At 39.2% G+C, this 72,089-nt stretch overlaps 1 protein-coding gene and 2 long non-coding RNA genes across 9 annotated transcripts; 2 read left to right on the top strand and 1 right to left on the bottom strand.

The window, feature by feature from the left end:
- Positions 1-19,665: 19,665 nt before the first annotated feature.
- LOC135407644 (fas-binding factor 1 homolog) lies at positions 19,666-30,313 on the bottom strand. Of its 7 annotated transcripts, none has more exons than XM_064642869.1 (19): positions 30,174-30,311; positions 29,830-29,857; positions 28,603-28,696; positions 28,108-28,467; positions 27,366-27,443; positions 26,970-27,064; positions 26,559-26,649; positions 26,064-26,121; positions 25,483-25,638; positions 25,179-25,279; positions 24,695-24,873; positions 24,211-24,329; positions 23,971-24,093; positions 23,410-23,583; positions 22,483-22,659; positions 22,173-22,310; positions 21,981-22,080; positions 21,549-21,652; positions 19,666-20,973 (listed from the first exon to the last, which is right to left on the bottom strand). In XM_064642869.1, the coding sequence occupies exons 1-19, from the start codon at positions 30,174-30,176 to the stop codon at positions 20,905-20,907; spliced, it is 2,247 nt and encodes a 748-aa protein (XP_064498939.1). In that variant the 5' UTR covers positions 30,177-30,311; the 3' UTR covers positions 19,666-20,904. The 7 variants fall into 7 exon arrangements, with proteins under 7 accessions (XP_064498939.1, XP_064498940.1, XP_064498937.1 ...); XM_064642870.1 differs by having other exon boundaries at positions 25,483-25,575; positions 30,174-30,310; XM_064642867.1 differs by having other exon boundaries at positions 28,108-28,696; positions 30,174-30,313.
- A 73-nt stretch (positions 30,314-30,386) lies between these two features.
- On the top strand, positions 30,387-32,097 carry LOC135407646 (uncharacterized). Its single transcript, XR_010426954.1, has 3 exons — positions 30,387-30,540; positions 31,451-31,510; positions 31,778-32,097. It is a non-coding gene; the product is annotated as an uncharacterized LOC135407646 (long non-coding RNA).
- Positions 32,098-37,116: 5,019 nt separating this feature from the next.
- On the top strand, positions 37,117-53,203 carry LOC135407647 (uncharacterized). The gene is made up of 3 exons (XR_010426955.1): positions 37,117-37,221; positions 42,739-42,777; positions 51,999-53,203. It is a non-coding gene; the product is annotated as an uncharacterized LOC135407647 (long non-coding RNA).
- The last annotated feature ends 18,886 nt before the right edge of the window (positions 53,204-72,089 follow it).

Raw genomic sequence — 72,089 nt, 5'->3', positions numbered from 1 at the left:
TGGCAGGACCCTGCTCTGTCTTGGGCCTCCCATGGGGTCACAGCCTCCTTCATGCATCCACCTGTTCCAGCATGGGCTCCTCCATGGGCTGCAGGTGGGTCTCTGCACCCCGATGGTCCTCCATGGGCTGCAGGGGCACAGCTGCTCCACCATGGTCTGCACCACGGGCTGCAGGGGAACCTCAACTCTGGTGCCTGAGCACCTCGTGTCCCTCCTTCTGCACTGACCCTGGTGTGTACCTTGTTGTTCCTGTGTTCTCACTCTCCTCTTCCCTGGCTGGAATTCTTCTGCGCAACAACCTTCTGTTCTTAAATATGTTATCACAGAGATGTTACTGTTACCCCTGATTGGCTCGGCCTTGGCCAGTGGCAGGAAGTCCATCCTGAAACTGACTGACCTTGTCTCCACCAGACAGAGGAAGCTTCTAGCAGCTTCTAACAGAAGCCACCCCTGTAGCCCCCACAGCTACCAAAACCCAGCCACAGAAACTAACTACATTTGTATGCAACAATTTGATAAAATACTGCTAAGTCATCGGGCTACATTTTTAATTCCCCTTTTATCTACTAGTTAAAAAAATTAACAATTAAAAAGTTCAATATTAACATATTTCATGCATCATCTGTAGTGTATCTCCATCTACTGCTGTTTGTGATAGAAATGTTGGTTAATATCAACATGAAATAGAAGAGGTATGCTGTAATTTAAGCATGAAAATTTGCACAAACATACTTCAGGTTTGACTTGGCCACTGAAATTCTAATCTACATGTTAATGAGAGAAGCCTAAATGACAGCAAGTTCTGCAGCTAAGGGAAAACTTAATAAAAATAAAAAACCACGTATCTGGGTGACACTTATTAAGGTTGTGGATAGAAAAGGAGAACAGCTGTAATTCTATGCAATAGAGTATTAAAATTTTTATGGTTCAATAATTTCAATGTTTGAAAAGATAATAATGTAAAAACTTTCCAGGTTTCAGTTTTCCAACTTCCCAAATTAGGAAGTCAAGTTTTTAATAATAAATAGTAACAATAACCCTAAAATAGATATTTTAGGTTGGAGTAAATAGTGTTTCTTGGATTTTTGTTGCATGAAAATGTTCATAGATTTCATAGAATCCTACAGTCATAGAATGGCTTGGGTTAGAAGGGATGTTAAAAAGTCATCTAGTCTAACAACTCTGCTGTTTGGCAAGGACACCTTCCACTAGAACGGGTTGCTAGGAAACCAACCCAACACGACTTTGAATGTTTCCAGGGATGGGGCATTGACAATTTCTCCAGGCAACTGATGTCAGTGTTTTAGCACCCACACAGTAATGAAGTTCATTATATCTTTTCTGAGTCTGCCCTCTTTGAGTTTAAATCCATTACTCCTTGAATTACTCCATCCCCTATGAAAATGTTCCCAACTGGAGTGAGTCCAGAGAAGGGCAATGGAGATGGAAAAGGCTCTGGAGAGTAAGTACTATGAGGAGCAGCTGAGCTAGCTGGGGGTGTTTAGTTTGGAATATGGAGGCTCAAGGTGGACTTTATCACTCTCTACAACTACCTGAAAGGTAGGTGGGGGTTGGTCTTTTCTCCCAGACAACTGATGACAGGACAAAACGATATACCCTCAAGCTGTGTAAGGGGAGGTTCAGGTTGGACAGTATAAGGAATTTCTTCACAGAGAGGGTTTTTAAACATTGAAAAGGGCTTCCCAAGGAAGGTGATGGTGTCACTGTCCCTGTAAGTGTTCAAGAAATGACTACAGGTGGCACTCAGTGCTCAGTGTAGCTGACAAAGTGGCGATCAGTCAAAAGTTGAACTCTGTGATCTCAGAGGTCTTTTCCAAACTAAATTATTCTGTGATTCTGTGATCTTTTTTATAAACCCCCTTTAAATATGGAAAAGATGCAAAAAAATATCCTTGCAGAATTCTGTTTTCCAGGCTGAGCAATCCCAGCACCCTGAGCCTTTCTTGATAGGAGAGATTATTTCTGTCGTACTCCTCTGGACTTGATCCAACAGGTCCATATATTTTTTCTTCTGAGGACTCCATAGGTGCATGCAGCACTGCAAGTGGGGTCTCACAAGAGCAGAGTAGAGAAGCAGAATCCCTTTTATTGACCTGCTGCCACACTGCTTTGGATGCAGTACACGATGCGGTTGACTTCTTAGGGTGTGAGCACATATTTCCAGCTCATGTCCAGTTTGTCATCCTCCCATACCCCCAAGTTCTTCTTTCTCTCAACCTCTACATCCCCTGGCCTGTACTGAAACCATCAGTTGCCTTCATCTCTTGCACTTGGCCTTGTTGAAACTCATCAGATTAGTATGAATCCAGTTCTTGAGCTTTTCCAGGTCCCTTTGGATGGCATTTCATCCTTCAGGTGTGTGAACCTCACCACTCAGCTTGGTGTCATCTGCAAATTTACTGAGATTGCACTCAATCCCACTGCCTGTGGCATTAATGAAGTTAATAAACAGTACTCGTCTGAGTACAGATCCATGAGGAACACCACACGTCACTGATCTTCATCCAAACACCAAGCTGGTGGTCACTACCCTCTGGATGTGACCATCCAACCAATTCTTTATCCACTGAAGAGTCTACCCATCAAATCCATGTCTCCTCAATTTGGAGATAAGGATGTTGTGGGGACTTGCACTTACAGATGGCCAGATAGATAACATACACAGCCTTTCCCTTGTCCACTGATGTAGTCACTCCATCAGAGAAAGCCACTACATTGGTCAGGCAGGATTTACCCTTGTTGAAGCCATGCTGGCTGTCTTGGATCACCTCCCTGCCCTCTATGTGCCATAGCACAGCTTTTAGGAGGATCTGTTCCATGAACTTCCCAAGCACAGAGGCAAGGCCGACAGGTCAGTAATTTCCAGGATCCTCTTTTCTCCCTTTTTTATAAATGAAAGCAACCTTTGCGCCCCTTTCTAGATAAAGAGATACCTCACCTTTTCTGCTGTAATATGTACCTATTTTCCAAATGCCCATTAGTGATTCACAGAACTGTAGAAATTTAAAACAATCTGTTTGTAATTTAAATTCTTTTTTAAAAAGAATTTAAAACAATCTGTCTGTAACAGTGAGAGAGATAAAATTCTCTATTATTTAGTTTTTATTAATCTACATCTAACATTTGGAAAAACCAAATAGTGGCAAACATAATTTCCTGTGTTTGAACATTTTATTTCTTCTAACTCTAAAATATTTTCCAGTTTTATTTGTGGTTTGTATTAATAGAGAACAATGATAAGTGTTTACAGAGCCATATTGCTGTCTACTCTCTTATATGGATTGGAATCATGGGTCATTTACCGCCACCACCTGCAACTCCTAGAACGCTTCCATCAATGCTGCCTCCGTACAATCCTAAACATTCACTGGTCAGACTATGTGACCAATACATCTGTTCTAGAACAGGGAGCAGTCACAAGTATTGAGGCCATGTTGCTGAGAACTCAGCTGTATTGGGCAGGACACATCTCCAGGATGAAGGACCACCACCTCCCTAAGATCTTGCTTTATGGTGAACTTACCACTGGCTGCCGCAAGAGAGGAGCCCCGACGAGAAGATGCAAGGACTCCCTGAAGCAACATCTCAGCCTTGGCCATATTGATCAACATAACTGGTCTACTCTGGCCTTCAATCGGGAGACATGGAGACACGCCATCTATAACGCTGCTTCTTCTTTTGAGAACACACGCAGGATCATTCTTGAGGAGAAAAGACAATGCAGAAAGAATCACGTCTTACCAATACCACCTAAGGAAACTTTCCGCTGTGCCTTTTGCAACCAGACTTGTCTATCTTGCATTGGCCTTTTTAGCCATCAGCGCACTTGTAGCAAGCATGGATAGAATCATTCTCAAATCTTTGTTCACGAAGCCTAGCTATGATGATGAATGATAAAAATACCTATTTATTACCAGCATGTCTTGATTTGACTCTCTTGTGTTCTTCAAAGAAGTTAGAGAGAAAAGAGAAATCCCCATCCATGACAGTTTATGCAATGAAGCTCTGAAGAAAGATCTGAAGAGAACAGAACATGGTCCCTGTTTCTTGAGTGAGGCATATACATGTATGAACACTCACCGTATTTTGAAATTAAATTCTCAAAATATGTTTCTGATTGGACCAGTGCTGTTACAGACTTAGGAAGTGAATGTGATAGTAAAAAATACATAAAGCATCAAGCAGTCTTCTAATCGCCCCGAATGTCAGAAGACATTTAGATTTTTTAATGGATCTGGAAAGCCTGATCTGAACTGTTTAAGTATGTGAAGCCAATTCACATATGCAGTTAGAATAATACTCCTCTTAACAGCATTTAAGGGTATCTTAGCCTGGTACAGTTTTTCCCATATGAAACCTCAGGCATAGCTATGTAATTGAGCTAATTTTTAGATCTTTTTTTTCTATTACGACCTTGGTAATACATAACTGACCAGATTAATTTGGATATTTGTGAGTAATGTCTGAACGCAGATGTATCGGAGAGGGTTACTATATCAGGGAAGGTCCGAGATATACAGACACAAAAAACAGACACCGTTGCTAGCTCAACAAAAACCCCAATATTTATTACAAAAGGTGGCCAAGAAAATGAACAAACTCAAAAGGGAGGAACGAGGAGAGGAATAAGCCCCCAGCACGATCTCCCCAGTTACCCAGCTGTTGCCTATAACGTTATCTTACCGACCTAGCATACCTATAACTACCCGTAGCAGAAGCAACATCCTCAGAGAGTCAGTAAGTTAACAAGCTGGCAAGCGTCCCCGCCAAAAGGCAATGTTGTCCTTGAAGTAAGCTAGCTCCCCAACAAGAAAAGTGTGTCTGCTTTTATACAGTTCATTGAATACACCTGTCCAGGGAGGTGTGGCCAGTACCTCCCCGTCAGGGGTTCTCCATCCCACGTTCTTGATTATGTAAGTCCACCCCTTCTGCGCATGCGTGAGAACTTTGGAAATCCCCCCACGCATCCCCCCCCAATGTGTCCTGGGGGTCTTTCCCAATTGCGTCCGGGGGTGAGCCTTCCTCACCTCATCATCACTTTCTCCTCCAAATGCCCTTGACGAGCCATTAACCAATCACAGGAGACCAATTAAAATAGTTTATACAGAAGCTCTCCCTCCAAGGCCAAATTTACTGTTTTATCAGTGAACTTGGCAGGGAGAACTATAAACTACTGCAGGTGGCTAAGGCCAAACACATACCAAAAATATCATCCAAACTTCGTCCCAATACAGCAGGATAGGCCTATGGATACTGAACTTGTCTATTATAAGATATATGTGAATGGAGTCAGGGAGAAAAAAATATTGATTTCCATATCATCAGCTAAAGTACTAACCGAAAATAATCCCCTTCCTTCACGTCACTTACATTTTTGATTCAGAGAGTAAATGGAAGGGTGGAAAATAAAGACTGCCAAATAAATACAGACCTAATGTCTGTGTGCTAAATTTAATATTCCATAAGCCACATGGAAATTAAATATTGATATTAGGGTGAATTAATTTCTAATAGTTCAGTCTTTAAAAAGAATATTTTAGAATACTTAATTTGCATTTATCAATGAGAACAATACGAGTTAAATCACAAGAAGTCATATCTTCAATACATGTTTTAAAAGTTGGCTGAAGTATTGAGAACCAAATATAATACCTGTAATCCAACAGTTGAAAAAGATATGCCATCTGTCTTCAAAACAATGGAAAAATAAGCTGTGCATTTCTTTTGTAATAGTCAGACTATTTATATGGCTTTATCAGCCTGTAAATTAAGAAAAAGAAGTCTTTCGTGAGATTAATATTTCCTGTACAATTACTATAGTGCGGTTAAGAAACATAATGAAGAATTAGGTTCATACAAAGTAGATTTGGGTACAAAATACAAGCTGAATCTTAATGCAATTCTTATTAAGAATACTTAAAGGCACTTTTTTTCTCCTTTCAAAGAGATGGTTACATAGACAAAATTATATCCTGAATTTATTTCATCCACATTGTCCATGATTGTATTTAAGAGTTATTTTCATAAAGTATTTGAAATCTGTGAGATAAAAATGTTGTCTACAGTAATGAGGAACATGACCTGGTAGGAGTGCATCTGAAAGTGAGAGAATTCATGCTAATTGTTCACACTGTGTGCATTTTGGATATGTGGGGCTTTTGGTTGCATGGTTGGGGTTTTTTTGTAGCTTCTTTACTTTGCTATTCTGGACCAAATACTTGTTAGTCATGAGGGAGCAGCAGATCTTGCAGTTTATTTGCTTACAGGCTCAAACCAGGTCCTGTCCTCCCAGCCCCATTTGCGATGTGAAGCAGAAGTATGACTGCACATAAGCAGGAGAATTATGGCAAATGCACAATCCTGGGCTAAGCTGAAATGTTTACGTAGAAGCACTATTAGCACACCATCTCATCCATGTTTTGACATGGAAATAGGTTTTCTTGAATGCCAGTAGAATGGACAATAGATTCACATTTTTCATAGCTCACTAGCTTCTCCAAACAACATCAGTGGTTACATTTTTACCTCTGTGTACCAAGGATTTCAAGAATTTCAAGAAGCGTAAATTCTTACTTGAATGCCAGCTGATTATTATAGACAGATCTTAGAATGCATTTGTCAGCCTGCTTCTTTATTCCCCTTATTACAGCTGCCAAAACGAGTAGACATCTGAAGGGAAATATCTGAAGCTCAGTAGCATTAGTCACAATCCCGAAGAAAATGTGTTACTGAAATCATACTCCTTTCACCTTTTATGTTTCTCTTCAGCACTTTGATTTCCCCAACAAATAAAAATGCAGATTTGGCCCCATCATATGTATATAGTTACTTTAAATGCTTTCATTGTTATGCTTTTTGACTACTACACTTGTTTTTAGCTGTAATAGTTTAACATGAATGGAATACTTAACAGTTTTCATTCCCTTTGCCCACAGTATCACAACTCTTTCTTCCTATGTGTATGTACAGCGTCAGTTGAGGGTCATGGTATTAATTTCTTATTGCTCTGAGAGAAATGAATGTCACTGTCTTCATAATATGCAGTATGGCTATCTTGAACTGCCTTATTTTGGACTGTTACCTGTTGCATGTTAGTGAACTTTCCATTAAAAAAATAGTGTAAAATTCTGGACTATGTTTCATTTTTATGAGAGAAAGGATCACATAATGAGAGCTCTGGTTTGTTTTTTTTTTTTCTGAACACTCTTACACTATATTAGATATTATTGCAACATTTGTAGCTTTATGCCTGCAGAGATGAACTTAGGTATATATTAATGGAGAGTGCAGATAGAACACCAAACAAAAAAGAGGACACCACATATAAGGCACTAATAAATTCCTTGAATGATCCATTCATGCTTTATGTAGAATAGAAGTTGACCTATTCTTTTCTGCTCTTTCCACAAGTCTTCCAAATCCCAAATGACAGAGGCAATTGTAAAAGAACAAAGATCACTTATTTTCCTCAAGATTTTTCTTTTTATTGCTAGGATTAGAATAAAAAAAAAGTGGGACTGGTACAGATGATTCCTTTGCTTTAGTTATGCAAGCCTATTTCTTTAAACAGTACTTTTAGAATTGTTTGCAAATTAAACTCTCTTATTGTTCAGAAGACATACTTATTCTCAGGAACTTGGTTTGTCTGTTGCATTAAACGTATCAAAATGTTGCTTGCATACTCTTACATCTGTAGGTACTGACTCTTGAAAAGAACTTTCCTGAATGCAGCCTTATTTTGCTGACAGCAAAATAATAACACAGGAATTGTTATTGCATAATTGTTTAGCTTGCACAACCTTATATAAGAAATGTCCCTATACCTATGTGGACCTCTTCTGGGGTCTCTGGTGTTCTCTGGTGGCAGTATGGGGAGGTGGCCCCTATCCAGTTTTAAGCAAAGTTCAGTTCAGGAAATGCAGAACTCCAGGTTGAGTGCCAAAGAATATGTGATCTGTAACTCGGTGTCACATCTTCTCAGACAATTGCAAAGCAGGTTGTAAAATACAAAAGATTCCCATAAACTTTGAGCAACATCTGCTTAACACACTTTGTAGCATTCAAAAGAGAGGTTAAAGGTAAGAATAATTCCGTCAGACTTTGTCTGCAACAGAGATGAAAGCAAGGGACAGGGACAGAAAAATCTGCTTAAAGAAAAAAGGACAAGAGGAAAGGATCTCAAGACATGGCAGGGGAGGTTCAGGTTGGACAACAGGAAGAATTTCTTCATGGAATGGATTGTCAAGCTTTGGAACTGGCTGCCCAGTGAGGTGGTGGAGTTACCATCCCTGGAGGTGTTCGAGAAACAACTGGATGTGACGCTTGGGCTATGGTGCAGTTGCTGTGGTACTGTTTGGTCAGAGGTTGAACTCTATGGTCCAATCTAAACGATGCCATGATACTATGATTATTTTTTAGTACTGCCATTTCTTTTCTCCATCTTTTCTAAGTTGTAGTGTTCATAATTGATATTCAAGACATTTTGTCTTCACTCTTCCTTAAAAAAAATTTAAAAAAATTACGTGACCTCTTTTGCTATTGTCTGAAGCTTTAATACCTTCTATGCGGTTTTCCGTTAGTTGAAAGTAGGTTTAGACAGCTGGACCCATGTATTTCAGTCAATTACTGGCTTTTATCTTGCTGTTATCATAAAAGGTGAGTTCTTTCTTAAATTGGTCAATTAAGTTCATGGAAATAAATGGAGAAGAGTGTACAATCACCACTGTCAGGATTATCCTGGCACTGAAGAAGAAACCATCATAGAGTTTCTTAATGAACAGAAGTAGCTTTCATCAAAGTAGATGTTGTTTTTCCGTGGTTTTTTTTTTTTTCTTTCCTTTGGTCTTAATTCAGAGTTAACTACACAGCAATTGAGTGCTTGAAAGCTTTTAAAATATCCACAATGCATTAAAATACAGCTCTGTGTTTTTACTTAAATGTTCCATTTGTTTCAGTTTTTATAAAGCACATTATAAAATCAATTTAAGAAGTCATTTTCAGTTGAAAAGAAGCAGACTACAGGTTCATTTTTTTATCAGGAGATAATGTGATAGAAGAAACAAGCAGACAGAATAAATCAATCAAAGGGAAATTATTCCAAAGCACAGAAGAAAGTTAGAACAACGAATGCAGGAATTAAAGAGATATTAAAGTGACAGAAGGTAGTATAAGGAGTAGAAAAATCCTATTCCATTCACTCAGGAAGCCTGGAAACTACAAAAATGTCCTTTGAAATAACAGAAGATAATGACTGGACCCACTTCTTAGGAAAGTCTGCTACATCCCTGGGGCCCAGTTGAAAGACATGACAAAAAAGCTTCCTAACCTTATACAGCTCTTGGATTATTATCTATTATTGATTTCTCATGTGGGCAGAGAAAGTTGCAGTAAGAAATCCAAGGGCAATCAAGAGAGACTTCAGGGCCTTGGAACAATTGGTTAAGGGATCAGGAGTACAATAGTGTTCTCTAAACTGTCAGTTGCAAGGAATGATTTGGAAGAAACATGGAAACCAAGCAGATCAATACCTGCCTCCATGACTGTTGTCAGAGGCAAAATTTTGAGTTTTTTGATCATGGGTCAGTCTACACAACACCAGGCTTGCTGGTGACAGACAGGGTATACCCGTCTTGCAGGAATAAAGGCTCTTTGTGCAGGATGTGTCAGGGCTCATTGAAAGAGCTTTAAAGTAGATTTGAAAGGGATAAAAGCAATCTCATTAGAGATAAGCCTGGGGGTGGCACATCAATGTTTGAGGTCTGCTGTTATGGTCCCTTGGTGTGCTCCACAGTGTGCTGAGTACACTGGAGCACATTTGAAATGTCCCCTTACTAACACACACAACAGCTTGGCCATCTCAGGGAAGGCAGGGGATGAAGATACACACAGCAGCAAAGACACAAGTGTTGTTGACCTATTAGAAACCATAGAAAGACCGGAGAACAGTTCCATAGCAATGAGGGTTTCTCTTGCCAAAAATGTGGCAGGATTAATAGCACAGCCGAAATGCATCTAGAAGAACAAACACAGGGTGAACAACAAACAGCAGGAGTTGGAAGCTGTTATGCAGCTGGAAAACAATGATGCAATTACAATAATTAAAACATGGTGAAATAGCTCACACAACTGGAGAGCTGCAATGCATGGCTATAAACTTTTCAGAAGGGATAGGCAAAGGATGGGTGCAGGGGGTAACCCTGTATGTTAGGGAGGTTTTTGATTGTCTACAGCTTGACAATGGCAGTGGAAATATTGAGTGTCTATGGATAAGAATCAGGATAAAGGCCAACAAGGCAGATATCATGGTGTGAATCTGTTGTAGACCACTCAACCAGGAGGAAGAGGGACGTGAAACATAAGCAGTTGGAAGAAGCCTCATGATCACTACTCTTTGTTCTCATTGAGGATTTCTACTTACCAGATGTCTGCTGGAGACAAAACAGTCTAGGACATTCCTGGAATGTGTGAAAGGACCTGCTGTTAGTGAACAGAGAAAACTTGTGGGTTATGTGGTGGTTGGGGGCCACCTTTCTTCACTGAAAGGCTGCTCAGGCACTGGAACAGGTTGCCCAGGGAAGTGGCTAAGTCATCATCCCTGAAGGTATTTAGAAGACATGTAGATGTGACATGCAGATACATGGTTTAGTGATGCATTTGCAGCGCTGGTTTACATTTAGGCTCAATGATGGGTCTTTTCCCACCTAAATTTCCCACATTTCTTTGATTCTAAGTCATGTGCTTGGAATGTTTTCATTATTTTCTTGATGACCTTAGCAACCTGGTTGTTTTATGTTCTTAATATTGCTTTCTGTGATGCACAGTATGAGGGTGGATCTTTGATAAATCTTTGAGGCTCTACGGAAAAAGGAGCATATCTTCCAAGCAAATAAGTAGATTTCCAAAGACTGAGACATGATACTAAAAGGAAAAGACTGAAGTGTTTTCTGAAGTCTATAAAATCCAGAAAAAAATCTAAAATGTACTAGATTTGTTCCTCTACAATTTGAGGGCTATTCATAATGTAATGCCAAAATAGAGTTAGAATTTATTTCAATCTATCTACTTCAATCTATATGGAAGTAATTTAATAGAAAAACAGTAGTTTTTGATTTATATCAAAATGCATATAACGAGAAATAATTAGAAAATGTTACTAAAGCTGTTCAAAAATAAGTCATATGAGCCCTTCACTTAAAAGAATAATGTTACTCTAGAAAATAATCTTAAAATTTTTTGAATGAAAGAGAACTTTTGCTTTTCAAATACAGGGTTTTTAAAAATTATTTTGTTTCCAATATATTCCTTTGGTGCAACAGCTTTTCAGCTTTGCAGCTTTTCTGTAGCTCTGAGAATTATCAATATATTTCATTAAATTTCTGTGTTACCTTCTAACTATGGAAAACCTTTGATGGGAAAATTCTAACATTCTTTAATGTGTTCTTGTTCTCTTGTTTCTTTCTTCCTTAAAATAGGAATTATTAAAATACTAATATTTTAACAGAAGAAACTCAAAAGTAACATATGTTGTACTATAGGTTATGCATTTCATATTCCATACTATAAGTATGGAAGAGTCTATGTCCAACTCAGGAACACACAACTCTCTGCTTCCACTATGGACAGTAACACCTGGACATAAGCTTGGCAGAGCAGCACACTCACAGGACAGAGCAACAAAATAATTCAAGGGTGTCTTAAATCCATTGAGGCACACTACTACTCCTGCGGCCAGGGAATTGTACTTTGGATTTAAGAAGTTTTCAGCACCCTTGGTGACAGTAAATAATGTGTATGTTAGCATTTCTGGAATGCCATAACAGAATTTTTTTCCAACATGTTCTAGCACTTCATAAATGTCAACGATTCCATTTAGGGACAGTTAAAATTATATTTGAAATGAAAGCAAGTATTATTCACAAGCCATAGAGTAATTCACTTGACTCTTTTTGTCCCTTTATTCAGTTCCGCAATGAAAATATATTGTAGGAAATCTTGCATCTTTTTAATGTATTGTTTATGACAGCTCAGACCTTCTCTGATGCAAGTTGATGGAGGAAGAAGGCATTAGGTTCTGTGATAAGAGGTTAATCTCCATGTGCATGGAGAGCCCAGAGCTGTGAGGCAGTGAGGGGGGGAGTGCCAGCAAACGGAGACAGGCACCACAGAGCCACATGAAAACTATACTTTGCAGTCTAAAAATTAAGCATGATGCTATTATTCATGACTGTAAGTGTTGTACTGCAGGGATCTCGTGTGTGAATTATAAAAATAAACTCTGCAGTTAGATGAATTCTTGCAGTTTTATAAATCAGGGGATCAGAGTATTGGCAGAGTGGTCAGAACTGGGAAAAGCTAGAAAGTTATATCTTTCTCTCCTACTGTCCCATTAATCAAATTATGAGCCTGAATCTACTTCCATTTTTACTCTGTCTTTATTAAGACATTATCTTAAAAAGTTTGCACATTATCTTTACCTGAGGTTGACTGACACCAAGTCCTTGATCTCAGCTTGTGCCTCCAAATGTCTTCTTATAAACATAATATTAAACCAAAGGAAAATGACTACAGAAATACAGGTAAATGTTTTTTAATTAATACACAGAATATTGATGTGCTTCCTAAGTATAAATAAATGCTTACTACTGACCATGGAGCTCATTTTTCTTGCACCTACCCAAGTTGTTCTGCAACTGGTAGACATGTCATAACTTAGAATACTCCCTTCATAAGGCCAGAAAATAAATTACAATTTTCTCTTATCCTTCTACAATGCCACAGAAATATACCTGACCTATTAAGGAGATGTAATGTCAGGATGCAAGGAAAAGTACAATTTTGATAGAGGGTCAGAAAGCGTGAAAGAAAGTAATGACACTTCATAAAGTTGACTAGTCATCCAAAACTGAGAGGTATCAGACCACTAAACTTGAGAAATTAGCAGTAACATACTTTCCTCTCTCTCTGTAAGCAGACTTGCCAGTTTAGCATTGGCTATAATTTCTGAAGGAAATTTGGTTCCAAACCAGTAACACAACAGAAGAGTTACATAAGTGAGAAATAAAATAGAAAAATCAAAACAAATACAACAAACCCCTAAACAAACAGAAATTGGAGCATTTTCCCCCACTCATTTAAAATATAAAATGTCTTATTCCAACTCACCCTATAGTTTCTATTGAGAATTTGCATCTCATTTCTTAATAAATGCAGAACAACTGATGAAAGATGATGTGCAGTCACCTGGTGATTACACTCCCACTGCAATGCTTGTGTTTATTTTTACTTGCAGAATGTGCTTCACTTAGCAAGAAACAAGCAATTTGGTTCCTCACTGAAAAAAAAAAATGCTTCTGTTTTACTGCTATTATCTCATTTAAAGGTACAGGTAGGGAAATATGCTGAATGTCTTCCTTTTGTGTTTCAGTGGTTTTAACATTTCTGCCTTTCCTAGTAACCCAGTTTTACAACTGCAGATACACACAGGTAGGAAACCATGTGTTTTTTCACAGTCCTTAAACTGTTCTTCCCTTGTGTTGTTATGTCTCAATCTGTGATATAAAATGTCAAATCTAAACATTATAAATTGTAATACTTAACCATCATAAAAATCAAATGCCTGAATATCTAGAGGTTTTTTGTAATATAAACTACACTGCTATAAATATTAGGTCTATTATTCTCAGATAGTTGGAACATTTCAATTTTCAGTTAATATTTTTTTTCCCGAAATCAATTCAGGAGCTCTTCATTATAGCCCAGTAAGAGACAGTTTCATTAAAGAAAAAGTATGTTTGTGTCTGACAGGTTGATCTAGAAATCCATACTCTTGTGTGAAGTTTACTCCTGTCGGTACCACCCAGCTCTGTTATAAAAGTTGTCTCCCATAGGTACACCAGATAACAGACACACGCTCTCCTCTGCTTGCGACCTGCACATTGTTTAAACCTCTTATTGATCCAACTAGGGAGTATTAGCTCAAATTGAACTAATACTTGCTTCCTTGACAGTGTAGTCTCATAAGCGGTGGTTGAAATGGTGAAATAGCAATGGAACACATCAGTTCCAGGTTTAAGGCTTGGGTCTGAAGAGAGCCACAGAAACAAGGTGTAAAGACTTGCACTACTGCACTGAAACTCATATGGGATTGTGACAGACCAAGATCTGTACAAGTGCCTGTGTAGCTCCTGTGGAGAGGAACACTGCAACAAATAAATTGTGTTAAATGTATGACTTTTTATGCTGTGAACATAGAAACTAATATGTTTTAATATTTGCCTACACCATAAAAAATAGGTAGCTAATGTTTTCCTCTAGGTATTTTTGTTGCTATAAATTTTCCAATATTAATATAAGATTGTTGATCAGGATACTAATAAGTGTCCTGTGCCTAGAATGTTCATAAAATATTTTTGATATAATGAATTTTATCGTAAACCCTGTGTCAATATGCAGACATTAAGAGATGTTCATTCAACCTTTAAAAAAAATAGGACAGCATAAGGAAAGTCTAATTAGTACACCGATGTTCTAAAATATAATTATCTCTAGAGGAAATTAGTATCTTAACATACAACAATGTGTAATATTAAATGAAAGTCACTCACAACTTCCTCAATGCTAACAACTCTTTATAAAGACAATTTATATATTCTACTCCTGGACAAACACTATGGGTTATAAAAAAGAAAGGTTTTTTGGGTTCTATTGTTTGTTTTTTAATGATTGTCAGAAATATATTTTTATATCAACCTTAAATCACTGAAAGAGCATTACGATATATTACATCCCCATTTTGTTAGACAATATTTTCAAACAGCGAGACGTAAGGGTATTAAGTCTCCCCAAATTAAGGGCTATTACAGAAAAAAGACTACCATAGTTTACTTTTAGTCTACTTTTTTTAAAATAACAGAAAAAAAGATAAATTATTTAAAAAAATAAAATAAATTATTAAAAAATTCATAGCTTTCTATAACTTATTCCCAAATCCAAATTCCCTAGTAGCCACAGTTTTCTGGAAATGAAATTAATTTCCGTAGCAACCAGCTGTGACATCACCAAATAATAGCTCAAAGGGAACTGGCAAACAAAATCAAAATCCTTTATTTGGGTACTTTTACTTCATTAAGCAGGGTAAGGAAGGAGAAAAATAAGAAGGGGGAAAAATAAAGAAAGAAAAAGAACTTTTATCACCATCATTCAGACTTATTTCTTCATTCATTCTTTTTTTTCAGTACTTACCATAAATAGTCACCAAGGATTGTGATGTCTTAATGCTACATTATGTTTTCTTCAGTTGCTAAAAGAGGATAGGATAATGATCAGGACTTTCATGCATTTAGAAATGTAAAACAAAAGAGTAATTGACATATAGATCATTTGCATATTTTGCACCATTCTTTGCTGCACCATGCTACCAAACTCACTAATAACCAGAGTCACTAAGCTTCAAATGAAATTTACGTTCCATTCCTAACAAACAGAAAATGCACTTGCATTCGTATGCCATGTGAATTTTTACATTTGTCACAGAATGAATACATGGATTGCAAGGACCATAGAACAAGACACATTTTCCCTCTAAATGGAAAACTATGATTTTGAATAAACAAAATAGATTTTATTAGCAATTTTTACCATTTTTGCATTTGAAAATGTGTGAAAATGTGTGAAATAGACAGCATGTAACTTTTTGTATGGCTTTTCCCAAGAAGTCTTGCTATGCCAAACCCAAAGAGTCTTGAAACTTAACATTTACATGTACCATGTTTTCACATATAAATGTCTTGCGATTTGTACTCAAGTTATTCAGACAGCTGCTGACCACAGTTAGTCAGCCTCCTCCAGAAGGCTATTTACAAGAAAAGGTAGAGAGTTTTGTTACTTTGTAGTGCAAAGAGAGCAAGAACAAGCTGCAAAACCCAAACAGGTTCATGTTTTCGGAATTCACATATAACTGTGTTTACATTTTTTATGTTAGTGCATCTAATAAAATACAAGCATTCAATGTGCAACTGTGCCCAAAACTTCTCTTTTTCAATGTAGGCGCCTAACAGTGAACCAGGCTTTTTTTTATAGGGAGTATGCACCCTAATAAACAGGAGAGTTACAAAGCAGTAAGCTGCCACTACCATAAAAAAATATTTTTAAGATAATTTTGCAGAACTGCAACTTCAGCAGAGCAAATAACAAATTTTTGGAAATCTTATTTTCTTATTGGGTCAAAAATTTAACTTTAAGTCATAAAATCACTTCCAGAAAGAAAGAATAGTTCATTTCCCAAACACTTTAAAAATGTAACTGCGATGCTTTCGAAAAGAGTGCAAATGGTATAATTATGTGTTTATGGCTTTTTGAAGCTAAGAAACAGAGAAATCCAGTTCTGTCCTTTCATTCAGGTTCTGACCTTCCATTTAAAAAATGTGTCTAAAATTTATGATTGTGAAGGAGATCTCAGCACAATACTGATGAGGCATCTGCTTAAACTTGCAGGGAGGCATGAAGCCCAGTTATGAAAAACTAGCTATGAAATGTGTGAAATTTTCTATTTGTTTCAGGCAAAAGAATTCATACATATTTCTACTGATGATAATTGAAATGTCAACACTGTTAATTTCATTTGAGAAAAGTCAGGGAAGGTGTCTTTCACACAGTTCTGAGGTTTTGTCTTGCTTGTCTACTGCAAATGGATTTCAGTGTAGACATACTTGTATATATTTTCGTCAATGAGCATACTGAAGTTCATCAATCAACCATTTTGACAGGGAAATGTGACAGAAATATTTATATATTTAACACAGTTGCCCTTTTTCCTTTTTTTTTTTTAATGCTTGAATCAAGGCTTCCTGATTTAAAGTTGATTCATATGTTTCAAATATTCCATTTCATGTATTGTTAATTGTCTTTCTCATTAATTGATTAAAACCCAGTGATTTCACCCCAGTTTAAATGCTCATGACCTAACTTGATAATATAATAAGTTTTGTAAATTATAGGTCTACAAAATGTTTTGCCAAATTACAGCAGTGTTATGGATTATACCAATTTGCCAAGAAATCTGAAAACACATGAATTTGTGTGGTTCCATGTCCGCTCTTTCCCTGGTATTAATTTTATTGACAGTGGTCTTTCACATTGTTGTAAAGCAATTACTTTATTTTATTTTCTCTTTGCCTAAAATACCTCTAAGTACCAATTTCAATAACTTAGTTTCTAATTTCCCCCAACTATTAGGCAGAAGAGATTTTCAGGTTTTTTAAACTATGCAAAGCAAAGTAGGCTCACACTTTAATAATTTCTTCTTAAGAGAAGCAAGAAATGAGGCAAGCACAGACAAGTTTTTTAGACATACCTTTTGTGACCCTGGCATTCTCAAACAAGTGAAGTCTTCTGGGCCACTGGTTGTTATTCAGAAACAAATGTATCCCCTCCCTTGTTAACGATTTTCACACAGCTTCTACTTATAAAGTCTCCAAATTTCACTTGCAAAATGCTGATTTATTTGTGCTTGTTCAAGCAGATTTTCAATAAATCTTGACAGAGGTGTACATATAATACACAGTTACTGGATACTTTTAGCAATTGTAAAATGAAATGGAAAGTATAAGCCATCAGGATTGAAACTGCTAATATATGATATGACTTGTTAGAATTTCAGCTTAGATTTTCTATTTGTTTAGTTTCTTCAATGGACTGCAATACATCAAGCACAGGAACAAGAATCACCTTAAATTTAGATTAATTCAACATTTTCACTGCATTTTCAAAATGTCACACGCTATTTAATTTTTATTTTAGCTCACTTCCTTGCCCAGCTATTTCTTTTCTGTGCAACTGTCCTTCCAAATATTGTATATATGTATATATATATATATATAGGTATAATAATTCTGAAAAACAAAGTGAGATAAGATATTGATATTTACATGTGGGGTTTTTTGGCTTTCTTCTTTCCTCACTTTTATTTTTAAGGAAGCAATGACAACAATTTAAAATAAATGAGTCCTATCATGTCAAATTATCTGTTTTGCAAAGGCGTTAGCATCAAAGGTGAAATGTGTGTGTATAAAACCAGATCCATTGGTACCGCTATTACATTCCATAGGAGAAGTCAGTTGCTCAGAATATATATACTGAATAACTACTTTCAGTAATTAACCTCCACCATCAACAGTATCATTTAGCATATGCTTCATTTTAAACATTTGAAATAAGACTAGTCATATAGCAAAAGCTAAAGCTCATGCCAAGAAATTTTATAGAGTGGGGCCATAAAGAGGCCTTACAGAAATGGTAGAAAAAGAAGTTTAAAGAATCACTTGTATTTGAAAGATAGATTGCTAAATAGTCAAGACTGACAGATAAATCACCTGCTACTATGCACTAGCACAAATGCACATATGGAAGATTGCCTTACTCTTCTTGCCAGCTTCCTCTACTCCTCTGCTCTTGAAGTAGCCTTTGTGTTGTGCTGGTCTTTCCCATCATTCTTTGACCATTTGTCAGAGCTTCCAAAGCTTAATAAAAATTGTCCCTGCATTGCTTAAGACATCACACTGCTGTCACCGCATGTCACTGGCTTGAGCAGTGTATCCTACTTACTTTAAATGCAGAAAAGAGAAGCTAAGAGAAGGTAACAGAATTGAACCTAAACTAAGCTGATCTAAGCTAAGCTTTGCTCTCTTACTCTTGCTTCCTTCACAAGTTCTTTTTTTTGCTGTTTTTCAATGTCTTATACACACTTTCTGATTAGTCGCTTCATTTTCACATGCCATAGCTGTGCTTCCAGTTGACCAGCCAGTCTTTGAGTCTCATAATCTTTGGAATGATGAAAGCTGTGAGCATATGTAAAGGTGCTGACAAACAGACACACGTAACAGGGAAAAGCTCCTGGAAAATTCTGCATTGGATGTAGAGACTATTGACATCCCTGATGGAAATGGCATAAATTCTAAGGTGTTTGAAATACTACATTTTTTCTAAACACTATGTGAACAGTAACAGAAAGCACACTAAAATATTAAAGAAGTGGATACAGCACATGTACAGTTACTGACAAAGAAACATATCTGAAAGCAGGTCGTTCACTTCTTTTATTAAAGAAAGTGACAAAAAGTTTTGAACTATACATGAGTGATGACACGCATTTATGTGATTAATGTCTTCACAGGACAGTGGAATTTCTAGAAATGAATAATTTACAATCAGATGAACAAACTTCTGAATGTGATTGACCTTTGGGAAACAAAGACTGTCCTCTTCAGAGGTCAGTATAGCTGAAATATACTTGTAGAGGATGGGAAGAAAGAAGCTAGCTGTCACAGGTTGCCTGAGTCATAACAAAATGCAAAGTGTCACTTTGGAAGCTTTTCCTCCTTTTACTGAGAGGACAAAATGTATAGTCATTAAAAATAAAAATGTAAAAATATTGCAAGGTGCATATTTAGTTTCAAATTTAAAAAATGCCTTTAAATGTGTGTCAGAAAAGTCAGGAAAGGTTTATGATTAGTATGACTAAATGACAAGACTGGTAAGAATGTGCAATTTTGTGTCCATTATTTCCCACAATGAATCACATTTTTGTAAGTGTCTGAGAATTAATCTTGTTTTCTTAAGCTAAGCAAGCAGCGTCAATGAAACTGCAACTGAACATTAACAATTCCTTTATTCATAATAATCACTAATGAAAGTAATGTATTTGATTGCACCAGTCAATAAGAAAGGTACTAAAGCACATAAAATCCATATCTATTAGTCTTCAATATGTATTAACTAGACAAGACAGAACAGTGTCAAAGCGTTAGCTTACAGGATATAAAATGCACCACTCGAAAAAGTCAAATAAGCAAGTACAATTTAATATTGCTCTCATCCTTCTAAAGTCTGCATTTTAGTTTGCTTTCAGACTTTCAATGCCAAGGGCACAAGTGACATTATACTCATTATAGAGTCATGGAAAGGCTTGGGTTGGAAAGGACCTTAAAGATCATCTACTTCCAAACCTTCTCCCATGGGCAGGGAAACATTCCACAACATCACAAACCCAGCCTCGAACACTTCCAGTGATGAGTACCCACAAGTTCTCCAGGTAACCTGTTCCAGTGCCTCAGAACCCTCACAGTAAATAATTTCCTCCTAAGATTTAATCTAATCTGTCCTATTTTAGTTTAAAATCATTCCCCCTTCTTTTTAATAATCTCTCTTTAAGTACTGAAAGGCCATAATGAGGTTTCACAGAAGCCTTCTCTTCTCCAGGCTGAACAACATCAGCTCTCTCAGCCCGTCTTCACAGCAGAGGTGCTCCAGCCTCCTCCATCTTTGTGGCCTCCTCTAGACTCACTCCAACAGGTCCACGTCTTTCTTGTGCTGAGGATCCCAGACCTGGATGCAGTACTTCGAGTGGGGTCTCACAAGGGCAAAGTAGATGGGGAGAATCCCTTCTCTCACCCTGCTGCCCACATGGGACACATTTGGCTTTCTGGGCTGCAAGCACACCCTGCCAGCTCACGTCCAGCCTGTCACCCACCAGCACTCCCAAGTCCTTCTCAGCAGGGCTGCTCTCAATCTGTTCATCCCCCAGTTTGGACTGATGCTGGGCAGGGGTTGCCCCAATCCAGATGTAACATCTCCCATTTGGTCTTGCTAAATCTTATGATCTTATCTGGCCCACATCTCAAGCTTGTCCAGGTTCATCTGGATGGCATTCAGGACCAGCTGTACAACATTGAATTATTAGCAGTGAATTATCGAACACTCTGACAATATTTGGAAAGAGAAGAAGCTGACAACTTGGAGTATTTATTGTTCACTTTCCTCCCCAGGTTGGAGGGCACATTATCCCTTGGTAGCGTGTTGGGGGATGTCACCTCCTCCAGTGGACAGGCATCATGCGGAGTTGGGTGCTTTCTTCAGGGACTCCAGGAAGACGCGCTCACCTTCCAAGAAATCAAGCTCCTGAGAAAAGAGGGATGGATGCGATGAGTATGAGAGAGTGACAGGGGCACATTCCAGGGTGATGCTCATGACAGAGGGAAGGATCCCAAACCCTCCTTCATGCAGGGAGCCACAGGCTGGCACTCATCCATGGTACCCCTTGGGGTGCATGGGGGGCCTCCTTATAATCTATAACTATGAGTAGAACCCACCAATAAAGACTCCAAGAGCACCCCTGCTTGGGCAAGGGCACATCTGGGAAGCAGGAGCCGATAGGAGAGAGTGGGGACTGAGCCAGAGTCTGGCAGAGCTGGCTTCACCCATGCAGGGATGGGGTGGGAGGAGGACAATCCTGGTGAGCTAAGGATGTTATCCATGAACATGAGACAAGCTGTGAGGAGACACCTGTCCTTGCTTTTGCTATTGCTCCTCTAATTGCCCCTGGTTTCTGCAACCCTGCCCAACCCAGCAGCTCAGTAGTGATCTTAGGAGACACCCCATTCTGTGTATATCAGGCTCAAATAACATTTTACCCAGCCTTGCTCCCACTCAGCTGGTTCCAAGCCCATTCCAGTCCCTGTATCCCACTGCCTCACCATCTGGGCCCTCTGTCTCAGCATCTGCAGTGTAGCATAGAGTGCAGTGGAGCTGTCTGTGCTGTCCCTGCAATACCACAGGCCATGCTGAGGGTGGATCCTGCCTGCAAAAGATACCTTACTGGATGGTGCATTGCTGTTGGAGGCTTCGCAGAGCAAACCTTTTTTTTTTTTGCTGACCACATGCACCTGTAGCAGTATCCTCCCCAAATTCCCAGTGCAAAAGGGCTTTAATCCACCAACCCCCCAGAGCACTGCCCTGGCTCAGAGAGTTTAGCTGAGCTCCTGCAGAGGATGAGGAGGCAAACTCACTCACAGATGACCTTTAGACATTAAAACTGCCTCCAAGAACATCCCAAGCCTCTTGATAAATGGACTACAAATGCAGTTGCTCTCCACACATCCCTTCCTATCAGCATCATGAAGTCTTACACGGTGTGCTGGAGAGGCTTTCCATAGGGGCACGGAGGTTCTGGGCTGAGTTGCACAGCTGTTCGAGCTGTCTCCTCTGCTGAATTGTGCTCAGCCAATCCTGCTCCATTCCCACAAGAAAGAGAAGCTGTTGGCAAATGTGCAGGCCCTCGACACAGTGGCCACAGGCCAGGAAGGAGAGGGTTTATTTGCCTGGTGCAGAAGCTCTTGATGCTGCCTCAACTGCTCCAACTGTCTCTGCATGGCCTGGAGCCTGTCCTGTTGTAGGGACTCTATTCGGTGTGCCTCCCGCAGGGCTCGCTTACCTACTCTATACTTCTGGGATGAGCGCTGCAAAGCGGAGTGGAAGATAAGAGACAGGGCCCCTTGCTGCTCAGGGGCAGGGCTTCTTTGCACATCCCCTTATTTCCAGGTCAGGATTAGGATACAGGACTTTGTGAAGCCCCAGATTTGCTCCCGGCCTCTGTACAGCTGTGAATTGCAGTGCAGATGCTACACTTACTTGAATCATGCTTTTAATTTCCTTCTTCTGCTTCTGGATGGTCTGTGTAATACTGTTCACCTTCTCCTTCTCTAGCTGCAGCTCATGCCAGGATTCATCTAGCTGCTCCCTGTCCCTCCTCAGCTGCTCCTCCTTGGCTCTCAGCCTATGGCCCTGGAAACTCAGCTCTTCCTGCTCCTAGGATGGGAACGGGAGAAAGAGTTGCATTACCTGACCTGTTCTGGACACTGTATCATGTCTTCCCAAGTAGATGATGGAGATCAGCTTTTGCTGATCTTCTCCTGTGGGCCAGTTTGGAGTGCATAGCTACATCACCAGGTACTCAAGCAGTGCCCTCATTCACCCACCATTGGGAGTCAAGACTGGCAGAGGTCTGGTTGTACAGACATACTCACATTCTTTTCCCAGAAAGAAGAGAGCCACTCACCACATTGCACATCCTAAGGTGTGCTCAAGGCATGGCAGATTGTCAGCAGTGGAAAGACTTGGCCTGAATGGTTATTTTCCACCCCACTAGTGCTTAAAAAGGCAGCTCTGCCGCACTGTCTGTGCCATATATCCACTCTTGGCAGCCCCAGGCAGGAGCAGAATGCAGCTGGACATGTGCCCACAGCACACAGAGGTTTTGCCTAAGCCACCTTGGAGGTTTCTTCTCAGCAGACTTAAAATGGAGGTCTGCTGCTTCTGCTCTGACCGTCCAGGCTCCTCACAGGCACAGGAAAGAGACAGAGAGGACTGATGCTTCAGTCAACATCTAAGACACATTGGTGGAAGCTGTTCCTCAACAGCCAGGTTCTTACCACACCGAGTGATGTCTCTGACTTTACACCTGGAGGCAGCACTGAATGGCTTCTCTGTGGGCAGGACCCACCCCTGGAGCCTGCCAGGTGGTGTTGGAGGCCATGGGAAGGGGCTCCACGATAGTACCTTGGCCAATCTCATCCTGGTGCAGTCTATCTGCCGGGACTGCTCCCTCTTCTGCTCCAGCCACTCCTCCCTCAGCTTCTCTTGGGTGTGGAATTCTGCCCACTCAGCCTCCAGCTTCCCTCGCTCCTCTGAACACTTCTGCAGCATTGACTTCTGCTCCTCCAGCAAAGTGTTCTGGAGAGCATGGCAAGAGAGGCAGAGAAGAAGCCCTAAGTCCCATCTGCCAGGGTATTTTTCACATTAGACACATCATTCCCATTAAACCCCACACAATAACTGGTCCGTGTCCAGAACTCTGCAAGGAGAGCTCTGGTTTCTGCTCCACAAGAACCAGCATGAGACATGCAGGCACACAGCAGCCTCTGGCATCTGCACGCTAGGAGGCTGTTTTGGATGGCGATTCCCCACGTGAGCAGGTGTGGAATGAAGAAAACAGAGCTCAGATGAAGGAGGCTGAAGCACCCAGAACCCAGTTCTTTCTGTCATCATACGCTGCAGTGCAGCGCTGCACAGACTGACAGCACATGTGAAAAGCACCTGGCCCTGTGCACCAGCCCTCACCTTCACCCTCTTCAGCTCTTCTCTCTCCATGGAGAGCTGCTGCTTCATGAATTGTTGCTGCTTCTCCAGTGAACACTGCAGTGATTTTGCTTTGGCTTCCTCCACCATGGCCTTGCCGCGCTCCTGGGTTCGGACATGGGAGGAGAGACAGATGCCCTTCCCAGACTCCAGTGAGTGAGGCACATGACCCATACCCACACAGGAAGGCTGAAGTGGGCAGAGGACACAGACTGGGCTCACCTGCTCCAGCACCTGAGTCTGCTCACTCAGCCTGGCCTCCAGTTTTGCAATCACCTCCTGGAATTGGCTCCGCTCCTTCGCCATGTCCCTCTGCTGCTGCCACAGCCTGTCCTGGAGCTCTGGAGGAGAGGCAGCAGCAGGGCCATGAGCAGCATGAGCTGGGATACCCCCACTCTATCCACACCAGAGCAGCATGAGCTGGGATACCCCCACTCTATCCACACCAGAGCAGCATGAGCTGGGATACCCCCACTCTATCCACACCATATTCACAGCAAAACTGCACCTACATGCGCTCACCACCTGCTGCACATCCCCAAGACTCTCTTTTGTCAAGGGGAGACCCTGAGATGTTGGGTGGCCAAGGCAAGCAAGGCTTTGCCAGCCTTAGCTGGACTGACTTTCTCCAAAAAACTCATTAGCAGAGGTGAGGGTCTACAGGTGTAGGTTCCACAGGAACGAATCCCACTTTGATGACACGTACCCTTGAGCTGCTTGTCCGGCTTCTTGGACATGGGACACTTTTCCTGCTCCTGGGACATGGGATGTTGCTGTGCTGGGGCGGTGTCCTGCCTCTGCAGTGGGAGCTGAGCTGCTGGCTGCTCCTCCTGCTGCAGCCGCTCCTCCTGCTGCCCACTGTTCTCCACTACCTTCATATGGCTCCTGCCCAAGAGGTCACAGCAAGAACAGAGTGTTGCTTTCTTGGCTATACCCAGCATGCTGGGGATGTGCTGGCAGTGGGGGTGGCCCCTCCTCCTTGTCATCCATAGCAGTGTTGATGAGAATGAGCCACTACCTTGGCCCCCTGTGGGGCTGCTCTCTGCCACCACCAGGTACACACTGATGTGGCCCTGCCACCACCAGGGATGGACTGGGGAAGCATCCCAGCATTCCCACCTCAGGGGAGATGGACAGGGCTGTAGGCAAGCACCTGACAGAGGAGGTGAGAACAGGCCAGAGCCTGCTACCTGTGGGCACATGCAATGAGATCCAAGTCCTCCTGGTGCCGCTGCTGGAGAAGCTGCAGTAACTGCCTTAGCTGTGCCTGCTCCATCTCCAGTGTCCGGACCTGCCGGACACCCAGAGAGAAGGTCCTTGTGCAACCCCAGGGACAGAGTTCCTACAGCAGCACTTTGGGGCTGTAGGCATCTCTGGACAGCAAGATTTCTTCTATCTGCTCTGTCACTCTGATGCTACTTGGAGCAGACATGGCCCCTTCTCCTCCCTCTGCATTACCTGTCATCCCCCCACCCAGGAGGCAATGAGGCTCACCTGGCCCTCCAGCTGTGACACATGAGCTTGGATGTGGAGCAGTGCTAATAAGCAGCTTGATGCAGACTGGAGATGTGACTCAGCTGCATTAACCTGATGGGACACAGGGATGTTGTCAGGCAGGTAAAGCACCAGACAGACCATTTCCTCCTCGCTCTGGAACAGCAATCCATCCCTAGCCCACTGCAGCCCTTCCTCTATCCTTCTCCTGCCCAACCCCACTGCTGGTGGGTCCTTTCTCTCCAGAAGCAGCCCCTACTCCAGACACAAGGATACTGGGCTTTGTTGTAGGGGGACAGATTCAAGGAGAAGAGTGTGATTCCTCTGGGAGACAGTGTGTATCCTACCACCTGGGCAGGGTGAGGAGATTCATCTAGAGGAGAAATGTAGGATTCCAAGACCAAACAAGAGCTGCCTCTGCAGTCAAAGCTCTAATTCCCTTTCAGTTGCTTAGAAACAACTTCACAGCTCGTCTCTGATCCCCACTGTTGACTTGAATGGAGTGAGACTAGGGGCAGTATTGGCCTGCCTCAGCCCCAGCCCTTAGGACTCTCAGGCTCTCTCCTGAAATTTGGGCTCACCTCTAGAAATTCCAATTCCTCCTCCAGTCTGTTGAAGAGATCATCCTCTAGCACAGACCTGTGACACAAGCCTGGGTGTTAGCAGCACCCCACGTGAGATTGGCGAATGTACCTTGGGGACAGCCAGGCCAGGCAGGGGGAGGTGCAGGTGACCAGACAGGAACAGTGCAGCAGCCACATCGTACAACACAGAAAAATGAAGCGAAAATAGCACTGGGATAAAAGCAGTGTTGGGGAATTGCTCTGTTTAACAAGTAACTGTTACAAGAGAGATTTACAGAAGATGTACAGGGCTGAGGAGCACCCAGCTCTTGCTGGAAAGCTTCAGGCTCTGGGGTCCCAGTTCCCAAAGGCATCACAGATAATTCACATTCCCATGCAATGGCTATTGGATCAGAGAATGAGGTGGAGAAGTCAAGGACAAGCAGATCAGAAGAACTTGGAGGCTACAGAGAGATCCCCAAGAGTGATAAGATGTGTCTGAAAGGCACTCACTTCTCACTGGCCTGTGAGCAGGTGTCACGGGCTCTCAAATTGCTACCATCAGTCGGCTGAAAAGCTCTGGCACATTTAACAGTATATTCATCTGGAAACCAGACATGGAGTGATTAGGACAATGGACATAGACATATTCCTGACTCTGTCTCTCCAAAGGGGAATCTACTGTGTCTCCATGGGCCACTGCTGAGCTCAGTGCACCCCATGTCCCTGCCATGCCACAAAATGGGGATGGAATGATCCTGCAGATTGAAAACCTGCTCTAAGGATGGCTGGTCATAGCCTGGGCAGCATTCCCATGGCCAGGGGTGATGCTGTGGCTCCTGCCTTTTGCTGGGTTCTTTTTGAAGGGCAGGGGGACCCTCTCTGCCTATGACTGTCCAAACGATACAACCACATGATACGCACCTGGGGCTCTGACCTTTTGGGAGGGATCTGGCTTTGCAGACTGCAACAGTTCTACTGAGGCTTCTTTCATGGTGCTGAGCTGAGGGACTGGCTGACTGCATGGGTACAGAGACACAAGTAATGCTCAGCAGTGTCACAGCTCAGGGAGAGGTGCACAGGCATTTGCCTGATTGCCATTTTTGTCAGTTTAAATCTTTGCTGTCCCCTGAGATCAAATAGGCAAGAGCCTGATGATTCTTCAGAGCTGCCTTCCCTCTCAGATACAGAGGTCCCACAGCAAAGGGATCACTGATAGGTACCCACTCTCCCCATTCCCCCCTCTCCTCACACACACAGCTGCTTTCTGCAGGACACCTCTCCATGGGAGAGGTGAGAGAGAGACAAATGATACCTTACCTGGAGCCATCTGTGCTCTGTGCCTTGTCCTGTGGGGTAGTTGTCTGTTGTGGTGCTCTTGTGGAGGCATCCACCTGGCTTCAAGCACAAAGCATCCAATGGGAGACAGCCAAGGAGAGGATGAAAGATGAGACCCTTGCCCCTGACACCCATTCCTGCCTCACAGCTGACAGCCTGTCCCAGTTAGCTGTGGCAGGATTCAGCTTTTGATTTCAGAAGGAGCACAGACACCTCAAAACCTCCATCACTGGTGTTCCTTCTTGCTGCATCCATCTCCTGCCTCTGGCAGAAGCAGCCCCAGCTAATACACCTCTGCCCATGACACATGGCAGTTTGTCTGCAATTCACTTCTGAGTCCCATCTGGGTGGCACAAGTCTGAACCTGATTCCAAGTGAACTCAGTACAGGAGGTCCTTTGCTTGCAACTAGCAGGAATGAAAGGAAATGGAGGTAGGAGCAAGGATGGTGGGGGAGCTTTTTGGGGTGTGCTGATCCAGGACAGCTCCATGGGATCTGGGGCCACGTGTGCAATCTTGACCACAGATGGAAAGAGAGCCCAGAGCTGGGATGAGGCAGTGGGCTGGGTCAGTGGTAGAAAGCCCCATGTTATTACCCTCATCTGAGAGAGGACAGTGCTTAGAATTAATTTCCTAAATCTAAGACAAAGATTTCTGAGAAGTCCTGCTGGAGCAGCTACATGTGGAGCAGATGGGAGACCTGCAGCCATTGACCGTGCCTTTACCTGGCAGGAGTGTGGACGTCCAGCTCTTCACCCGGAGCGTCCAGGGCTTTCGCCTGTGCTTGAGATTTCTTGAGAGCCAAGGCAGCACTCAGACAGTTCTCCTCCTCCTTCAGTGGGTCAGCTTTAGCTCCTGCCTTCTCTGTGGCCAGGAGCTGGCTGGCAGGGACAGGCTGGCTGTCTGCAGCAGGGCTGGTCTTTGCTGGAGGCTGTGGCTCCAAATCTACAAACTTCTCATCTTTTGAGCTCCACCAGTCACAGCTAGTCCTTTTGGCCTCCCTGACAAGGCTGTGACTGGCTGGTGGAGGAGATTTGGAGTGAGCCTCCTCTTTCAGTTTGATACTGTTCTGGGATGCACGCCGGCTGCAAAGAGAAGCAGTCACATACCTGCCTGCAAGGGGACCCTGCATGTGAGGGGACGCTGGGAACCCTGCCCACCCCACTGCAAGGGCAGAATGGCTGGTAAATGGAGCTACAGACACACACAGAGCACAATACCTCACAAGCTGTGTATTTGTCGTCTGGTCTTTGAACTCCGAATGCTCATGCTCTCCAAAGACACATTTTTTCTTGTCTTGATCCCCTTCCTTCTCTGTTCAGACAACCAGCCTTGAGTAAGTACCCAGAGGAGCAGCTGTCTGCAAAGACACCAGCCCTCCTCCTCTTCCTCCTTCCCTGCAGTTCCTCCTGGGATTGCTGTCTCTGGGAAAACACAGCTGGAAACATCTTCACTGGAAAATCTAAGTGTGGATGGGAACACCTTCTTCGTTTGGAATCAGCCTACATCCAAATGCAACTGAGTCATGGCTACAGTGCAAATGCTACCAGGTTGCCTCTAGGGCAGAGTATGACACTTTTGCATCAGCCACCTTCCCTTCTTACTACTACAGAAATGGCAATTCCTCTGCAAGGGCATTAGAAACCAACCTCGCTCTCCCAAGATAATGCTGTCACATCTGACGACCTTCCCAGTGTTGCTGGCTGGGCTCAGCCAGCTGCTTTTTGTTCTTCTTATCCAGTTCTAACTCCCTGTGCTCTCTTGCTTGTAACTTCCAGGAAGAGTATAAGGATACTGCTCTTGCAGCTACCAAGCTCGCAAAGCAGGGGTAGGAAAGCTCCCAATCTCAATAAGCCTTACTCTTTTGAAACCCCCCAAGAAGGCTGCTCTCCAGCCTCATCAGCATAATGCCCTCCTTGCCGGGCTAAAGAGAACTCCCAGGACTTAAGCCAGTATTAGAAGAATAAAACATTTAGCTTCACTTAGCCAGCAATGAGACATTTTTATCAAGTGAACCTGCTGCTTCCTATTCAGTTAGTCCCTGGCCACAAGCAGCCCTTGATCTGTGAGCTCTCACCCTGCAGTGTCTCAGAGTCCTGGACAACCCCAAAAGCACTGTTTCAGCATCATGGCTGCAAGAGGCCTCCAACCAAGCAGTTAGGGAGGAGAAGAACAGAAATAAAAGCATAAATTACCCCCTAGATTTGGGAATGACCCCAAAAGAGGAATACAGGGCCTCAGTAAGTAAATTGCCTTGATGGGAGAGGCAGGTGAGCATCTCTGGTTCAGGAAAGATGCAATGCACTCAACTGCAGCTTTCAGACAAGGATTCTGGAACATTCAAGCAGCCAGGGATGCTACCTGTGCCCAATGTACCCCATCCTCTGTCCCATGCATTTCCAGGAGATAAGGCACTTACATACATGAATGCACCGGAGTGTACATACCTCCAAAACTCTTCTTGCTATTTTCAGCCTGTGGAGAAAGACAGGTTCCCTCATTAGAACATAAAGCAGGTCTGACCCACACCTTCCAAAAACACACTAAGGCCAGAGGTATCCCATAAACAACAGTACAGCCCTCCTCGTACTCTTTGGGAATTGGCATGTGAAATGCAGAGAAACCACAGGGATATTTCCAACTTTAGAAACAGCAGTGAGCATAGCCCCTCTGAGCACCGGCCCTGCAGAGCCTCCAGCCCCTGGGATCCCTCCTACCTTCCAACAGAGGAGACAGCACATCCGTTTGTTTTGGAGATGACATTCTTGCCTTCAGGCCCTATAACACTCACCATGGCAGTCTGTCCCAGCCTTCCCGTGACCCAGCAACTCGGTTTATGGCTTGTTCCGATGGCCAGTGGGGCGAGATGGAGGCCTCAGGGTCAGGATGGAGCCCGCCGGTTCCGCGGCGTGGAGCTCCCGCCGCCTCCGCCGCGGTGGTGCCGTACGCGGTTCCTTACGTGTGTTCTCGGAGTTCCAGGTTGCCACGGCGATGACACTGCCGCTCCTAGAGGATCATCAGAGACGTCTCCACAGCCCCAGCGCCACAGGCTCTTCTCTAGCCCCGGGACCACCCTCCCTCCCTGGGCTGAGGGAAGTATCCCCAACCCTACTTCGTGCAGTGAACCACGGTCTGGCACTCATCCGTGGTACCCCTTGGTGTGTATGGTGGGCCTCCCTGTAGCCCATGACCTCACATTGCAAAGGCACCCACAGACAAAGGGCACATCTGGGAAGCAGGAGCTGATAGGAGAGGATGGGGACATCACTAAGCCAGAGTCTGGCTTCTCCCACACAGTGATGGGATGGGAGAGGGACTAACCCAGTGGGCTGAGGGTGTTATCCATGAATATGAGACAAGCTGTAAGGAGACACCTGTCCACCTGTCCTTGCTTCTGCTATCACTCCTCTATTGCCCATGAAGCTACAGTCCCAGCCCAGTGGCTCTGCTCTCTCTGGAGCTGGCAGAGAAAATAGGACTACTTGGGCTCAAGTGGTATTTGTATTACTTCATGAACATCTAGCTAATATAAAATAAATGGTAGCACTATTAAACTTTTATGTAGAAGGTAAAACTCTTTACCCCTCCCTGAAGAAACATTTGCAACTTTTTCTTTTTGCCAACATTTTAACTTTAGCTGGCCTGATCGGAAGGCGAAAAACAGCTGTTGCAGCAACATTTGAATAGGTTTTGTGGGGTATACTTGGGCGATTTCTCACATCTGGAAAAGAAAAATCTTCATCTCTGAACATGTTTTCTCTGAAAGAGTATTCCTGAGGTCTCATCAATAACAATGTTTGCAAATGCTAACATAACTAATTTCTATATCAGTGTTTTCCCATATATTTTTTTTTCTGCTACCACTGTTGGATTTTTTTAATGTTTGGGCAAATTATGACAACTATGAACTAAAGGGAAGGTGACTCTTTAGTTAAGCCTGCCAAAACTAAGAAACCCCTTGTGTTTTCATATCTTTTTCTCTTTTATATTTTTTACCTTCAGTCTTGTTCATTGCTTTGATCAAATGACAAGTCGTGTTCATTTAACGGCAATTCCCTTTCATTACAGAAACAGTGAGGAAACAATTTCCGGTCTTACTGGAGGACCTGGAAGTTCTAGATTTTCTAGGTAATTTTTATCACAAATTCCTTTATCTACATAATCATTTGAAATCCATCAGAGAAATTTCATTCTTACAAAAGACAGCACAGCAGAGCGGAACAATAAACTTAAATGCTGCCACTCTAAAAAAGGTTTTAAAATATTAGTCTAATTGCTTTCAAAAGTGTAAATTAAGCCTTAATAGTCAGAGCAATAGAGATCAATATTCCCAGTGGAATTACAACAGGAATTATACTGCCTGTTGGTCTGAACTACTAATGAACTCTTCTGCAGGTTTCCTCAGGGTTGCACTGCTCAGTGTGGAACACTTGCAGTGAAATGGCGATGACTACTGAATGGGTGCTGAGTGCAGTATACACCAAGTACTCTACACATCTATATGCAGTCAGAGACCAGTGAATCTTGCCAGAATGTACAATGTTAGAAGGAATGCTAAAAGCACATTCCTAACCCAGAAGAACATGCATGAAAAAGTGTGAATTCAGAAGAACCCGAGGAGTTAATGAAAATGAAGATGGAGGAGTCTGGTTTTTAAGATTGCACATAGCAGGGAAGAAGATTAATAACTAGAGCTGATAAACCTTTAAGGTTAATGCAGTTTGTTTTTACTTTGTGTGAGGCTAGAACTGAGATATAGGAACTTAAGCTAAAAAAGCATACTGTTACATGGCACATCTAAGACACACTGGTGGAGGCTGTTCCTCAACAGCCAGGTTCTCACCACACCGAGTGATGTCTCTGACTTTACACCTGGAGGCAGCGATGAATGGTTTCCCTGTGGGCAGGACCCATCCCTGGTGTTGGAGGCCATGGGAAGGGGCTCCACAATAGTACCTTGGCCAATCTCATCCTGGTGCAGTCTATCTGCCAGGACTGCTCCCTCTTCTACTCCAACCACTCCTCCCTCAGCTTCTCTTGGGTGTGGAATTCTGCCCACTCAGCCTCCAGCTTCCCTTGCTCCTCTGAGCACTTCTACAACATCGTCTCCTGCTCTTCCAGCAAAATGTTCTGGAGAGCATGGCAAGAGAGGCAGAAAGAAAGCCCTAAGTCCCATGTGCCAGTGGATTTTTCTGTGTGCTAGAAGGATTGCAATTCCACATGTGAGCAGGTGTGGAATGAAGAAAACAGAGGTCAGATGAAGGAGGCTGCAGCACCCAGCACCCAGCTCTTTCTGTCATCACACGCTGCAGTGCAGCGTTGCACAGACTGACAGCAAATGTGAAAAGTACCTGGCCACGTGCACCTGCCCTTACCCTCACTCACTCCAGCTCTTCTCACTCCATGGAGAGCTGCTGCTTCATGAATTGTTGCTGCTTCTCCAGTGAGTGCAGAGAAAAAGAATTCACAGAAAAACTGCACATACTTGTGCTCACCACTTCTGCATATCCACAGGACTCTGTTTCGTCAAGGGGAGGCCCTGAGATGTTGGGTGGCCAAGGCAAGCAAGGCTTTGCCAGCCTCAGCTGGACTAAGTTCCAATGACTTCATTAGCAGAGGTGAGGGTCTACACTGTGACTCTGCTTGTCTGTTATTCCAGAGGTGGAACCTATACGTCCCATTGGAACGAATGTCACTTTAATGAAACGTGCTTTCGAGTTGCTCATCCTGCTCCTGGGACATGAGATGCTTCTGTGCCACTAGGGCTTTGTCCTGGTTGTATGACAGGAGCTAAGCTGCTGGCTGCTTCTTCTCATGCCACAGCCTCAGCCCCTTCTGCCACATCTGTTGACACTAGTTCTCCCTTCTCATTTATGGGGTAGGTATGCTCTCCTTGGCCTTTCTTTTCTGACCTATGCCCTAATAGAATCTCTTATTGTTTTTCACATCCCTGGCCAAGTCCTGTTACATCTGTGACTTAAAATTTTAAAAAATATATTTACAGGAAGGACTCTTATCAGAACTCTTCATAGTTTCAAAATCTTTAAAGAGACTGGGTGTAATTCAAGGAAGAAGATTCATTTGCAGCTCAAATCCCTTTCAATACAGATGCAGTACCGCCTGTTAGTTACTCTCTTCTATAGTTTATTCAACTATGCCTTGCCTGCGTCAGGTAATTGAAGGTTAACAGCACAGATTATTTAACCAAGTGGCCTGCACCACATGTCTTGCAAAGATATAAGAAAGGCTATTTGATGTTGTAGCAATGACATTTGATTAGACTTTCCCACTTCAAAGTTTTGACAGCACTCAAATAGAAAGCAATAACATTATGTTCTCTGTTTCTCTAAATTCTGTCGAACAACAGTTGAGATTTTGCAGATTTATACCAAACAATGAGTACAATAAGTCCACTTTGTTAAATGCCAGGTAAAATTGAGGCTTGGTGAATAATACCTTGGTGTTGTTCATAATTGCTACCATTAGAGATGGCATCTCCTTTTTTTTGTTTGTTTTGTTTTTTGACCCCCTCAGGGGTCAGTATGCTTAATCACAAGTCAATCTGAATACAGAAACACTACAGACCTCCAGGAATTGAACTCTGGTCTTTGTGTGTTTCTTCCAACTCAGGATAGCCTATGATTCTATGATTTCTTAGTTAATAAGCCTTACTGGCAGTGGTGGAGGGCAAACACAGACAAATACCTACTTCCAGGTTCAGAAGGGGGTTAAATTTTCTTTCACAGCTCAGCATTTACTATCAAAATTTTTCTTATGTTTTAACTTCACTGCTCACTATTTTTTATTACTAGTGCCCAGGTAAAGCAAGATGATAATTTAATAGTATTACATGGCTTCTAGACTCAATATAGTAATTTAACATCACTTCTTGTCATGAGAATTTGCCGCACTTATGTACAAGAGTCTCTGGTCTTCACTGACTAGTTGATATGCACTAAAGAATCATCTGCATGACAATGAACTGTTATAGAAGGACATCCTAGTATCACCAGCAACAATGCAGGGAAGACAGTGTTTAGCTACTATATTTGTATTTCAGGGATACCTAGAGTCAGTATATGTGTTGTAATGACAATAAACACTCTAATTCTGCTGCTAACTCTCAAGCATGTTAAGTGACATTTATTAGCGTGTAACATTTTTAAATTGGCACACTTATTTATACCAGTTTTATGTTAAGTTTTGGAAGACTGTGAAAATTCTTGAATACTAGTAGAAAGTTAATGCTATGTCAATATCTAGAAAGGGTAAATTAAACTGGGTAATAGATATGGTTAGTTATAGGCCTGTCAGCCTGCTATCGATCCTGAAGAAAATAATGGAGCAGCCACTACAGGGTTTGATTAAAAAAGAATTAAGAGGAGTTAATATAATTAATGTCATTAATTGACATTATGCACTTATGAAAACTAAGTCTAATCACTCCAACTTAGTATCGCCTTTGAATATAACTGTAAATTTGGAGGATACACTTGATCTCTTCCTTTGACTTTGAATCTTTCCATTCTGATGCAGTGAGTGGAACAATACAAAATCCCCTTGGTGTATATTATATGGAATAAAGTCTCGTTAACCATGTATCTTGAAGGACTTGGTAGAATTTGCTTCTTGGTCCATCACTAATAAAAAAGCATTAATAAATTTTTTACTGGCAAATATTGTACATAATAAATACTGGTTCATTGAATCAAAAATAATGATGATTGCTCACATAAAGTCACTCATAAACTGACTTACAATATAATAGGTGTAAAGAGAATTATTCAAGCAGAAAAGTGTAGGATATTCTGGCAATCTGAAGAATTATAGAATGGTTTGGATTGGAAGGGACCTTAAAACTCATCTAACATGGGCAGAGTCACCTTTCACTAGAACAGATGCCTCAAAGCCCCATCCAACCTGGACTTGAATAGTTTCAAGGATGGGACATCTGCAGTTTCTCTGGGCAACTTATTACAGTGTCTCGTCACACTCACAGTAGTGAATTTCTTCCAAATATCTAGGCCCCATCAAGTACTGGGAGACTGCTTATAAGCTCTCCCTAGAGCCTTCTCTTTTCAAGCTGAACAACTCCAACTCTCTTAGCCTTTCCTCATCGAAGAGGTGCTCCATCCCTTGGACAATGTTTGTGGTCTGCTAGACCCACTCAAGCCAGTCAAAATCCTTCTTGTGCTGAGGACACCAGAGCTCGATGCAGTACCCCAAGTAGGGTCTCACGAGGGCAAAATAGAGGGGCAGAATCACCTTCCTCAACTTGCTGGCCACGCTGCTTTTGATGAAGCCCAGGATGTGTTTGTTATGCATGGCTGCAAGCACATATTTCTCGCTCATGTCCAGCCTTTCAAAAACCAACTCTCACAAGTCTTTCTCCTCTAACAGTGCTACTGTCGTAATTCTGACCAAAACAACCCCCAAAAACATAGTTATTAAAGTAAAATACATAGTAAATATGTGTATCACTCACTTTGACTGTGAGTGAAAAATGAATGAACAAATAAATAAAACTTTTTCAATGGAGAAATATTCTAATTGGAGTAGAATTTTTATTACCCCTGACTCATACATATATCTAGGCCTGACATGGATATGACTGGAATACTGAGTCCAGTTATGGTGTCTGTACTTCATTTCCCTCCCCCACCCGAAATAATATTAAAAATCTCAAGTTCAAAGAAAAGTTGAAGGTGTTATTCAAGAGTGCAAATTATCACATTCTGGTAGTCTTCCCAAATTGCTTGTTTGTAGTATCCCTTTCACATTTTTATAAGTAATTGTCAATATGGAATTCCATGTAGATTTGCACATTTCCTCTGTGTTTTCTTTCCTAACCCTAGTTCCTACCCTCTAACTCGTGACCAGCAACATCTCCTTTTCCGCTTTTGTCATGCACATAACGACAGATTTGAAAGGAGCACCCTCTGTTTAGCTAATCAAGGAAGAGGCTAATAGTGACACAATCACAGGCTATAGGTCCCTACTGAGGTTCAGAAATCTGATTAATCCAATTAGTTCTTCAATCTAAGGGAGAAGAAACAATGGGTAGATCATCAACCTGTGTGAATTCAGTCTGGAAATAAGACACAGATTTTCACACTACGTAGTAATTAAATACTGGGACAATTTAGCAAAACTGAACAGATTTTCCATTATTAGAAATTTATAAATCAGTATTAAGGTTTTTTTTTTTCATTTCCTCTCCACCCCCCCAAACATGTTGTAGTTCAGCACATCTATTAGATATTAAATAAGTATTAATATCTGTATTAAATATAAATTAAGTGTTAAATATGATTCCAGATTAGTTTGTTGGAGTACTGTACTTCACTGCCTTATTTGGTATTTCCTAAGTGGAAAATTCTCTAGATAGCTGGCTTTGTTTGGTTTATGTATCAAATTGGTTTTACTGTTTTAGTCATTAATTTCAAGATGAAAATAAGTGTTTAATTATGGAACATGTGATTCTCATGAACACAGAAAATTATTATTTATCTCTCTTTATCCTAAAGTTACACAAATAACTGTAGTGCAATTTTTCTGTTTATCAAACATGTAATTAAATCTTTACAGACTATTCATGCACATATCTATAATATATTCATAACAAAATCAAAACAAAACTACAGTTAATGAACGTTCACACCATAATCATTCTATTTGCTTTATTTAATATACACTTAAAATTAATGCATTTGTAATTGGTTATTCTTCAAACAGATTAACTTCTGCCTCTATACTCCTTCTACTATGCAACCTTCAGAATGAAGCTTCACAGTTGTGCTGAGAAATCTGGCAGTTTAGTGTCATTTACTTTCACAGACGTAAAAAAGACCATATTAACCCTCCCTGTATCTGGCTACCACTTATGCTATATTTGCCATTAGTTTATGTTGTTCTTGTAAAAATAACACTTTTCAGACTGATTTGGAGATTCTGAAGGGGATAACAGCTCTGAGCTCATTCTGCCTCACAGAGAAGCCAGATATGGATGCAATATGCACACTGTTTGTCAAGTGTACTTTCAAAAATTACTTTTTTTATTGGGAATCCTATTTATGTGTCTCTATACTGACACCACAGACTTCAGCCCAGTACTGAGCTATATTCTCAGACAACATAAAAGATAACGTGCTTTTGCTGAAGTTGTAATGATGCTAGTAAGTATGCTGACCTGGTGAATCTATATGTAAATATGCAATTATCTATTTCTTTCCTCAAACATGATAAGCTCAGCACAGGATTTTCTTGCTTAGCAAAGGAAAACTGAAGTGTCAAATCACCTGCATCGTGCTGTCTGCTCATGTGTAGATTCATAAGAATCTACACATGCACATTAATGTGTAGCTGTAGCATTCTGAATACATTGTTAAAGATATACATGTATAGATGTAAATCAACCTTTCCTTATGTTAAAGGGAATTGCAGTTTAGTTAAAATATAGTATTAAGGTACTTCTGTATATTAACAAGATATAGGAGAGAATTCCAATAAAATCTTAACAGTTTTGTTTCCAAGAAACTCTAGAATACATTATAAAATTACTGTAATAAAAAATAAGAAAGAGAATACAGCTTTATCCATAAGTTACATTTCAGATACATATATTATACAGTCATCTAAGGCAGGGGCAGATGTGTTTTGAAGTGATCAATGAGAACTCTTAATGTCTTATATATTCCGATCTGTAATTATAAGTAATTGCACTTACTTCTGGTACTGTTCAAAACAAGCTTTGTAAGGTTTGCCAGGCTTTATTTCTCTTTCTTAGACAAATAATCTTAGGAGCCAAAATAAATGTAATACTAAGTTCCAGAGCAATGGCAAGCTGATAGAAAGCCATGACCACATCACAATAGCATACTTTCATTTTTTTTCTTTCCTCCCTGATGTTTTTATACTGGATTATAAAACCAAACCCAAGATGGACTTTATTGATTTACATTCTCATATCTGCTAAAATAACTGAAGAACTGCATAGTTTGCCCATCAGCACAACAGTCAACATGTCATTTTAAAAAAGAGCAGTAAACCCTTCAGTAGTAATTGGATTCAAGTCATACCCACCCCACAGCAGAATACAGCAGAAATATCAGTCTGAGAGTAGTGTTGAATATTTTGTTGCTTTGCCTCCAAAAGGAAAAAAAAAATTAGAAAACTTCTATCTTGTCATTATCTAAAAGTTTGTAGTTTATGCAATAAGGCCTGCTAAAGTTGTGAAAGCTAAACACAACTGTTCCTCCTGATATAATTTTAATTTTCTTCAAGTGGCTGATAACATAGTTCCCGACTGCCAGCGTTTACTCCCTCACCTATCATTCAGGCCATGCTACTGCTCTTCTTTAATCCCTTTCCCCTCAGATGCAATGAATCCCAAGGTGCACCTGTCTGATCTGACAGGGATCAGTGTAATCACTTTAAGGTGCTTCCAGTCACTGATTCCATATTGACATGACCCAGGGTTGTGCTACACAGGTATTTCACCTCTTGAAAAAGACCTAATCCTTAAGAATTACTACCATTTCCTCTTCTATATTACATTTAAGTCAGAGCACCTGAGAAATTATTGAGGTGAGATTAACTATGGCCAGCAACCATAGCATAAGAAATGCTCAGCATGGCAAAGAACTTTGCCTTATTCATTAACATCAATACTTCTACTGAGCAAGAGGCTTTTCAACAGAAAGCATAAAGATTCATTTGTTTGTTTGCACAGCATTAGTTTCAAAATATACATCTGTAGCATGTAGTTAATACACTAGGTAAACTGTATACATATATTATAATGCATTCGATTTTGTAATGTTGTTACTTATTTTTACCCTCCATCCTGGTGTAATTATTAAAAAGCCTACAGCCAACAAAAATAAAACAGTATGTAGCTATGACATTTCCAGCATAATCTGTACAAATTACCTAGTAGAATGGTAGTAAATATGACTGATAGAATCCAAACTGTCAACCTTTCAAAGGAACCATCTGGTTTTCAACATCCCCCTTTACGCTTTTTTTAAGGTAGTCTTGTGATTTCCCCAATTAAATAGACAAGTGTAGTTCCAATACATAAGATAAAATGCTGATGTTATCCAGACCTTTCCCTGTAAAAATGTATTAGTTTTTCAAAGACAAGGGTATCAAAATGCCCAAATCCATTTTAAACAGGCCTTTCCATGCAAAAAGTCTACAAATGGCTCTTGGACACTTTCACTGTGTTACAGCTAAGCAAAGCGCTGTCATAGTGAGGAAAGCCAAGACCAAGCTTCTCTTCCTTGTAACAGTTTGTCTAATGGAGATCTCTGAAGTGATCTGGGAATGTCAATCATGGGCTAGTGAAAATTAATTTCAAGCAGAAAAAATTCAATAAATGGCTGGAGAATCCTCAGGCTGTATAAACTCCAGATCTTCACTGACTTTTGATCCTGCACATTCAAAGATGTCTCTTTGTTCACACTGTTCAATTCTAATTAAATTGAAAAACTGACATTTTCAGAAGTAAATAAATATGCTTAATAAGTCCTGATTATTATTGCAGGTATAGCAGTAGCAGAACCCAAATTCTTACCAGTATGCTAAACTATTTTTGAAGGAAGAGGGTGTTTTTGATTTTAGCAATTGCCAACTTTTTATGTGTCTTTGTTCTTTATCCATTCTTCTTTCTGGCTCCTTTCAGAGTATGACTTTGCTATCACACGTATCACAATATAAATACCTTTGTAGATGTTATCTGATTACAATTTTAAACATTGATATGACCTTTGTTCCACATCTGTGGAGAATGAATTCTGCTGTGTATATATGCAGCTTGTTTCACTTCTCTTGCTGGCTTCTCATGGAAATTTTCCTTCTCATATTCTTACGCATAAATGCCTCAGAAACAGCAATCGTCCTACTGAGCAATGAGGACATTCTGGAGTGCACCTGTCTCATTTCTACATTCCTTTGGCTTCATCTTTGATGCTGAACTCACCTCCTGTTTATACAGGTCTTATAGCTTCAGTTCCTTCTTTAACTGTGGTGGTATCTTCACATAACTGTCCTTCTAAAACACTTTACAATGAAATCCACATCTTCTAATATTCTATTATTACTTTATTGTCTTTGCAATATTCAATCATGTTCAGGAGGTCAAGCCTCAGCATATATAACAGATGAAGGCCTTATGACATCCAATCTCAAGTAAATCTGCCAAATCTAAAGTTTTCCCCCTAAGTATCCACACACCATAGTCCTTATTTCCCTTTCTGATTCGTTTATACTCATCATTATCCTCTGGTTCCTACAGTGTCCATTCCTTTAAATAAAAAAATAAACAAATTGAATACTGATATTAGGCCTTTAGTCCAACTGCTGTTGCCCTTTGAAACAGTCATTTTATCAGAGATGTTTCAGCATAAAATGCCATAAGTCATCAGATATATAATGCTTTTATGTCTGTTACCAATTTAGTAAGCTTTATAGTTGAAAAGTTATGGAAAGAGTTTATCCAATCAGAAGATCTTAGAAATCTGCACACACTCTTTTATTTAAAGTCTGAGGTAATTTTATGTCAGTCAGTGAAATAGTGAATAGCTGTTCACCCCCGCTCAATCTGTTAGTCAGAACATGATAGGCAAATAGAAGGAAGATAATTAAACAGAAACATCAAAGACACTCCAGGTTACAGAGGGAGTGGTACAAAGTTAAAAAAAATTAACAGCGTAGTAGCTCATATGACAACGTAGCTTTGTGTGGCCTTTACATAGACACTACTATTGTGTTGCAGAAAAACTACTAAAAATTGGATTAAAGATTTTCAGATACAAAAAGGTAGAGGAAACTTGGAGGATAAAAGGCATGAGACAAGAGAGGATGTGGCTGGAACACGTGGTATGGGATGTATGGGATCAAGGCAGGGACAGGGAGAGAGAGATTATTCAAACAAAGCCTGACTCCTGACAATGAGCAGAACAAATACACGTGACAAGGAAGGGCAGAAGAGAGAGATCAAGATTAAGAAAAATCAGATAGCTGCAGATTCAACAAAAGGAGTGTAGTGTGTGTGATCAGAAAAGGTTGTAACAAATAATAGAAAGCATGGATCCAAATAAATGGATTTGTTCATGCTCATTCCAATCTTCCAGTTCAGACTTGAATAAGGAGTTGAGGGACTGATTTATTCTGTTTTTCTAAATTGCAACCTTCTCTTTTATCTAGTAGAGGTAATAGGTATCTGTTGAATACCTATAAAGGTGAAAATGTGTTTGACTTTTCATTTCTGTTCTATATAATCAAAACATTTCCCTAAGTATTTACAAATTTTGTCATTCCCAAGGCACATTTCTTTCATTGCTTCATTTTACTGTGTTCACTTTCAGCCTTTATTTCCATTTAACACTTTATGAGAAATAAGTTACTGCTTCAGAAAACAAATCCTACCTGAGACATAATAATATAACTTTCAGATGTTTTCAGAACATTTTTAAATAGTGTTTTGAACTTGACTATTTTTAATAGTTAAAAATGAGGATAGAATAATGTCAGTAGGAGTTCTGAACTCATTTACTTATCTTACATTTATAAGATATGTATTTTAGCTTAGCTGTTAACTGAAGAAATATAGTAATTCTAAAATACCAAAGATATTTCTCAGTAGCACGTTTCAGCCCAGGCATATGCTCAGCCTAGTTAAATTTGTCCTCAGTAAAACTCTCCCAGCAAGCAAAAAACCCTGAAAAGAGCTCAAGATAACCACGCAAAAATGAGGACTGTCTTTACTCATACAACACTTCCTTATGCAAATAAAATAAGACACAAATTTACCATTACAGAATAGACACGCTTTTGTCTATAGTTGTCTTGGTTTGTCTCAAGGGTTCTAGTGAGTTGTAATGAGTAATTTCACACACAGAACATACATAATTGGTACTGCAGCTTTTTTTGCTATGTTCTATGTTTATAAAAATTTGTACAAAGACCTGTACTTTGGAAGACAGTGAGAAACCTGAAAACAATTCTTTTTAGAGAAAGAGCGTATTTTAAAACTTGTGTAGCATGCCATAGCTCAGTTTCATAGTCAACTGCAAAACGATACAGCAAATCATATGCCTCTAGCATCTATTGTCTTGATTTTCTAAACATCAGTTGGACCAAAAACGGCCCAAACTCCAAATGCTACTTAGCCATAAAATCAGAGCATACCAGAGAACACTTCCTTTTCAACACACACAAAAAATATACATCTTTCAAAGACAGAAGGCTGTCTTTGGCTTAAATCTTGAGTAATAAATTGTGCTTGAGCACAGAAAACCTAGAAGAAATTCAGATTTCAAGTAGTGACCTAGTGACCTCTTGCTGCTTCCTAGGTACAAGACGTTCAAGGGAAGACTACTGGGCAGTAAATGGTAAGTTACATAAAAGTGAAATGCAATTCCAGTTGAATCTCTATATGCCTCTCTTTTGCATGAAAACAGAATCATAGCCCTATACAGTCAGATAAAACCCTCTCTACACCTCTATTCTATTTTCATGAAAATAGAATTCTCATTAGAATAAAATTAGCATGAGTAAGTAGCAAACAGGACATATAACTGAAAACTGCAAGAAGTCTTTAAGACTGAGAAATAATTTGTCCTAATTAACGAACTCTCTTACTCAACTCTCTTAGGCATATGTGGAAAAAAAACCCACATGTATTTTCATCTTGGAAGTGCACATCTACATAACCTGTTAAATGACTTTCTGTTTCCAGATTTTCCTATAAAACATTTTATCCCTGTCCAAATTTGTAGTGTCATTAAAATCTCAATTTTGGAAATTAAAAATTTGCAAAAATAGCCATATGACTGGATGCCTGAGCTGTGAATGGACAACAATTGTCAACACAAAATGTGAGAGAGCCCAGATGTTCATTTAGTAAAAGCTAGGGATGTAACAGAAATTTTTAATTTCTGAATTGAACTGGAAGGGGTTGTCTTCAGATAGAAGAAACTGTGCTCCCCTTAAATCCTAGTCAAATTCCACAAAAAATGCATTTTCTGTTACTTTCACACTAATGTACTAAAAGCAGAACTTGGCAAACTGTTACCACATCATTAAAAATAGCATAAATTCTCATGGTTTGTCCTTTAAGCAATTTAGGAATAACATTAATTTCATTGAAAAAGTACCTATGTCAAATACTAAACTAAACTACCGAAGCTCTTCTTCGAATGTGCATTCACAGTACACACATATTTATAGATGAAGAGGTAGTAAACTAAACAGAAGTCTCAGCAGCAATGGCTGTGGATAATAAAAACAAATATGAATTCTCTGTTACATAATAAGGAAAGTGGTTTGCATGGTGAACATTTCAGGAAGCATCTGAAATCCACCACCTTTTTCTCCTAGGTTCATTTTGAAGGCAGTGCAATTTCTTGTTGAACTACAAACAAAAATGAGTTTCTTTATCTTCAATTTTATTTTCTTTTTACCAATATCAATTTCTTGAGCTCTTTCAGTCCTCTGGGTAATAGGTTTTATCAGCATTTTGAATGAATAGTGAACTAGAATAATACACCTCATTGGCATGAAATCATTTTTATTTTATATGGAGTGAGCATGATTCCTATTCATTTCTGAATGTTAAAATACCCAGCATAATAGAGTAGCAATCTTCAGATGCATACAGTATTCTTGCAAGGTAATTCATATGCCCTAGAGACATTTGATTCTGTAAATCAACATTTCCTTTATCTCAAACATTCAGACTAAACCAATTTTGGATCCTGTTTTCAGTTTATTTTGCTGTATTGCTAGTTCTTCTTTGGCATGACTGTTACATTAACACAAGCAGGAATCTTGCACTGCACAAGTAACTTCTTGTACTTTTATGTAATGAATACACAAGAATTGATTACTGCAATTATTACATACCCAGTGTCACAAAAGAGGTATTTTGTCTTCAGGTTTGGAATGAAAAGTCCATAAGAAATAAATCTGACATTTTTAAATGCATTGTCACTTAGATGACATCTAAGAGGAATTTATAGTAGAATGTGTAATGGACTTGCAGAAGTCTCATTTTAGTACATTAAATACTCTAATCCTACCCTCAGTTTTAATTCTCTTGTAATATATTAGTTTCTGCATTTATGTCTATCATTGAAAGGTAGGAAAATATTGTCTGTTTTGACAGCTCTACAAAGATTTGTGACCATTGAAAATATTTTAACTTGTATTATGAAAGCTATAAAAAGACTCATAGGAAAGCAGTATTGTAAATTCATCGTGAAATGGACATATTACTTATAAAACATAATTCACATTATAAAAGAATTAAAAAGAAAAAACAACACTGTGAAACTATTAGAATGAGTAGTATAGCTTGAAATCTAAAGCTATTGCTAATGAGACATGTAAATAAAATTTGACCAAAGGAATCCTGGGGTGCTAGAGGACCTTTAGAAACTGAAAGATTGTTATTTCCTACTAAATGCACCTTAAAATGACATCTGCAGTTTTTTTCAATTGTATTTCGCAGAGTCATAGAGTCAGTCAGTTTGGAAAGGACCTCTGAGATCATCAAGTCCAACCCTTGATCCAACACCACCGTGGTTATTAGACCATGGCACCAAGTGCCACATCCAGTCTCATCTTAAAAACCTCCAGGGATGGAGAATCCACCACTTCCCTGGGCAGCCTGTTCCAATGCTTGATTACTCTCTCTGTAAAGAATTTCTTCCTAATATCTAACCTAAACCTCCTCTGGTAGAGCTTAGGATCATACCCTCTTGTCTTACTGATAGTTGCCTGGGAGAAGAGATCAACCCCCACCTGGCTACAACCTCCTTTCAGGGAGTTGTAGAGAGTGATGAGGTCTCCCCTGAGCCTCCTCTTCTCCAGGCTAAACAGCCCCACCTCCCTCAGCCTCTCCTCATAGGACTTGTGCTCGAGTCCCTTCACCAGCTTTGTTGCTCTTCTCTGGACCTGCTCCAGCACCTCAATATCCTTCCTGAACTGAGGGGCCCAGAACTGGACACAGGACTCAAGATGTGGCCTCACCAGCACTGAGTACAGGGGAGAATTACTTCCCTGGTCCTGTTGGCCACACTGTTCCTGATCCAGGCCAGGATGCCATTGGCCTTCTTGGCCACCTGGGCACACTGCTGGCTCATGTTCAGCTTCCTGTCAATCCAACCTCCCAGGTCCCTTTCTGCCTGGATGCTCTCCAGCCGCCCTGTGCCCAGCCTGTAGTGCTGCATGGGATTGTTGAGGCCAAAGTGCAGGACCCAGCACTTGGCCTTGTTGAACCTCATCCTGTTGGAATCAGCCCAACTCTCCAACCTATCCAGATCCCTCTGCAGAGCCCTCCTGCCTTCCAGCTGATCAACACTCCCCCCCAACTTAGTGTCATCTTCAAATTCGCTGATGGTGGACTTCATCTAAATCATTGATAAAGGTATTAAGCAGAACTGGGCCCAACACTGATCCCTGGGGGACACCACTAGTGACCGGCCACCATCTGGATGCAGCACTGTTCACCACCACTCTCTGGGCCTGGCCATCCAGCTAGTTCCTAACCCAGCAGAAGCATTATGTCTAAAAGCACATATGGTGAACATATAGGAGGGTAATGTTGCTGTGGTCTTATGTTTCAGCATGATTTGAGAGAGATTAACAATTGAAATAGTAGAAAATGAGGTTATTATTGCTCACATAATTAAGAATGAAAGCAAGACTTTGAGACAGAAGAACTGTAACCAGCAGAGACATTGGATCTATATGCTTTCAACACTGCTACCTTCAAAAATGTTATAAGGCATGGTAAATACTGCTTTTCAAAATAATAGATTAAAAAATTTGTTGAGTGAGACACTAGATCTGCTAGTTGTAGACTGCAGCAAAACACTACTTCTTAGACACTTCTGCAATACTTATGTCTGTGCACAAAATCACTGAGATGTAGAGAACTATATATTTTTTTGCTGTGATATGCTGCTGAGGAACATGAAATCTTGGCTAGAGTTGAAAGCAATCAGATTAGTCACCATCCTTCTAATGGTTATTTTTATTCTTATTTCTATGAATTTGACAATAATATCAAGAGATTGAAAGGAAAACCTTTGAAAACAATTTTAAACTTTATTTCACAGCAAATTTCTCATTCCACTGTTTCAAGCTAGTTCCCAAGATGTCCCTTTGAGAAAATCTTTACACAGCTCCTTTGCAACACCAGAGCTCTGCCACATGTCTCATTAACCAGTGAGGGAAAAAGGACTGAAATACTTTTTTATATAGTTTTGTGGTTTTGTTTCTAATGTTCTCCCCACTGTATAGAGAATAATATTCCTTCCTGTTCATTACGAGTAAATCCCAAAATACCAAGGTTTTGTTTCTGGAACTAGGTTCTGGGATTTTGTGGGGTTCTTTTTCGGATGTTGGGTGTTTGGTAGGGTTTTTTTGGTTTGGTTTGGTTTGGTTTTTCCATATGTTTTGTTCTTCTGTACTTGGGAGGTACTTAGCTCATTCTACTACCACATGGCAAAAGCCACGTGTTGATATATCTACTAAGTACAATTATATGCTGAGATGTTATCTTCTCTTTAAAACACTGCCTACTTAGTTACTGCTACAAATTACATTTTTTATTCACTTCGGACCATTTTAAATGGTGCTCTCTTATGACTTTAAACTTGTTTAAAATCTGATATGCTCAAACCACTGCTTTTGGCTTTTGATCACTTTTTAAGCCCCTACTGTAAACAGAATATTTTTTAATCAACTTCTGTAGATGTACAGTTTGCATGCGTATCTACTTTTATGGACCTGGATAGATAGCTTTTGCTACTCACCTCATTAAAAGATGTAAAGTTTCAGATCTCTATCTTTACAGAGACATACGCTAAAAATACTAATTAAAAAAAAGTAATAGGGAACCGTGTCTCAGATTTTCAGCAAAATATCCAACAGTGCTTTCTATCTTACTCAACTTCATTAGTTAAGTTTAGTAGTGAAGACTATTTGTATAATTAGAACAAAAAAGGGTTTCACAAATGAAGTAAATGTTATTTACTATAACAATCCTGGCACACTGGGGAGGTCCCATATGACTGGAAGTTGGCAAATATCACCCCAATCCATAAAAAAGGCTGCAAGGCTGACCCAGGTAACTACAGGCCTGTCAGCCTGACCTTGGTGCCTGGCAGAATTATGGAGCAGATTATCCTGTGTGAAATCACACAGCAGCTACAGGATGGACAAGGGATCAGACCCAGCCAACATGGGTTTAGGAGGGGCAGATCCTGTTTGACCAACCTGATCTCCTTTTACGATCAGGTGACCCACCTGGTGGATGAGGGGAAGGCTGTGGATGTGGTCTATCTGGACTTCAGCAAAGCCTTTGACACTGTCTCCCATAGCATACTCCTGGAAAAGCTGGCAGCCCACGGCTTGGACAGGGGCACTCTGTGCTGTGTCAGGAACTGGCTCGAGGGCCAGGCCCAGAGAGTGCTGGTGAACGGAGCTGCATCCAGCTGGCGGCCAGTCACCAGTGGTGTTCCCCAGGGGTCAGTGCTGGGCCCAGTCCTTTTTAACATCTTTATCGATGATTTAGATGAGGGCATTGAGTCCATCATCAGCAAATTTGCAGATGATACTAAGTTGGGGGGTAGTGTTGATCAGCTGGAAGGCAGGAGGGCTCTGCAGAGGGATCTGGATAGACTGGAGAGATGGGCTGACTCCATTGGAATGAAGTTCAATAAAGCCAAGTGCCGGGTCCTGCATTTTGGCTACAACAACCCCCTACAGCGCTACAGGCTGGGCACAGAGTGGCTGGAGAGGCCTGGATCAGGAACAGTGTGGCCAACAGGACCAGGGAAGTGATTCTCCCCTGTACTCAGCACCGGTGAAGCCACACCTGAAGTGCTGTGTCCAGCTCTGGGCCCCTCAGTTCAGGAAGGATATTGAGGTGCTGGAGCGGGTCCAGAGAAGAGCAACAAGGCTGGTGAAGGGACTCGAGCACAAGTCCTATGAGGAGAGGCTGAGGGCGCTGGGGTTGTTCAGCCTGGAAAAGAGGAGGCTCAGGGGAGACCTCATCACTCTACAGCTCCCTGAAAGGAAGTTGTAGCCAGGTGGGGGTTGATCTCTTTTATTGGAAAGTTGAATTTTTTTGTGTGTTGACTTCATCATCCATATTCCAACTGAGTTTTATAAATACACACATAACTTATTCCGTTCATGCAGCTGGTTGTAATGCATCACTTTGATAATGAAAATATTTAATTTCTGAAATTGGTTTCATCATTCTTTTCCAAAATGTTAAATAATTAGGGTTTTTTGTTTCTTGTAAATGCACAGTGTAATTCCTCTGTTTTCTAGAATCTGGACTCTCCTTCTGATCATTTAGTAACTAATTCTCAGACCATAAATTATATAAAATTTACAATTATATTTCAGATTCCATGAAATATTTAGAACTGAATCCTGATAGTCTCAACAATTATTAATTTTTTCTCTACTATGTAAATAATGCATTTTAAAAACTAGAAGACCTACACATTGAACATAATTCCACTTTTCAACACAATTAAAGGCATATTTGTCTTTTGTAACTTTTACTTCTGAGGAACAAAATATGCCTGGGAGGTTCTAAAGATATGACTTGTATCATATTGGAAGAACTTTCTCAAAATCCTAGCAGATAATCTTGTCTGTCTCCATAAACAGACAACATGCAATCTTTCCAGTTATTACAAATACATTATTCCGCTGTCTCACTGTTGCTTACTTAGATATTATCCTTCCTTCTGGAAAACTACTATGTAGCTTTAGAAAACAAATCACAAAACTTCTCATCTACATCTCAGTCTTCTCTAAATGCCGTACTTTCCCTTAAAAATTTTACCTATTTTCTCATGAGAAGGAAAAAGAACCCCAGAATATGTTTTTTCTAACCTCCACTCACTAGAAGCAGACTCATTGAGATACCAAAAAAAAAAAAAAGTGTCCTGCTGACTATTATTTCCCTTCCAAGTAACTGAAATGACATAATACTATTGTACTTTCAGTTTCTAGCCATGGCATCAGAGATCCTATGGCCAGATTTTCACTCAGGTGACATTATTTAGAGTAATACCTCAATGGTTCCTTTCCACGTGCTGCTCCCTTTGTGTTTCATTTGGTATGGGGAAATAAATTATGGGCAAAGAGCCTTCCCTTATAGTAACTCAAGCACTGTTGTCTGCCATTTGCACAGTTTTCTGCTGCCAAACTTGTTGTTCTTCACTGATCTTAATGATTGGGGAAAGAGAAAAATAACTAATTCCTTCGGTGCCTAACTATTTTCCAAAATCTTTTCCGTTGTCATTATCTGTCATTACTAAAGGTCACAGGAGTAATGCCAATTAGCTTTATCAAGAAGTGGCAGTAATGCAGAATTGCAGGGACTAAATACACATGTATCTATAGAGTCATCACCAAGGGGAGAGATGGAGAAGATATGGAGGGAGAGCAGAAATTTGTTGAAACTTCAGGTGGATGGCAGAAAAATACAAGCTGATGTCAGGGATGCATCTTTCCTGTTCTGTAAGCTGATCTGTACAAAACACACATCATAATTCTGCAAACATTTTTACTAGCCCGTGTGGGAGATGCTGCCTTCAGTTCTGCATGGAAAGAGAATGAGCATTCTCAGCAGAGGAAATGTGACTTTTTAGATGGCACTGTTAACACAGAGCAAAACCCCTCTGAAGTGTTCTGTACATGTGTGGAGCCTGGGTTAAAAAAAAAAAGAAAAAAAAAGGAAAAAAAAAAAAAAAGATTGTCCATTATCTGTTTAGAATGGATGAGATAATGTTTGCTCTGGGATATTTTTTTTTAATATATATTTTTTCTTGCTGTTATCCACTAAATTTTTAGCTGTTCTAATTAGCTGGAAGCTAAAACATCACTGTTAAGTATCAGTGTAATAAAGTATCACTGGCTAACCATTAAAATGGTTACCTCAATGGACATTTGTGTTATTGGGAAGAGGCTGGGTGAGATGTGAAAGGCCATAAGCATACATGTATTCCATTTATTTCAACCAGAAATAAGAAATCACGTCCAACTACATTCACTTTATTGAGGTTGTAGTGTTGGTTTTCAACTGGACGTTAAGTGAAGCAAAGAAGAAATTTGTGTCCTGAACTCACTCAAGTTTACTTCATTTTGAAGTTTGCATGCTTTTTGTTTGCTAGTTTGATTGCATTCTGAATAAATGTTCCAGCTTTCAGTGTAATTACTGCCGTTCTTTTACTGCAATCAGTTCAATGGCTCTCTAGAACAGCTTCTGAGACACTTTTTATTCTGAAATACTGTGCAAATAGTATGCTACCTTCTGAGATGTATTTCCTTCTAAAAAGAAGGCTAAAATTAAAGGATTTGTAAAATGTGAGAGAAACATTTCAGGCTTGGCTATACCAATATCAAATTCATAATGAATTATAAATAGTATTTGAACTTGATAATACATGGCACTTCTCTGAATCTTAAGCTACTAGAATCAGAAGGAATTTGGGAACTCCCCATTTCCCCAGTGAAGTGAAGTGATAACCTGGAGGTATTCTAAACGCTGCTCTCCAGACTCTACTGTCAATTAATATCATTTCACTTCTTTTTCTTTTTTTTTTTGTTCTATTTGTACTAGAGATAGTAAGAAATAATTTCAGTCTTTCACACTTCATACATAGTGATTGCTTGGTGATTCCTTAGATTCGTTCATTAAATCTTCAGATTTTTTCATTCTGTGCCCACCTGGGTAAAATAAATAATAGCCAAAATTACTCAACCAGAAACTCTTATTTTTAATTTTGTCTTCTTGGCTATGTTCTTCACTGTAGGCCAGAAACTCTTGTGTTCATTACATATTGTTGCATATACACTCATAGACTGGCAAAATAAAAATTAAAAAAAAGCAAAAAACCAATAAAACAAACAATGAAACAAAACAAGCAAAAAGAAACAGCTAATTCTTTTGGGTCTTTGTATAATGTTAATTGCCTTAAATTAGGTGCAAGATCTCTCCTAAGTATCAGGTGTACCAAGGGCTGTCTATGTACCATTGCCATATTCACTGAGCATTTTCTTTAAACACACTGGCTAGTTTTGCAGCAGGATTTCCTTGGGATAGTTGTTGGACTTTCCAGACTTTCCACTTAGGGTGTTATTCAATGAAGTCACACAAATAAATAGCTTTGGGGCTCAACGTTGAGGCCGGGGTTCCTCTGAGAATGCTCCCACCTGGGCAGCTTCTGCAATAATCGGTCAATGCTTTGCAGTGAAGGTTGCTGTGAGGTCAGGCAATCCTCATCTCAACTTTGTTGTCTTCAGAAAGCCCATTGTCTCCCAGCTTAGAGAATTGGCAAATACACCAGGTGTGCCCCTATATGCATCTGCATCAGAAATATAAACATAAGACAAATTTGAATTTCTTACTTTCTTCCTTGTATCTTATTTGCAAATTGCATTCAATAACCTTTAGCCCAGAAAGTGATTGGTTTTACGTATACCTAAGATGCTTTGTGTTTTGGGTGGGGTTTTTTTGTTGTTTTGTTTTGCTCTGTTTTGTTTTGGTTTTTTTTCATCTATGTGCTCATGCCTACAGGACCACATATATGAAGATATGAATCCACTCCAAGCGACGCTTTAGTAAAGAACCTAGGTGGTAAAGAACCACAGAGATGGGTCACAACATTTTACTGACATCCTGGACAGGATCCTTTGGTGGTGCAGAGCACCTACATATGTACGAGGTCTTCCTCCAGAGAAAAATTTGCCTGTTTTCGAAGGAGAGTGGGTAGACAGACACTGTCTCTCTGAGAGCTAATGACTAATTTAAAAGAAATATGACCACTCAGGTTGATCCAAAAAGGTATCTAATCTTGTTTTATCTGGGATATTGGGGAGCAGGAGTTTTCCTGACCATGTGTGATAACTGAGAGCCGTGATCCCTGACCCAGAAGGCAGCATACTGGGCAGGAGGCTAGGATCCTATGGAGAGGGGAGAACGCCATATGCTTAGAACCCCCACAATTGGTCATATATTGAAAAATGTGCATAAGGTGGCATGTTTCCAGTGAATACATACAGAGTTATGGGAAACTCAAAATAACTCTCCTAAGGAAATTGAAGCCGATTATCTTCAGTTTCTGTTTTTAATCTGGAGTTTACTTGATGTATTGAAAATTCATACCAAACAACTACAAAAGCAAATATGGTCTGGTCCCAGATCCTGCAACCAGAATTCATGTGAATTGATTTGCCTGGAAGTAGTGCAGGACTTAACAACCTCTGGACAACAACTGGGAACTCCCAATACCACCAAACAACTACAAAACTATGGACTGATGTTAGGAGAGTAAGAGCGATACTGAGACCCACAACCCACAGTGTTGTTTCACACTAATTCACCCCAAGGAATTTATTAAGGAGAACCTCAGTTATCCCGCCTCAGAGGCAGGTCGCAACACAGGTAGTCCTCAAAACAGGTCCTCATTGTCTGGATAAGAAATGAAAAAAAAAAAAAAGTTGGTTTGCACCATTCTGTATATCCTTCCTATGTAATACTTATCCCCTTTCACTTAATCCACAGGAGCAATCATCTGACTTTGGGAGGTGTGAAGGATAACCATCTCCCGACACTTCAGTGAGCAATCTGAAGTACACATCAATTGTACTTTAGACTTGGCCCTGTTCCATTGCTGCCAAAGCAGATTTTAATGTTGCAACAAATGGTGGAGGACTGGAGTGGTCCAAAATCCCAAAAATTGACCAAATTTGTGAAGTCTGGCACCTGTTTGTAATTAGAAAAGAGCAGATTTTCATGAATAAATGAATTCTTAGGTAGAGTTCTTCAATTTCTGGATACAAGCAAGATATACGTGGGCTGATTTTGAACTCCTTTGGGAAAGGTTTCAAAAAAATAGCTCATTGTGCAAGCATGTTAGTTTGCTTGGCCAGGAAATAAGCTGGCTATGTAATGAAATTAAATAAAGACATTAAGAACATTTTCATCAGATAAATTAGTAGGTGGATTTGTAATAATCTTTGTCAAGAATACTTGCCTAATTAAATATGTTATTATAGTTAAAAAAAAGTTCTTATGTCCATACTACCTTTCATCTGAAAGAAATATTCAGCTCTGAGATACACAGGTTCCTTATCAATGTTTTTATGTTTTGGTGTTTTGGTGGTTTTTTCACTCACCTCTTGACTGAAGTACCCAGGACCTCAGAATTTTAAAAATGTCTTGTCTGTGATTTCAGAGAATAGGGATGGACCACTGGTCTGCCAAAACTATATTTTTAGCTTTGCAGATTAATTTATTAAGGAGAGTGTTAACTGAAAGGAAAAACATTTCTCCTTTCTTGAACAGTGACTGTAGTATGTCAGTAGGAATAACGCTTTCTTCTTTCCACACTGCCAGCTGCAACATGAAGGCAATACACTTGGAGAATGTCTCTTCTCCCCTAATGTCCCTCCTTCTGGCAGAATTAAAGCATCAAGTAAAAGTAAGATCAATCACATATTATTAGCAAAATTCTATTCAATTTTGATGGTAAAAGACGCAAAATGGTGCTCGTCAAGCCTGTGAAAAAGAGACTCCTTAGGAAAACATTCTTTAAGTTTACACAGTGAAAAATTATTCCTTCAAATTTGGGCAGATTCTAGTCAATCCTGACATACTACCTTCATATTAGAATCTAAAATGCCTTTGAAAAATAGTTATATTATTACAATGAATCATATATCCTGAAAGTCATATTTGTAAAACAATATATGAAGATTTAATGTAAAAGCAACATGACAACAAATGTCCCTAAATGCAAGCTGCTTAAAGATGATTGATTATTTCAGATTTACATAAAAACACAAGCAAGAAAATAACTATCGTTTCTTGAGGGGAATCTATATTTGCAAATAAATTTAATCTCTAATAAAAATCAAAATATTATGTGTTGTCTTTTCCAGCTGTCGCTTTTCTATTTACCTCCCAAACAACTTGGAGTAATAATAGATTCTATTTTTTATATACAATGGAAGTTACCTGCATAAATAACATCGAAGAAGTAAAACAGTGGCAGGAAAACCTTGAATGACTGTATCAAATTCTGTGGGTATTATAGTGATATCATTTACAGGAGTATTCATAAATAGAAAATTATGCTCTCTTCCTACCTCACTTTCAGGCAGGAGTCATAAACGGGTAAAGCCATTTTCTATAAGAGTGCAAAAATGACAAGAGACCATTTTTTGGAGAAAATAAGGATAGTTTGCTCTTTCACAAATAAGAATCTTACAAGCTCAGCTGGGTAGGCAATGTTGCATATATTATTTTCCATCTTCTGGAATGGTTATCAGAAAAGTATTGTTTGCAGTATAGTGATTTTTACTGCAACAACAGCAAAAAATTCAGTTGGAGAAAAGAAGTGATTTTGAGAAATGTAATTGCAATGGAAGTTTGGTATCTAGGAGCTTTTGAATACAGGACTGACTTCCCTAAGTGTCCATCTGCATTCTAAAACGCCTGAATACCTCCACAAATACATCCTCGGTTGTAAGTCTCTCTCAGTGCAAAGAAGAAGTTAAGGTTTATAGTAGATTTATTAGGAAATGGGTAACCTTTGCTTCACCCAAATTAGTTACGTGCATAGGTATCAACAACCAAAATTTAGATCCAGACTCAGCAAGAGCCCATAGTCTTTCTGATAAAATTCCATAAAGGACTGTTTCTGGGTTGCTCAAAATTACTCATCCTTTGACAGGACTTCCCTGTTTTGATAGAATATGTGGAACCTGTCCATCATTTTGGTGCATAACAGTCCAGATAAGGCTCACTGCTTCTTTACGGTAAATACTGACTGGGGTACAGAATTGGTGAAAAGTAAAATGTATCTTGAATAATTGTGTAATGATCTGAAGCATGCTGGATTTTTGTGCTATTTCAATTAAAATTTATGTGATGCATTTACTTGAGTAAAGAGTGGAATATGAGTGCTACTCTGGAATCATGGTCATTGCTGAAAACAGTTATATTTTCCATTTCTCTCTCTTTCTCTCTCTCTCATTCTGTCTCTCTCTTTCCAGGCTATTGGTACAGAGTATTCCCTGAAACACAGATATCAATAGAGTCCTTTATTAGGTAAATATTTAAAACAACAACAACAAAAAGTCAATGTGCTGACCTTTGTGTCATCCTGTGAGATGTCAGACCTCTTAAGTCTCTATGGCCCTCCAACAAGAGATGATAAAACTTCTTCCATAACTCCTCTTTCCATAACTCTGTGTATTGTGAGTCACTGTATTCTGGATTTAGAGTGCTGTGTTGAAACCACCATGGCATATGAGGTATTCAAAAACAAGAGACAAAGACTTTTAATACCCTCAGCACCTGCCTGTTGCCATAAGTTATCCACTAACTTTTTTATCTTACAGGCAGCTTAACTCAGAGCCAGAGGTTTGAAAAGGAAGAAGACTGACTTCTGCCTGGCTCCTTTTTATTTCCTTGTCACCCCTTAGTCTGAGTTTAGCACAAATATCAGCAAGTTGCCAAGCCAGTCAAAAGTATTATTGATTCTGAAAAGTATGAACCAGGTTGGGTGCCTGTGATCAAGATAAATCATTAACCCTTTTCAGCAAGGTACTCTAATCCAAAGAGCCATGAGAGTTTGCCCCAGCCATCACTGCTCCAAGGCACAGCCACTTTAATGAAGGAGTGTCTCTGAGAGAAATCATTCAGCAGAAACTAGAGGCAGGTGTAAGGGCTGTGTGGTTCCTGAGGGGTGACAAGGAGAGCCTTTAAATCACATCTAGGCCTAGAATTAGATGAGACAATTTGAAGAAGTGAAGAAAAGGGAAGGGTTGGTCGGGTCCTAAGGTTAATGGTGATTTCCAAGAACAAAGGCTCTGTCAGTAAGTGCAATTTGAACAATGGTTCCTCTCCCAGAGGAAAACTTTACAGTTTGCTTTCTTCAAACCTATATAAATAAACTAGAAAAATTCTTTTTTCAAAAAGAAATGAAAATTTGAGGGACTTCAGACCTTTAAACTCAAACTGTATGAAAAAGAATAGTTTGCATTGGAATGAGCAAACTAGGGCCTAGTAGCTAAAAGGTGTCAGTGTACAGATTTAAAAGTTATTGAGAAAGCTAGGACAGATCACTTAAGAGACTGTTATAGTGTAATGGAAGATATTGGAATGATACTTTACTTTTTTTTCAGGCCTAATAGTGTGGAGATTCAAAATCGCTCTACCTGCTGAAGTAGAAGTGAGTGGACTAAATATCCTGAATATAGTCAGACTCTTAGGGGAGGAAGGAAATAGATAAACATAGGGCTATAAACTTGTGTAAGTCAACCTGCATGAGCTCCACTGAGTCATATTAGTGGGGCTCCATCAATAAATATTACAGAAGACACACATTCCTGTCCCTCATCACCAGTACAATCAATTCAGGCAAACTATGAAATATTTAGATCCTATCTCTATTTTTCTCCTAAATTGGCTTTTGAATCTAACTCCTAACATTCAGGGGACTGTTTTTTCTTAGCATTTTCTTCTAAAGATGCCTTATTCCTTCAGGATACTTGTTCTTTATATATTTGTCACATTCTGGCAGCTATAGCAGGAACAATTCCTGTTCTGTTGCAGGATTGATTCTTTCTACTGATGTCAACTCTAATTTGACTCGAAAGAGAACAAGATCTGGACCTATTTGTTGTTTATGTGAGCAGGGAAAAGTCTGTATCCTGGTAACACAGATATTTATTTTGTCTCTTCCTACTGAAACATCTAAAATCTTTTTCAGAAGCCCTGCCAGGCTGCTGAAATGTCATCAAAATGTATGCCAGATGGTCATATTCTCAAGGGGATTTCCCTGAACATGCCAACCTCAGGGATCCAGGACCCTTATGTCCTGCACTTCACAGTCAAATAGGATTTGGTAAAGGAGTTCTAAATATCAACATCTGTCCCTAACGTGAGTGCTACTCTTGAAAGTACTAAATGTCTTATCCGTGCCCTATAGAGGTAAGTGGAAAAAATGAATCACACAGAAATAACCAAAGAGGATAGAGATTAATTATTTTTCTGGAGAGAAAACATTAAAACCCAACTCTAGACATAAATGAAAGTTGATAATAAGAATGCATTTATGTTTCTGGCCTAGAACTCAGTTGTTTGTTTTTTTTTTCTTTTCCATGAATTTTATACAGAATTATGGTATTCTGAAAGCATGAATCCTGTAGTTTCCAAAACTGGTTATACTGAACTTAGTGTAATATGATATTCTAAATTATTAGAATTATTCCATAACTGGCTGAGGCACCTATGTGAACAAAATGTCCAGGATAAGCACCACAGTTTTCCCACAGAGTTATGCAGTTTCCCATGTCACACATATAATGTACTACTTAGACTATCATTAAAAGATTACATTTTATAGTACCAGTGGTTAACTATGTAAGATTAGTGTGTCTGAAACTGTGTAGCAAAAAGCAGCAGAAAATTTAATTAACATAATCTGCATGTATGCCAGTTAATAATGCCAAAAATTGAGCATCAGTGAAGAGAAAAAACATAATTTTTAATCCTCTCCTCCCACAGTCCAGTGGGGGATGGGGCTGTGACACAGCACGGACAGGTCCGGAGACAAGGTAGAGGTGCAAATGGAATACTTTATCGAGATGTCCAGAGGTTTTATGGGTTTCAGACAGGAAAAGGGCTAGAACGTGGGATGGAGCATGAGACAGACAAACGGGGGAACAAATCGGGGTAGGGACACAGGTAAGGGGGAGGAACGTGGGAGGAACCGGGGAAGGAAAGGGCGAATGGCAGCTGCCTCCTCTCCACAGCTTCTTCAGCCTATCAGAGAGGGAAGCAGGGAAGCAGGGAAGCTGGCATGCCTGGACACACCCGGGAGATACAAATCCTGGGGAAACATACAATGTGTATATTTATAAACACATAAGAACCGTAAAGTCCGTATCGTAAAGTCCCTATCATAAAGTCCTTTCAATCGCTGTACATCTTTTTCCACTCCTGAAATCGTTCCCATCCTGAATCTTGCTCCTTCACACTCTCCTGGCCTGAAGAAAACTCTCAATTCAAATTCAATTCAAAAATTGGATTTTAACTCACCTCTCCTCTTGAGATGTTTCTATGTTGGAAGGTTTAGTCTTAATCTGTTCATTATGCCCCTAATCAAAGGCAAAACACTGCCAGCTGCATTCCTGTTGATGCATTATGGAATAAGAAAATACAGTGGCAGAGATTTAATCCCCCTAGTCCCTGTGAAAATAAGAGGAATCAGGGAGCACCTAAACCATTGTATTTCAAAAGCTTTCTCTTCTTTCTTACTACTTTTTCATCTATAAGGGGATAGGTAACACCTTCCCTGGTCAGGAAAGCTCATGGGAGTTTTCAGCACACACCACAGTTTTTAGTCATTCCCAGAAGGTGAAATAATCCTAGAGAAGGATTATCAGTTAAAAAAAAATTATTAAAGACAAGTGGAGGTTATTCTGTTAGGTCTGGATCACTGTTGCATTAAAAAAAGACCAGAAAAGTTCAGAGTATATCATTACATAGTTAATTCTTTTCTGTACTCTGAAGATAGATACGTAGTAGAAATGTCTCAAGTTATTTTTATTGGAAGAGGCTCTGTATTAATTTCACTAATGTTTTGTACATGATCTCAGCTAATTTATCACTCAACTGCTCATCCTAGAGTTACTAAAAATGTCTGTGAACAAGTGAAAGACCACTAGGACTGGAGTTTTCAATTGTGCTGCTCTGTTCATCCTTCAATTCTACTTTATGTCTAAGCATTGCAGGAAAAAAAATCTCAAAATCTAGAAATGACACTAGAATTAGTGTATTTGAAAATGGGACAAACCTCTTAAATTATCAGGGCTCAAATATCTTTAACACATATGGATTCAAACACAGAACCAAGAGCAGTAAACAACATTGGCTTAGAAAGAAAACTCAAATTTCATTTTTTAAAAAATATTTCTGCATTTAAAGAACACAAAGAATACAGTGCCAGCTGCATGGACTTCAGTGAAATTTAACAAGACCTCCCGTTTGTCTCACTGATAAATACATTCAAAGGGGTTATCATGTATGCCTTATCACATGGTTTTAAAATCTGCTGTGTGGCTAAGAAGAAAGGAGTGGTATCTAATGCAAAATCAAGGTCATTGGAAAGGGTCATGGATCAAACTAAAAAAAAAATCTCTGCCTAGAAAAACAAATTGACATATAATTGATTTAAAAAGTTCTACTACACAGAGTGCTATTTAAATATTGCTTCTTGCTGTTATTTTTACTTAAGAAAAAAAAGAGCAAGTTAAAATCCCATGATTGAACCTACTGTCTCACTATGAAAACTTACTGTCTCACTATGAAAATCAAAAGATGTTTGGTATAATAAAGAATTTTATGTATAACAGGAAACATGAAGTTTCTAAGTTGGAGAGTGAGGGAAAGCTATCACAAAGAGCACTTTTGAAGTGAATGGCAGTAACATACTTTAATTAAAAGCCAAATGCAACCAGTATAGTGAAGTTTTCTCCATGGGACAGTTTTTTATTTAACATGGGCATATGACATTAGTTCTGATGGAAAAGCAACACTTGACAGTTAATATTGATTAGCTTTAGGCTGCAATCTTGACTATCCACATAATAAGGTATTGTAACACTAACTGAAAAAGAGCAATCCTTCCTTTGCCTTCATTTAACTATTTCAGTGACTTTCATAAAATATTGACATGAAAAAGAGCCAAAGCTAATTTAATGACGTTATAAAAGTAAGAAATGTATAAACTATAGTCATGTCATCATCATGGCTGGGCTTCGCGAATGCAGATTTGGGAAGGGCTCTACCCACATTTGCTACAAGTGCGCTGGTGGCTAAAAAGGCCAATGCAAGATAGACAAGTCTGGTTGCAAAAGGCACAGCAGAAAGACTCCTTAGATGGTATCGGCAAGACACAATTCTTTCTGCGTTGTCTTTTCTTTTCTAGAGTGATCCTGCGTGCGTTCTCAAAAGAAGCAGCAGCGTTATAGATGGTGTGTCTCCAGACCTCCCAATTGGAGGCCAGAGTAGACCAGTTATGTTGATCAATATGGCCAAGGCTGAGATGTTGTTTCTGGGAGTCCTTGCATCTTCTCTTCGGGGCTCCTCTCTTGCGGCAGCCGGTGGCAAGTTCACCATAAAGCAAGATCTTAGGGAGGCGGTGGTCCTTCATCCTGGAGACGTGCCCTGCCCAGCACAGCTGTGTTCTCAGCAACATGGCCTCAATACTTGTGACTGCTGCTTGTTCTAGAACAGATGTATTGGTCACAAAATCTGACCAGTGGATGTTTAGGATTGTACGGAGGCAGCGTTGATGGAAGCGTTCTAAGAGTCACAGGTGACCTGTGATTTCTTACTTGAATGCACCTGTTAAAATTGTTGTCAATTTTTTTTTTCATTTAAATAACCAGATGAATTAATCAGAGTAGTTGAATATAGTTAATCTTACATGACATTATCCCTTACTGGTTTTTTGGTGAAATACTTTATGCCTAGATTAAGATGGGAAATTAAGTGGTGTCAGTTGGGTTTTTTGGGGGGAGGTTGGTTTTGAGGTGTGGGATTTCTTTTGTTATAAGGAAGTACACATTTATCTTACTGACATCTGTCATGCACAAATGCTAAAATAGAGATCTAGCATTAATAAAGATGACTTTTTCTAATTTATTTTAACAACTTTAGTCATATACACATTTTCTCAGGTGTGTTGTGACTGCCTTGTTTTACACATATCTTGCACATTTTTAAACTGTGCTAATTTGTTACTTATTGTGTAAATAAAAATTATCTAAACACAAACATATACTGAGAAATGAAAACTAAACTTTGTCTTCCAGTTGTAGAGGGAAATTAAGTAATTTTAGACCTTCTAAACATTTCACTAAGTTGCAGAATTCATTAAAAATACCTTTTTTTAACACGGAGTAATTAATTAACTTGAAATTCTAAATTAAGGTAAATTTTTTAAGTTGCTTCCTCTTGCAAAGTTTTGTTGGTTTTCTTAATCATTCAATAGGCCTTTCTAATGGTTTTTTAAATTTTATAAATTGACTTCAGAATAGGGATGAGTTTTTAGATATTCTGGTGGATATTGGCATTTTGTGTTCTTACACTGCTTTTATTTTATTGCACAATGAATCAGGGGCTGTTTTAGTACACTGATCATGTACAGTATATTTTAAAGTGTTATTTTCATCTTTTCATATTACATTGAAAAGCAAATGTAAATTTCTTCAGGAAAAGATCACCAATGAGTTCCAGTGGGATGCATTCTAATCTTGCTGCAGTGATGCAAAATTTAAAACTTATATTCAAGCCAGGAAAATCCACAGAAAATAGATTTATTCTAAACCATTTGCATGATATTTCATTTTGCAATTGACTTTAGAATGTTATGGCCAAAAGGAATTAAATCCTATAAGCTATCTGAAATATAGATACATTTTTAAAAAGACTGTTTTGTTGCATTTAATGATCCTGCTATGTTTGGTTAACAAGAAGCTGCTCAAGGAGGTATCTCTAGTAATCTGGTTTTAATTGGGAATTTATTTCTTCTAATTTCTCAAATTATGTAGTTTAGTAAGTGTTCCATAGGATTAGTAGCATTCTTTGCAGATAAAAACAGAACCAACATCACAACACATTTCAAATATTTGGGCTCCAGAAATTCTGAGTGTTTATTTGAAAGAAAGGAGTATTCAGTTAACTGTCTTCCTTCTTGAATTCTATTTCTAAAAAAATTGGTTCCAACATCCATAATATTCTTCTTAATATTGTACATAAGACAAGGCAATTTGTCTATCAAGATGATTCTTTTTCTATGAAGTACAGTCATAAGTTGTTATTTCTGTGAACAGTTTTGGGTTCTCAGACTAAAATGCCTTTGGATGCAGTACTTCATGTTCATCTCTTAGCAGTTCTTATACTAAGCAAAAAAGTAAATAGTAGAAGGAAAAATATAACTGGGTTTATGCATGTGTTTTTTGAAAATAAAAAATCTTTATATGAATACTTTTTTTATCACAGCATTTTCTATTTTGCTCTTCTCTTTCCTCTCATCCTTCACAAGACCTTGATTTTCCCATTTACTGAGTGTTTGCATAGTCTGTGTCAAAAACCGAAATATTTAAAAGCTGAAGACACTTTGGTTAGTTCCTTTTTTTTATTTTCTTTTTCTTTTGACCTTTGCATGATTCTTTTTTTCATTTTTTGGTTTCTGTACCAGTAAAAAGAATATTGAGCTACCAGAAGAATAATCAATTACAGATGACCAAACTCTTTACATTTCCATTATGAATATGCAAATAGAAAATAAAATCTGCTTAGGATGTGACTGTGCATCTTTTGTCTTCAGTTTCAGTGACTGTTCTAGCAAATGAGTTGCTGGAAAAAAATAGATACAGAAAGTATACATTTTAATTCTTCTGTCCAAATATTTTCTGTAAGAACATCGGAGAATTTAGGTTGATAGAGTCACATTGAAGACGTGACTTTAGAGTAACTTGTATTGAAGACAGCTGACCCCAGCTTAGGTTCATAATTTTAGATTCAATCTTTGACAAGTCTTCCACTTTTCTTTTCAAAACCAAAATAAAATTTGGGAAAACTTAAGTCCGGGAGCAGAACTATTTATTAAGTAAGACTGAAATCAAGTATTTAATAGATCCAGAATGAAACATGTTCAGTTACATATCTATTCAACTGCTTCTTGTCCTACTCTAGTTACAGTGCTTTAGACACCCACTGAGATGACTGTGTTCAGAAAATACATGCTAAGCTTTGAGATAAGACATTTCTTCTCAAAAATGAAGGCCTCCAAAAAGCCTGAGATTATTTGAAGCATATCATAGAGGTTAAGTAAGAGGAAGCAAAGGCCTGTCACTGTGGAATTCATCAGACTGAGCAAAAGCATCCTGTGTTGGTCACTGGGCTACATCAGGAAATGTTTTATGTCCCTAAACATGTCCTTCTTGAACTACTGAAAGTGAAACCCCAGAATACAAAACCACTGGATGAGTGCTGCAGTGGATTCTGGATCCAAAGGAAATGCCAGAGTATCGAATGCAAGCTCGTTCCTATGACACATGGTGTCCCATCATGGTGTTCCTCTTCTGGTAAATTTGGGGGTTAGAGATGAAATATCATAAATTATAAATTAATATAAGAACTTATAAATTTCTAATGATTTTGAAAACCTCTGGTGATAAAAATGCTTGGTATAAGACTTACAGAGAATCCTTCAGAAAAAAGGTAGGTACTTTTTCACTATATGCTGTCTTCTTAGAATCATGAATATTTGAATTTATATTGTGAATTTTTCCTGACATTTATATTTATGAGGAGTTCACAAATTTAACTGTGATTTTTTTTTTAAACAGGTTTTGACCTGTTTTACTGGGGTTTTTTTCTTAGGGATAGCACATCCATTTTATATTCAATAGTCTGACACTTTCCCCATCAAACTGCAATTTTTGAAAAAGAAGACAAAAGTACAGACTGTCTTCCTGAAAACAGAATGCAAACTAACAAGTAAAACAGTCACGCTGGTTTGAATAATGAGGCAAAGTGGGCTTGTCATTCAACATGCTGCAATACAGTTTTGAACTTTTACAAGGAGGAAAAAAACATTTAACTGGAAGGAACAGGTATCTGCTTAACTAAAATTCTTTTGTCACATGCAAGTTTCTGCCACTTGCGATTCAAATCTCTCTTTAAAGTAGAATTTTGCATTTTTAATCATTATGTTTTTGCTTTGTAATTACTGAAATACCCAGCATTTTTGTTTTATATTAGTAAATGATCATTTCCTGTGTTTTCTTCAATCTCCCAATTCCACATGATTTTAGGATTAATTTGGTTATACTGCTTTTTTTTTCTTGAAAGAGTGAAAATAGTATAGGTAAAAGTTGAACTCTGTTTATCAAAATCAATGAAAAATTTGAAGATTCAGAGTAAAACATTCCTCAGGAAGTTGGAATAGCAGGCCAAACATCTCTTATTATGGGACTCTTACCAATGTTTTTTAGTTTAAAGTGATATACTTATTATTTTTTACCGCTGTGCATGCCAGAAGAGACAGCAGACAAAACTATTATGGCATTTGGGAAAGGGTGGAGAAACACAAGATAAAAGGACATTTCTTAGTGGATCAGGCTGACTAGCCAGATGAAAACAATTAAATCCATTTGAACTTCATATGAATATAAGCCCAAACATAACTGAAATTTCATTAACATTTCTATGTCTTTCAATACTTAGAGCATATTTTATAGTTAATCTCTCTTTTTATCAATAAAAGGAGCTGAATGGTGTTAGACATTTTTCCACTCTGGGTGGAAGAAGAGGTTTGGATCTCAGGACTAGATGTCAAGTTTAATAATCAAGTTTGTTATCAAGTAAGATAAAAAATATGTTCCATATTCAAACTGATTATAGAGTTTTACCTCTCAAAGGCTAAACTGCAGTAAGTTTACTTACGTAAGCACTTAAGAATGGATATAAAAACTAACCTGAAATTTTCCCACATTTACATTAACAGCACTTTTTTTGCCTTTGTATTCACAGGTAACTTTAAACACAAAATTCAGAAAATAAACTAGTGAGCATGAAATAAGCAGTAATTCAGTTACTAATCCCTCCTCAACAGTGTTTTAACAAAAACTGATGTTTTAATAAATACCAATTGTAGTTAATGTTCTGACTATATGAAATTCTAATGTGTAATGAAAAAAAAAAAAACAAAAAAAAAGAAGAAACTACCTTCAGGAGTGTAAGTCTTGAAAACCAGACCTGTATTGACCTGTATGTCAATTGCTTGACATTTCTTAAGAGCCACTTAGGTAACCAATTATTCAGAATTAAAAATATCTCTTGCAGTTGGCTTCCAAATATGATATGTACATGTCCAAAGGATCGTTATGGAAGAAACACTGTACATGTAGGAGCATGGACTTCTACTTTTCAAGCAACTCCCAAAGTGAAAGGGAAGAGAAGAAATTTATGTAGGTACAGTGAATATTTTCATTCTGTCACAAGCCCTTTTTTGCACATGTACTTGTGTGAACAGGGGAGGCCTGTGCAAAGGAGGGTTTGCAAGACTGGTTTCTGTAATTGGCTTCTCAATGTGTCTGAATGCTTGAATGACTGAGCAGTTATCAGGGTGCCTGTAATTCTTGTTCACATTAAAGAGATTTATTTTGTGTGTTCAACAACCAATAGGTCCCTTATGGTTCCGGTCTGACCTCAGATTCTAGAAATCAGTGACCATGTTTTGTAAAGCAATTGTGCTACAGCTTTTCCATAGCACTAATTTTACATCATTGTAGCAGCATCCTGAAAAGGGTTCATCAGCTTTCACATATTCCAGGATCCTGGTCTCGTAATACACACAGTGACTTATTATCTGTTTGTAATACATAAGTTTGCAGCTAGATTTCAGTACTTTCTCTCGTAACTCAAATTGTTTAACAGAAGTAACAGTGAGCTTGTGACATTCCTGTTCCACATTCATCACTGTCTGTACATGGTTGACATGTTTATTCACTGCAATAGAAGTGGTAGGTCAATATTGCCTCTCTGTGGACATGGCATTAAAAGACCTCATAGGAAGGCGCTGGAGTACTCAGGGTAAGCCCTATTAACCAGCTTATCTTTTTGTTTAATTTACTTTTATTTTTTACTCCCATAAAAAATATGAGATTTTGCCTTCTTGATCATTTATTGTTTACTAGCTTGAGGGTCAAATAGCAAGATAGCTGCTTCTTAACCACCTAAATAAATTACCCTGTTGTGCATAGAAACAGCTTCAGCTCCATCCTATTCAAACCAATTTTTGTTGCAGTCCTTGGAATAAAATTACTTGACATCCAAGTGTAGGTTTCAGCACATGCAGGTCAAGATTTGTTGTTCTAGAGGGAATTGACTGAAGTGTGGGTGATGGGGCGACAATGAACCAGAAGAATAACAGAGCTGTTCTTAGACTGGAACTAGATTGGCTTCCTCTCACACTGGAGAAAAGCACAGAAGCAGCACAGGACTTATTGGTGTGGGTGTGGACCTTTGTGATTGTTAACTGTGCCCCAAAGTAGGGAGGACTCTAGAGAATTCTCAAAAAATAGGAAATTTTTTTAGACATCATATTTTTTTTTAATTCAATTGCTAATTGTTGGTAATTCCTTTCAAAACTAAAGCCTAGAAGAAAGAATATTAAACTAGGAAAAGTAGTCAACTGTACTGAAAAAAGACTAGGCACTGCTTTCTCTCTATGATTGGGAAGGCCAGCTCAGTCAAATATCTTTCTTTTACTCACTTCTTTCAGAAGTTCTAGGCTGGAAGTAATATTTATGTAAATAAGTTTTGCAATTAAAATACCCCTGATTCTGAAACTCCCTTTTTATCAGTGATTTACTGTGATGGTAAGCAGTTTTATATTAATATTTCTTTATGTCCTCCATGGTTCTATATGTAGAGGGCTGCAGACACAAATTTACCAGCAGATTTCTGAAACAGGCATTTCGTCTCTCAGTGAGGTCTTTCATACTTTGACTATTAAGCCCCAAAGAATCCTTCAGCAAAAGAAGGTTGATCATCTGGATGGATTTTCCTCACTTGATTGCTTATTTTGCTGACATTTCTAAAAGAGAAAAAACAAATTATTTCATAGTTATAATAAGAAAAGATGTTCTTTGCTAGATCAAAAAACAAAACAACAACATTTCTGAATTGACATAGTTGCAATCTGAAAGAAAAGAAAATTCTTAGTAAAATATAAATTAAATATATTTAACTTGCTTTTAAATGACTGATAACTGTTAAATAAATTGCATTTGAGTGGTTCACCTACTTGCAAATCTATTCAAAGCGTTGTCTTTAAACAGTTTGGAAACAGTCAAAGTATCTTCCCATGCCTACAATTTCTATCTCTCAAACTGCTACTGAAAGAAGTTTTACAACCTGTTCTAGACTGATGATACATGAGAAGTACAATTGGAAATTGTTTTCCTTTCTTTTCTTCTGCTTTATTTGCCTAACTTTATGAGAATATAGCTGAACCTTTAGGTATGAAACATCATTTCCAAAATGCCACACTTAAGGAACTTTGGAGAATATCAGAGGACAGTTAAATTCTGGAACTTTTCCTGCCAAATGCTTAGTCAAAGAAAATATCTCATGGACAATTACTTTGTTTCCAAGAAAAAATCTTCAGTACAAAGCCAGGTTTTTGTCTTCCTCTTCATTTTTACACTACATGTCAGGGTCGATGTCATCCTACCTAGTCCCTCCATTACCAGTCTGAGATTGTTCTCTTAGTTAATATGTGCACTGTATTCCATTACTGTTCTTATAAAAATAAAAGTAAAAGTAAAAGAAAAACATTCTGGACTTAAGTTTAGTTTGGTGTTTTTTTCTTTTTGTTTTTTGGGGTTTTTTAATTGTATAATAAATTGCATGCAATGATGTCATGGTTGTGTGGTTTTATGATTTCAGTGTTCATTCAAGTCGCTTAGAAGGAAAAAATGCTTATTCTCTCAATCTATGTCTAAAATCTACATCTAAGATCTACATATAATTTCATATAAAAATATATTTGGGTTGTCTGTCTACTTTTAGAAATAAAATAAACAGTAGCACAGATATCAAGAAAATAGAATGGTCAAACTGGAAATTAGCATTGTGGGGTGAGGTTTGCAAAGAAAATCTATGCCACCCTCTTCCTTCAGGGAAACTGTACATCTCCAGAGGGTAATTGTAGTGATTTCCTGTTGGCCAAAAGAATGAGAATTCAGACAAACAAATACCCTGAAGTTCAATATTAGGATTTGTTCGTACTTTGTACTCAACTGATACAGCACATTGCATATAAGATGACAAACTAATTGATTTTACCACTCTCATTAGTTAGACAATGTACAAGATATGAGCTAGTAAATAATAGTGTCTTCGCTGAGTGTGTTTTATGGCCCCTAAATGCAAAGAGATTATATGGCTTTCCGAGGCCAGTAATTGTCATAAAAACATGTGGGAGACAACTCATTTTATGGAGAATACAAAGACATTAGATAAACGTGTTCATTTTGAGACAGCCTTGCTTTATTCAAAGAATACTCATTAGTGGCAGTAAGCATATCTCAACAGCCTTTCTCAGCCACTTGAATCGCATTTTAAGACAGAGCTACTAAAATTGCCAGAGCACATATTGCAAATATATGTACAAGTGAGCAAAAGGAGGAAAAGTGGAATTCTATTTTCAAACACTCACACTTCAATATTCTAAGTAAATCTTTGTAAAGGCAAATTATGGGCATCTTCTAGAATATCTTCTCTGAAATGTTTAATTCTGTCATCTGGAATGTGGTTGAGGGCATATAAATTAAATCAGTTTTTGATTGTTGAGGTCAAATAACTCCAATTTTACATGGCAAGCAACGTGTAGATCAAGTTGTTATGAAGGACTTATTATGCAGTCTCTTTGGTTCCCAGATCAATAAACTGTAAAAAGTAGCATGACAGAGAAGTTCTATAAACCTAGTTGTCTACCAAACAGGGCTTTTATATTCCTGACATTTTAATAGATCACCATCCAGAACATTCAGAATCAATTGCACTCTACATATTGCAGAGCTTTTAAAATAACTGCTACCTTTCTAGACTACTGATTTTCAGTTAGTAGTCTCAGAAACTAGGACTGAAAATAACCTCACACCCTTTTCTATTAACCTTAATTGCTACCTCTTTGCCTATCTGTGTTAGACCAGATAAAAAATTATGTATTTTCCTCCTGAACAAATATATTAACAATTCATCATCCACCTTATACTTTCATTTATGCTGCCATGTTTACTTTGTTTACATTTTACATTGTTTTTCCCTTTATGCTGGGATTTAGTTTTTCAGCTAGTAGTATTACTTATGTAGAAGAAAAATAAGAAACCTAATTTCTATAAATCTGATTTATTTGAATTTAGTAATTTTGGGCATATTTTAACACTTATGAAGAAAAAGAATGAAAATTAAAACAACTAGAGGAAAAGGTTAAAAAGTTTAGGTTACTTAAACAGCAAATACATCTTTATAACTCAGAACTTCTAAGAAGTGAAATTTATCCACTGAGTGAAAAATCTGTTATTTATACCATTTTATCTGTGACTCCCATTCTCATTTCCTTTCTTTGTAGGTTCTGAATATGCAACTGTAGATCCACTCCAAGATATAATACTGTTATCAGATTTTAAGTATTTTCACTTGAAGTTTCAACATTTTTATAGGAGTGGACCTTCTCTGAAATTCAATATTACACTCCAGAAAGAAATACTTTTTTTTTTTTATTTATTGTGCCATTCATTCAGTAACATCATTGCTCACAGAATTACTCCCAAAATATTACTAAATTGAAACAGTGGGAACAAAGACACAAGCACACAACTAACCAAGTGTAACCAAAGAAAAACTATTAAGATAAATAAAAAAGAGAGTTATTGTGGCTTCTTAATTCCTTTGCTTATTTTTTTTTCCAAAATATCAAACTTCTAGATTATTTTACATTTCCTCAAAGAGTGGATAGGAAAAGAAAAGGCATTACTGTAAATATCTGGAGAAGAGAACACTGTTTATTAGAATTTCACATTTCTCAGGTAGAGTTCCTCTTTCATAAAATTGCATTTTTTTATTTTGTTTGGAATTTCTTTATGAATGTTGTACACATGAGAAAAGAAAAGATGGTAGATATTTGATAAATTGAGAAATGGATTGTAGCAAAAGCAATCATCAGTAGGAATATAATGTATATGGAAAATATTAAAGCATAGCACTTGTGAACTAAACTGCATTATCTTGAGTTCTTTATAGCCGTGAATACTCAGCTACATTGTGTTGTTCTTGAGCAATGGTGAAATCTGTCATGACTTAAGTCATATAGGTAATAAGTAATGTGTGATTTTTTTTAAATTATTGTAAAGTTACTAAGTAAGGACCTTTCTAGAGCAGTACATCAGTGATAGGAGGCTGACCCTCAGTGATTTTTTTTGTAGTGTTCTAAAGCTCCTTGTATAAATAGCGTACGACATTGAAACAGCTGCCTTGAATGCATCCACCATCTGGAAAAGCTTTTAAGTTTTATTGATGTTTGTGACTGATGTAGAGAACTGGGATCAACAAACATTAATTTATTCTGATATTTAGTTTCTGATTTTCCGGAGCTGTGTACCAGTCAGCAGAATCAGAGTTAAAGCTTTCAAACAACAATGAAAACATTATCCAGTGGTTGGGGCTCAACCTGTGTTTCCTTCACTTCAACATCTTTTGCTGAAAGTTACCCAAAGAGATCCTTTCTTGTTCCATGAAGCTACCAAGAGTATTTGCTGAGGGTAATAATCATTTAGCCAGCTGTGGATTTAATGGTGGTTTTAATCAATCATAGAATATCCTGAGTTGGAAGAGAGCAGCAAGAATCGAGTCCAACTCCTAGTCCTGCTCACGATGTCCCAAGAATTACACCAGGTGCCTGAGAATGTTGTCCGAACACTTCTTGAACTCTGTCAGGCTTGGTGCTTTGATCACTTCCCTGGGGAGCCTGTTCCAGTGCCCAAACCCCCTCTGAATGAAGAACCCTTTCCTAATATCCAACCCAAACCTCCCCTAACACTGCTTCATGCCATTCCCTCAGGTGCTGTCACCAGTTACAAGAGAGAAGAGATCAGTGCCTGCCCCTCTGCTTCTTCTCATAAGGATGTGGAAGACTACAATGAGGTCTCCAGTCAGTCTCTTCTTCTCCAGGCTGAACAAACCAAGTGACCTCAGCCACTCCTTCTGTAGTACACACAGGACTAGAGGTGAGGCTGCCCCAGTGCAGAGCAGAGCAGGACAATTTCCTCCCTCGTCTGGCCGGTGATGCTTTGCCTGATGCTCCCCAGGACACAGCTGGCCCTCCTGGCTACCAGGGCACTGCTGACTCATATTTAATTTACCCCCAGTTCCCTTTCTGTGGGGCTGCTCTTCAGCATCTCATTCCCCACTCTGTCTATTCATTTGGAGTTGCCTCACCCCAGGTACAGAATCTGGCACTTGTCCTTGTTAAACTTCATACAGATGGTGATGGCCCAGTCCTCTAACTTGTCAATGTCTCTCAGCAGGGTGTTCCTGGTCTCAAAAGTGTCAACGGCTCCTCCTAATTTAGTATCACCATCAGATATACTTAGTGTACCTTTGAGTCCTTCACTCAAGTCATGTTTGAAGATGTTGAAGAGCACAGAGCCTAAGATGGAGTTCTGTGGAACTCCACTAGTGAACAGTCATCATGTCACCCCAGTTGCTATAACCCTTTGTTATAACCCATGAGCCAATTGCTCATTCATTGCATAACATGTTTATCCAGCTGTGTGCTGGATATTCTGTCTGGAAGGATTCTGTGAGGGACAGTATCAAATGTTTTAGCAAAATACAAAATGATTACATTAACTGACTTCCCTTGATCCACTAATTAGGCTATCTTGTGGTAAAAGGAAATTGAGTTTGAAAAACAGGACTTTCCCCTCATGAAGCCATGCTGGCTGTGACCAACGACTGCGTTGTCCTCCAAGTGTTTTTCCATAGCTCCTAGGATAATCTTCTGCATAATTT

Source organism: Pseudopipra pipra, chromosome Z (genome assembly GCF_036250125.1).
Source record: "Pseudopipra pipra isolate bDixPip1 chromosome Z, bDixPip1.hap1, whole genome shotgun sequence".
NCBI classification, from domain to species: domain Eukaryota; kingdom Metazoa; phylum Chordata; class Aves; order Passeriformes; family Pipridae; genus Pseudopipra; species Pseudopipra pipra.
Note: the sequence above shows the minus strand (reverse complement) of the source record. Positions and strands in the feature narration are given on the sequence as shown.

What these genes read in the sequence shown, in the direction of transcription:
- LOC135407644 (XM_064642867.1), bottom strand. An exon ending in AGGAATTGGAATTTCTAGAG is followed by an intron (nt 25,639 to 26,063) that starts GTGAGCCCAAAT and finishes TTGCTGTTCCAG; the next exon opens with AGCGAGGAGGAAATGGTCTG. An exon ending in CCAGGATGAGATTGGCCAAG is followed by an intron (nt 22,660 to 23,409) that starts GTACTATCGTGG and finishes TTCCCATCCTAG; the next exon opens with GAGCAGGAAGAGCTGAGTTT.